At 41.7% G+C, this 72,089-nt stretch overlaps 1 protein-coding gene across 1 annotated transcript; it reads left to right on the plus strand.

The window, feature by feature from the left end:
- The first annotated feature begins 6,151 nt into the window (after positions 1–6,151).
- Positions 6,152–40,625, plus strand: LOC142054064 (sodium channel protein type 5 subunit alpha-like). Its single transcript, XM_075086262.1, has 27 exons — positions 6,152–6,406; positions 7,404–7,522; positions 9,077–9,181; positions 10,755–10,883; positions 11,484–11,575; positions 12,449–12,670; positions 15,197–15,254; positions 15,935–16,076; positions 16,579–16,776; positions 17,725–17,907; positions 18,453–18,854; positions 19,594–19,720; positions 21,202–21,440; positions 21,785–21,985; positions 22,771–23,124; positions 24,798–25,235; positions 26,729–26,875; positions 27,945–28,065; positions 30,756–30,910; positions 31,612–31,794; positions 32,042–32,149; positions 33,761–34,039; positions 34,664–34,717; positions 36,474–36,615; positions 37,244–37,344; positions 37,766–38,036; positions 39,427–40,625. The coding sequence occupies exons 1-27, from the start codon at positions 6,152–6,154 to the stop codon at positions 40,623–40,625; spliced, it is 6,024 nt and encodes a 2,007-aa protein (XP_074942363.1).
- The last annotated feature ends 31,464 nt before the right edge of the window (positions 40,626–72,089 follow it).

The raw sequence follows: 72,089 nt of genomic DNA on the forward strand, positions 1-72,089 counted from the left end.
TGGACTTGGATATCAACACGCTTTGATCACAGATATATGCAATTTTATGAGTTGCATGACTCTCCTGTACTGCCATGCATACAGCTCCAGTCATGCCATGCATATTCCTGGGCTGTGGGGTCCCTTGGGGTCTTCTCTACTCCCTGGATTCCTCGTAGGTTGGAGAGATGGTCCTAAATTCTGGTGTTAGGTCATGGAGTTTCCCCCTCTCCCAGAGTCTTCCTTTGTCCTCTGGTTACCCCCGCTATCCTTAGGTACAGGGCTGGGTAGGGAATCCCTTGTTGATGGCTACTCACTTCAAACTGCACTGTCATTGTGGGATTTGCTGTTGGCGCTCACAGTCTTGCTCTGGCTGCTTCTGAATGCTTCTGCATTTCTTGTTGACCGACAGGTTGTTTCTGTGGTTTGCCTACTTCCTTGGGCACACCAAAGCTACCAGTTAAAGTTCACAGGCTGTGTTAATAACTGTGCTGGTTATATCTAACTCATCCTAACTCCTACAGCAACAGACTAGTCTATGGTCATTAAAAGATTTTCAGCTCTTTTATCTCAGATTCCCATGCTCCACAGAGTTTCTTAACTACCTCAGTGCTTGTAACTGGCCGTTTGACAACTTGTCAACTGACTGCTCAAGCACTTACAAGAAGTGATCTCTGCACAGATTCAAATTATTTATGATAGCAAAGTAGCTGAAAATTAGTCTGCCCTTACCATGCAAAAGAAAATATGACTAACGCTTCACTAATTGCTGAGAAGGATTGTCCTGTAAGTAGTCATTAAGAAAGTAGTGTAATATAAGGCAGTCCTAGACTTTTTATGTGTTCACAGTCTGCTGGTGACTAATGATGTTTGCCCAGTCCTATCACTGACTCTAGAATTACTAATCTTTGGAAGTTTAGTAGTTGTCCATTAGTTGAGGCAGCGAGAATAGTAGGCCTAATGGATACAAAAGGGAAATTAATCTCATCTCACTTGAGACATCTCAGGTCATCAATTGTAGTCAACTGGCACTCTGAGATGTGATTCATTTCATCCCAAAAGAAATGTGAGAAGGTGTCTGAGATGCCTGCAGTGAGGTGAGAGCAATCCCACCCAAAGGGGCTTTCTAGATGAATGCTAATAGACTTTATCAGGTCTTTGTACGTTGCTTGGTGAGTCTCCACACTGTTTACTACCTTCATTCCCCAGGGCTGGGGACTGTAACCTGTAAAAAAAAAAAAATTGAAAGAGTGAGATTTATCTCAGGATAAGTCTTCTTTTCTAGCCAGTGAAAACAATGAAAAATCGCATTTTTCTACACTCTTCATGTGTCTTAATCTATATGCTTCCTCATCATTAGCTGGTCTGTGTCCTCAGTTTTGTTGATTTCAAAGAGGGTATAGGGTAGCTGGATCCGCTGTTGCCATATCACTTCATCCAGATGCCATGTTGGGAGGCTCAGAGGACCTGAGCTCTTGGCCAGGTTGTCTGGGCAAGGTAAACAAATTTTGGTGTTGAACCCAGAATATTGAAAGGATGGTGACACCGCTCATTTCAGGTAAGGTGTGATGTTCTAATGGTGGGAAACTAGTGAGCAAATATGCTGATCATTGTCTCCCTTGTCAATCTCAGTGGAGCTACACTGGGTGGTGTTATTCAGACCTGTGCGATGTTTCTTGTAGGCTGCTCTAAATAGGTAGGCTACATGGGCTGTAGTAGGCATAGTATTTGTTTTCCTTATATAGAGGCATTTTGTGGGGGCAATTGCCTTTTACTTTTCAAATGAATGCAAAATTTTATTTCTTTTTTATTATTACATAGGTGCATGGTGGGAGGACAAGAGGCAACGGGCATAAATTGGAACAAGGGGTCCAAATGGATTGAGACAGTCAAGTATTAGAATGGGTTGCTCAAAGAGGTTGTGCAGTCTCTGTCCTTGGAGACTTGCCTGGATAAAGCCCTGACCTTATGACTGCCCCATTTTGAGGAGCAGGTTAAACTGGAGATCTCCTGAGTTCTCTTCCAACCTGAATTATTCTATGATGAAAAAATTACATGTGTTAGTATACAAAAGTTATTTCCACACATGTTTTAAAGATCATTAAGACAATGACAGTTTGGTTTGATTAAATAATCTACCTCAAAATATAGACAAGTTTTTGAGGAAAGAATAGAACAGTTCTACAAAAGGTTTGAACTGCTGTTAACTAAATCTTTCCTTATTCAATTCTAGAAGGATTTATCTTATCTGCTGGAAATTCATGTGTAGAAAGATGTAACACAGCCCAAGTCTACCGCAGTAACTTTAGATGGTGCATTTGGCATGTCTTTCCAAGGTCCATATCGATGTTCTTGGTTCCTGAAATAATTACTGGAGATACAAACAGCTGGTTCAGCCTACAGTCCCTAACTTTGCTCCTCCAGTCATTGGATATTATCACTGAATAAGATGTGAAAGTATACAAAAATCAACTACACTGAAGAGAATAAAATTTCGGTTGTTCCAATAGGACAAAGACTTTCTCATACCATCTTCAAACAACTGTTATTCCAGTTACTTAAGAGATAATTTCTGTGCATATTATGAAAGCCTTTTTGTACCAAAGGGACAGTTTTAACAGACAAGAATTGCGATCATCCAAGCTAAAGAAAAAAAAATGTAATAAGGTAATCGTGGCCACTTTGGTCTTACTAATTACCTTGGTCATGCTGATCATAGTAACTGTCAACATGTTTTCACCTCTTTCCATAGCAGATTATGAAGCCAGGAAATCAAATAATTGAGAACAACTTTTATTCATTAAGTGAGGATTGAACTGGGGTGATTGTAATGGCAAGAAAAGGAGAGAAAACATCTTTGACAATAACTTTGTTCCCTATCTGTCACAATGAATATTCCTGAAGAGGAGAAAAACATTTGGGAAAAAGCAGTCTTCCTTCAGAAAGCTATCTAGCTACACATTTTGGTATTTGAGAAATAATTCATAGAAAATACATTCAATGGCTAAAAGAACAGATAATTTTTTGTTTGTTTGTTTTCTTATTATTCTTCAATCATCCAGATTTCATGCAGCATTATCTGGTCTTTAGTCAGTCAAAGGTTAAGAAAACTCTTAATTTTAAAGAGATACTAAAAGTCACAGTATTTTGTAGGTATTTTAAATTCTTGAGAAAAGGCCAGAATGGTACTTTGTTGCTTCTCTGACATCAAGGGCAAAATGGTTTTGCATTGATAATTTTCATTTCTTTTGGTCAAATTGCTAATCTAACCCTGGTCATATAAAAAAATAAATACATCTCAGCTGCACTTTGTATGCTATCCTCCGTAAGACTATGGGTAAAAGAAATTATTTTGGGGGATAATTTTAAACATGCTTGAATGAATCGGGAACATTTTTCTGGATTACTCCATTTGTAATAATCATCAGATTTTATTCAGGACTAGGGTGAGTAGCTCAAAATTGCCCATGAATGAAAAATGTAGTTTAGCCTTCTACTCACAGAATCACAGAATCACAGAATCACAGAATCACAGAATCACAGAATCACAGACTGGTGGGGGTTGGAAGGTCCCTCTGGAGCTCACCCCGTCCCACCCCCTGCTGGAGCAGGCACACCCAGAGCAGGGGCACAGGGCCGCGTCCAGGCGGGGGGTGAATGTCTCCAGGGAAGGGACTCCACAGCCTCCCTGGGCAGCCTGTGCCCCTGCTCTGGCACCCGCACAGGGAAGGGGTTTGTCCTCATGTTCAGGGGGAACTTCCCGTGTTCCAGCTTGTGCCCGTGGCCCCTTGGCCTGGCGTTGGGCACCGCTGAAAAGAGTCCGGCCCCATCGTCCTGACACCCACCCTTCAGATATTCATAAGTATTGATAAGATGCTGCATGGCTTGCAGCTGCCATCAATGGAAATTGTGCTACTAACATGTGAGACAGCAAGCACAAAACTTTATTTAATTTCCTTAATGTTTGTTCACGTGTGGAGCAATTTATAAAACCACCTGTACCAGGAAAGGCTCCCCTGCCTGGTTTCTAGCTCTGGCCAAGGACATGCAGACTCTGCGTGCCCTCATGCTTCTTCCTATTTCCCCATCCTTGGCTTTAGCCAGCAACATCTTATCTTCCTAGATTGTGATCTCCCTTCTAATAGTCTCGAGGGAGAACGGTGTGACAATCAAAAGTTTCTTTTCTGGGATTTCAAAGATGGTTTGATGTAAGAGAGGAGAGAAAACTGCAAAGAAATCTGCAACAAACCCAGAATTTTAATGGCAATCTTTTGAGATCAGGTAGACTTTTATGGAAGTGCTGTGTGAAGGGCTGGGTTTGGATGATTTGGCACAAAGCAGAATAAAGTAATTATTGTATTCCCTCCATACATTGCACAGAAGCTGTGTTATTTCATGCATCATTCACAGCTCTTGTTACTGATACCACATCATCTAAATTGCTCTGAGCATCAACAAAACAAATACCACTTTGGCTAGCTGAAGACTTGAAAACTTGGGAGTGGATGTTATCATCTTCATTTTTAATATAACACTACACACAGCTTCCAGACTGTTAGCTTGATCTTGAAAAGTGTAAAATAATGAGTATTCTTGCCTGAATGTCCTATTTCTTCTCCAGAAATGTTGCTATTTTGTGCTGGAAGCAATGCTGACTTTTCATATTTATAATTTTTTGTGCTTATTTAATGAGAGGCAGGCAGACTGCAAAAATGAAGAGATTTCACTGCAGTTTGCCACTGGCCTCCAGCTGTTTTCCAGTTCAGCAATGTGACAACTGAAATCATGTATCTGGGGAGAAGTAAAATGGCATTGCATGGTAGGAAAAGATACAGGGATTCAGCACGCAGGCAGTAAAATTCTCTAATTTCAGTAAAACAAAGCCTCTTGACTCAGGCTTTGTGTTTTCCTGGGATGTTGCATATGATGTCTGAAAAGAAAGGTGAAAGAGCAGGTCACCTGGCACTTGTTCAGCAAGGACAGATTAAACTTCCCAAGATAAGCTCTGACTGCTAGTTCAGGAGTCAGCTTTGAAAGACACATTGCAGTGGTGGTGGCAGCTGCTGGATGGAAAGACCTGGCTGTGTGTCTCTAATGTGATCTTCTTCCCCGCAGACTCAGCAGTGATCCATCCGGGCTAAAGTCCTTGACCAGATGGGATCATTTCAGAGTCTGCAGGTGGGACTGCACTGGCTCAGTAGCTCCGTGACTCTGTACCGAATCAACAGCGTCACCCTAGAGGGCATAATCAAAGAAAATTAGAGAAATCTCCCTACAGAGCCTCTGAGTGAGTTTAGCACAAGGGTGCAGGTCTGGACCATCTTACTCTGTGTACCATTTTCAGTATTTTCACTGTCAATACATGTGCACTTCATGGCCTTGCTTTGAAGCTTTTCACAGTGTTAAGGTAGAAGGTTGGATTTACTGTACTGCCAAAATATGGACTGAGGTGGCATTTAGTTGAATGGATTCTACCCAACACCTTACCAAAATTCTCCTTTAAATAATGCAAAGTACTTTTCTAGTATAATATCACTTTCCTTGTTCTGACAAGTGGACATAAAATATAAACTTTGTGCTTGATACTTATCACATCAAGCATTTTTGTCCACCATGTCAGTACTGACTCTCTGGGTCATGAATTAAATCTTCTAATACTTGGACACTGCTCCTTCCTGCACTGGCACCACCAGGATGGGTTATCCATTCGAGTATTTACATCTGCACTGGTTAATTTAATGCTTGGTGCTTCTGTTACAGACACAGTTTCTACATGTTTGATGTTGCTGCAGTTTGATGGGTTTTGCTGTCCTATTTCCAAATACTGGGTAAACCAGTGCCTTGGGTTTTTTTCTGAAAAACAGCTCAAGAGCATTTAGGAAAACACATGTCTTAAATGAGGTGCTCTAAATATACTCTTAAGTTTAGAGGTCTGCCTACATCCTATAAGATACACATAATTTTAAAAAATACTGAGCAGGCATCTCACTGGAAAAGGTATGGATCGTACCTTTTTTTCTCTCTCTTTAGAAGCTGATGGTCAGAAAGTTATTAGCTATGCATGGGCAATCAGTTGTTTAATTTTCATAACTTACCTGTTTTGGAGTTACTTGACTTTTTACTTGTTTCTATTATTTGGACAGAATTAGTGACAGGAAGAGAAGAATGAAAAATGGCCGAGTTCTTACTGCCTGGTACCAACAACTTCCATAAATTCACTTACGAATCCTTGGCTGCTATCGAAAAGAGAATTGCTGCCAAGAGGAACTGTCGAAGAAATACTACAGACCAGAAAGCTGAGGAGAAACCACGTCCTCAACTTGACCTAAAAGCTTTCCAGAAGTTACCAGCTCTCTATGGAAATCCTCCTCCAGAGCTCATTGGGGAACCACTGGAGGATCTCGACCCATACTACAAAGATCGTAAGGTTAGAGCCAACCAAGATGCTTCGATTTTAATGTGTTTTGTTGTGTTGCTCTAAGAAGTGTTTATGTGAATGATCTATCAAACAGTTTTGCTCACATCCCTTCAGAAAAACTGTCATCCCTTTCTAGGTTATAATAACACAGGCAGTTGGCACAGCTGAATGACACGCTGTAATCTTTAAAAAAGCTTCATTTTGAATAATAGGAATTAAATAATATGAAATTGATTAATGTTTGAATCAGAATGGAAGCAAAAATATGGATAAAGGGAGAAAAGGGGATTTTGAGTCAGTTCTACAAGAAATGATAATAATTGTGTAAATTTTCTTAAATTCCATGGTTTGAAATGATGTGTTCCTTTCTATATCAATGCTTATGCTCCACTTACATGTACAATAGTCACCTATGTATAAAAATTATTGTAAAACATTTCCTGATGAATCATTAAAACCTACTTATTCAAGCTCCATATTCTAGTCATGAATTGTTGAAGAATATGATTTTTCATTGAAGAACAGAGAAATGGGGATTAATCCATTGGAAATTATGCTTATTGCTTGAGAAATGGTTAACACTGTGAACTAATTTCTACAGTCTTAGAGCTAGAGGTTCGCTATCAACAATAGCAAATAATGACAAAGGCTGTAATTCTTCCTTCCACCTCTGTATATCTTAACTCAACGAGAGGTTCTATTTGTTTTAAAAGCATAGTCATAAACAAGATTAATTCTCTGCACAACTCTTTGGAAGTCCCAAAGTTTAAAAAGGAAGTTCATGCTGAGGAATTTTTTGCAGCTTGACAGTTAATGGGTATTTATTCTTTCATCAGATTATGATTAAAAGATAGCAAAATATTACAAAAAGTCTTCTCATTTAATCAAACAGACTAAAGTTAAATCAAGCTCTTGCTCATCACTGATACTAAAGTATATAGCACAAAAATATGTTCTCTGTTCAACTTCCTGAAACTTTACTTCATGTTTCTTTATTTTTTTAAAGATTTTCATAGTGCTCAACAAACAGAAAACAATCTTCAGATTTACTGCTACACGTGCCTTATGGATCCTCAGTCCCTTCCATCCAATCCGAAGAACAGCAATTAAAATTTTAATACATTTATATCCTTTTGTTGGCTTCATTCACTCTTTTTGATTGTGAAATCCTACATAAATCCTGTGCTTTTGTATTTCAGAGCAGATTACTTCCAAATTACTGTTTTCTTGGTGCTCTTGTGCTACTTAGAAATAAATATTTTTTGTGTTTACTGGGGGTATTGAGGCCTGATTTTCTACAGATCTGTGTTTTGAGAATGATCTCTAATGTTGATATCCTTGTCGCATAAACAAGTATCTCATGCTAAAGCCTTTCTCAGTGAGAAGACTAGTAAGATCTCTCTCCTTTTTCCCATCTTCTGTTTACCCAAACTGTAGGAATTAAATTCAACATGTGCCAGAGCGGATCAGCCGTTGGCCAACTTTAAGAAGAAAAAGGCTGCGATAGGCAGGCTCACATATGAAAACACATGGAAAGAAAAATTATGCAAACTTAGTTTCTTTAGGAAATCAGATTTTAAAATATATCTTTGGTATATGAAAGTGAACATTTCCAGGGATGCCAGTGCAGGGAATGCCTTTGGAATATAAAGGTAGTATAGATCCCACCTCATACATCAAATTTAGGGAACAGGGATCACTAGTGTATTGCTCCAGTTTGGCACTGGGCAATGAGGTCAGAGTAATAACGCTGTTGCTCGAGGCTGAATCAGGCCCAGGGCAGAGTTGGAGGTGTTGATTTTAGGTTTCCCGCCATCCCCTGGCTGTGTGGTGCTGAATTAGCTGCAATGGGTCTGAAGTTGTCATCGTAGGAGGGTACAGACATCCCTGGAGAGTGATGCCTCTCGTCTGAGGCTTTCCCGGGCAGCAGGTTGGCTGATGTTGGCATTTCAACACTAGTGGTCCAGCTCCTCAGTTTGTAACAGTTTGACCCTGCTTAGAGCTAAAACCAGGAGACTTTTTGTGGGGATGGAGCAGATGGATGGCAGAAAGGCTAGATGCCTTTCCTATGGACATTGAACTCCTGGATTGCCAAAACATGTGGTATGACACAAGGCATGGGATTCAGCGCCAGAGCCAAGTGCTGAAGCTTAGGTGTCTACGTGTGAGCTAGATGCCCAAGTTCCTGTTTATCCCCTGTAGTCAGCAGGTCACAGAAGGCAGCTGGGCAGCCCCAAGGGTTGGCTAAACATAGTCTTTCGAGACCACTGCAAGTATGCTGGCAGACTTCACAGTGTCCCTTCAGAAGACCGCAGGTCTACCAATTTAGAGCCAGCTTTTGGCTTTATCTGTGAGACCGTGGGCAAGTTTTTAACTTTTATATATAAAATGAAACTAAAAATACATCCTTCCTCCCACTCTTTGAGTGGTCGAGGATCCTTTTACCAAGTGTGCAATGCTTAGAGCAGCAGATCTCTAGCCCATACAGAAGACCATGTGCATGAATAACAACAGAAGTGTGTTGTCATATAATATGACTCAAAATCAGTAAATACATGGGCATGGTCTTCTTACATGTGCTTCAAACTCAAAACCAGATGCTACATCTATGACCGACAGAATATATAGTTACATTTCTGAATCACTGTCTTATTCTTTGCCTTCACTCCCGTGACTTACGTTATTCACTTTGTTTATCATGTGCACTATTATAACTAATTGTGTATTCATGGCTCTGAATGAGTCCTCTAAGGCTTCCGCATCTCCATGGAACAAATATGTTGAGTAAGTATCTGTGGTACATATGTTTTTTAATTCTGTAGTTATATTGAATTATTGAGACTTGCTGCCTTCACTCAGAATAGTTTATGGGGGATTTAGAAGGAAAGTTGCCTGTGTTAGGACTTTGTATTTTTTTTTCTTTGAGGGAGTATTTTTGTCTTTAAACCCAGTAACTACAAAACTTGTGGTGTTATAGGAAAGACAAGTGTAGAATAAGTTCCACTGTTGAACTAGCTTCATGTCTGTCCTACTGCTCCAGTTTGTTATCCTGCTTTCTGAAGTTACTCAGTAATTATTTGCTTTTTATCCAGATACATTTCCCACTGTTGCTGACACTGATGAAGCACATCAAGAGCTGCTGTCTTTAAAAATCCTTTCTAATACTATTGAAATGCTGAGTTTTGCTCTAATAAAACGTTCTGTCAGCAGCTACAGGCCTGCAGGACGCTGTTACAAAATAAAGCCATTATTTTCAACGCTGCCAACACTTGAAATGTTAAATCACAATAAATTCGTGCCTTTGTAGTCACGCTTAAGCTGGATAATCTCATGGGGTTTTTTGGGGTTGTTTTTTTTGTTTGTTTTTTTTTTTTATTTCAGCTCTCACTTTTTCAGTTTGGCCTCAAAATGTTAGAATACAAACCCTGATAACCCTAACACCTAACGCAAAGGAAAAGATTCCAAAATACTTAGTTTTATAAAAAACTCTCAAATTATTTCTGTCTCGTGTTACATGACACTGAAACAGCTGGGAGTGGCAAATCCTCATGCAGGCAGGAGCAAGACTCCGCATGGTATTAATATACGTTTCTCCAGAAGATGCTGGGATACTTCCCTACTTATGACAGCATAAAGGTTAGAGAAGAGTTTTATCTGCTGTTGGCATCATAACTACTGTTCAAATGCACTTCAATAATAATTTCAGAGTGCTTCTTTCCAAATGAAAAGGGAAGCACTGCATCCATATAATTTCTTAGTGCATTTGCTGACTACCAAATGAAAGCCTTTAGAATTCCATAGGGAGATCGCTCTCTTGTTGAAATGATAAGTGCACTCAATAAGCCCAGAAGAGCTTTTACTGATAATTTTCCATTAATAAGAATAATCGCCATCTTAAACTGAAAATCCTGTACTTTTGCATTTCTCTAAGTGTTTTAAGCTTTCTGCACAGAAATGTGCCCAGAGTAAATAATACACAGCATATCACATATTCACTTGGCCACTTGAAACCAGAGGAAGATAAAAATTTTGATCTTTTAGCAAGTAGCTAGGAGCTTTTTGTTTCTCAAATTATGGGGACTCGCATGAAAGAGTTTGAAAAAAATGGTTGAATGCCAAAACCCCCCGTCGCAGGCGTGCGCGTTAATAGCCACGTCCAGATTGCAGTCAGCTACTGTCTCAGACTCCAGATGAGTCAGACACTGATAGAATATGCTGAAATCAACAGCAGTCTTTCCCTTACTTCTCTGAAGTGTTGGCTTCGTTTCTTGGCCTGGACAGTAAATAGTCTGACTGTGTCTCTTCCGTTAATTGCTAATATTGCTGTTTACCTTTGGCGCCTTTCTCCTTCCCTTAGATTTACTTTCACTGGCATTTACACTTTTGAGTCACTCATAAAAATATTGGCAAGAGGATTCTGTCTAAATGAATTCACTTTCCTTCGAGATCCCTGGAACTGGTTGGACTTCAGTGTTATCGTTATGGCGTAAGTTGGGACATATAAAATATGGATTACCTGTGCTTGCGCTCTGCATTTGAAATTCATGTTGCTGTGCTGCAAAAGGCCGTCTGCGGGACAAAAAAACCCCCGGTGCGTCCTAAATGCATCTGAAACTATCTAAGACATTGATTCTTCCCCTTGTTTTGTCACTCACTGTATAACAACAATGTATGAATGAGTCTTTCAAGAAGGGAATAGAGCTGTGCAGAGCAAGACGTACGCTGCGGTGAGTGCACGTGAACGGGTGCTTTTCAGTCAGTGAAATGTCACAGCTGGGCTGCAAACACAGACATACTGATCCTGAGAATGAATGATTTTGAGTGTTATCTTTGTTTATATTTTAAATGCATGATGCAGAGGCTGACATAAAAGCAGCTGTGCACAAGCCAAGAGTTACCTCATAAGGAACCCCTCGTAATCAAGGGATGGGTTTCTATTTTAGAGTCGTCAGACAAATCCTTGATACGTAGTTTATTAAAACTTAAAACATGCTCAGAAGGGTTGACAGTTAAGAATGACCACTGTAAAATAATTGCCCTGTTTACTCCATTGAACCATTTGATGTATCACGTCCTGACTTTACAGGTACGTGGGAGCATTTAGTAACTTGGGGAGCGTGTCGGTCCTTCGGACTTTCAGGGTTCTGAGAGCTTTAAAAACCATTTCGGTAGTCCCAGGTAAGAAACCCTATTGGCTGAAAATTTTCTTCTGCTTACAACTGATTCTTTGCTCCAATCAAAATGTTGGCTTTTGCCTTTTTTTATTATTTTCTTTTTGTTTTATTTTTCTTTCTGTATCTTTCATTGATTGCAGACGCAGCCGCATTTGTGGACACAAATAATGTCTCAGTTCACCTGGACCAACCAGAATAAATAAAGCATTAGAAACAATCTCGTATTTCATTTATTTTCATTATGCCTTTAAAGATCTTCTTAACATTTTATAATGTCAGTTTTACAGACTATTCTTCTAACTGGTCTATGCATTATGGTTCAACAGGAACACCTCTGGTGACTGAAGGGAGTTTACTGTTAATCATCCAACATCACGCCCAGGAAAACAGCTTCTTTTTCACTTTTCCTTTAGTTATAAAGCCAGTGGATCCTTTCTCATGATGAAATACAAATTAAGAACCAGTAGGGTGCCTCTGCCTTTTCTTTCTTGTCTTTTTGATCGTAGCAATTATTGTTTCCAGTGTTTCCAATTTCTTCACAGATTATCAGTGTTGTAAATTTCATTTAAATTATGCATATTACTCTTTCTGGATAAGAAAAACTAGACTATCTCTGGTTCCTCATCTTTGCCTAAATATTTTACAGGGATTAAAGGAACACCTGGAAATTGTAGGGTCAATAAAATGAGGAAAAAAATATTGTTCCCATATTGATTACTCTTTCATCCAAGCTATACCTGCATTGCAAATATATTTGCCACTTATTATGCAGTAATTTTGGTACCTTGGTTGTTAGACATTGTTTTAACTCTAATCAAGTATGACATATGAATCTCAGTTTTTCATCCTGTTTTTCCTTTCTATATTATCTTCCTAGGCCTCAAGATTATTGTAGGGGCACTTATCCAGTCTGTTAAGAAACTTGCCAATGTGATGATCCTGACAGTTTTCTGCTTGAGTGTCTTTGCCCTCATAGGCCTCCAGCTTTTTAAGGGCAATCTAAGACAAAAGTGTATCAGAAACTCTACAGAGTTCAGGGAAATACCTGATTCCCTTAAGAAAACATGGGAAACCTATGAAATGTTTGCTAACGATACAGGTAATTTTTCTCCTTAATTCTTTTTTAGATGATAATATAGACACCTATGCATGCATGTATGGTTATACATGATGTATATTTATTAGTAGTAATTAATCGAAAACTAATAAGTTAATAATTATTTTATATTATATCAAGAAATATAATTACTAATAATATATTAATATATAATTAAGATTATTAATTAAATGCAATTATGATAATAATATATGAATACATATTACTGCTGTAAATGACAATTATATTTTGATGATTGATATTTTGGTGAGTAACAATGTGATAATGGCCTTTACATTGCCAGAGCAACTTGCAGGCATCCAGGAATACACCCCTTCCCTTCATTATAAGAAAAAGCACTCCCAAATTTTCCAGTAATGTCCAGCTCTGGTTCCCAGAATGACATGGCAATAACTGAAACGTGCATTAGCTCATTCTCTGCTGCAATTCCCTGAAGTTCATCTTTTACTACATGCTGAAGAGTCCGTATGTCTTCATTTTGCCGCCCAGTAAAGTACTCTTCAGCTTGAAACAGAAGAATCCGTTCAAAAGTCAAAGTTACTTTCTTCTTCACATCATATGTATCTGATATATGTGGCATATATTTTATGTTTTATATAAAATATATATAACATACATCTTTCATGTATATATCTTGACTGAGGCTGCTGATGGAAGCATAGAGCAGAGATCTGAAATGCACCGAAGCATTCTCAGAGGAAGAGCAAATGTAAGATGCAATTCGGAAGGGAAAAGCCTCAGTATGCATGAAAAAACCACACTCAAAGTAAACAGTATCTATGCCGGAATTATGAAGACCGCTTCATCACTGAAGAAAATCTCCACCAGCGAGTTCAGACATTGCAGTAGTTATATAGGGAGAAAAACATTCTCCCAGGGAAAGTTGAGATACATAGAAAAGCCACACAGGATTGCTGTTTGTGTACACTCTGTGTGAGGGACTTGTGCAGACAGGATTTCTTTAATAACTTCAAAGGCCAGGGGCAGTAAGTCTTTATATGCATGATTTTTGAGAAAAATTTTTTGCAAGAAACTCTTGCACTTACCCAAAACCACACGTAAGAAGAAAGCCATTTAAGTGTACAGAATGTTGCTCAAATCATAACTGAAAGCAAACTTCAAAAGAAACCAGGCAGTGACTAGAGTAGCACACAGGAGACCATGGATGTGACAAACTTTGGCTAAAAACACTGGTTTTCCGTGCTGAAGAAACAGGAAACAAAAACATTTACTTTTGTTTGTTTGTTTAATGCAGAACATTGCAGCTGTATAAAGGCAATGCCTAGAGAAAGTAGGGCTCAAGAAATTAAAAATCTGTGTTGCTTCACAAGCTTTGTCTTGTTCACATCCTGTGCCATGCACCTCATGTGCGGGGTGATTTGCCACGATGGCAATAGCGATAGGAGGGCCCAGGCGGGTTTAATGAAAGCTAGATGAATTTCCTACAGGATTTAGGACTTACAGCACTGTAAGACCAGTTTTCTATTAAATGATTTTTTGGATCTTTTTTACGGGATGCTTTGTATATTTTTTTACGGTCCTGGCTTTGTGTGAAGTTCCCATCCCCAACATGGAGAGCTACATGTTATGATTCTCTGAAGCTCAATCACTGAATCTTCTTTAAAAAATTTGGGTGGGAAGTAGCCCACAATGTGACTCATTCCTTTATGGTGTATTTACATGGTACAGTACAGCTGATACTAAGGATTCCTGCTGGCTCTGGATCATGCTGACTTACCTGATGAGCACAGCTGAGGTTTGAGAAGCACCAGGAAGTCCTGAGACCCCATTCCATCTGGGATAACAAACCCACGTCTTAATGGGGCTTGTTAGTTGTTAGTGCTAAAGCTCTTACTTTCAGCTTGCTGATAGCTCAGGCATTGGAGTAACTCATGCTAAGAGAAATAGGGGAAGAGGACAAAAAGGGCACAGCTCCAACATCCTAATGGACAAACCTGTGTTTCTCAACTCAGCAGGGTTAGGACCTGCTGTCTGGCTCAGCAGAGCAGTGACATGGCATACTGACACTGCCAAATACTCCTTCCTCCTCAAACTGGGATTGTTTTCATTGCTTATTGGAAACAGAAGTGGTCCGTGCTACCCCAAATGATGTTTGTAAGCTGTCCTGGAGAGGGCTAATTGCTACAGGCCAAAACTGTGTCAGAGTTTGTGCTGACGGTTACCAAACCAGGGCCTGTGCTTGAGCCTGTGCCTCCAAGTCTTGATTTCTTTTATGCAGATGTGGCCAAAGTGATAATATATTTTTTTTTAAAATTCTGTTTTAAGGCCTGCCTTCAGCCTGAAATTTGTGCATACAAGTGTGCACTTTATAAACGAGGACAGGACATCTTGCAATCTGGTGCAGTTACTGTGAGTGTGGAAGACCTGCCTAGGTGTGTGCACATACACTTGCAGGTCACTAATTACTCATCCCTACTTACTTTAAAGGATAGAGGATTCAGGCTAAAAAGTGCTTTGTTTTTAAATTTTCTTTCCCTTTTTTTATAGCATACTTTGCTAAGAAAGAGGGCAGCTCAGATATTTTGCTATGTGGTCCTGGTGCTGGGTAAGTGCGCTTAAGAATATCTCTTCTTTGGAAGTTCTCTCTGCCTCAGTGCTTCTGTATTTGCTCAGTCATATGAGACAAAAGCAGAAATTCCAGGCTTTCCTTGAATGCAGAAACAGGAACACAGACGAAAAGTATAGTAAACAGTCAAATAATTTACTACTTGTAGGGAATGAAGCATGAATGTGCAGTTGGTTTATTCAGGTCTAAATTCCTCTGAGCCTTTCCAGAAGTGCTGCCTTTCTCTTCCCCATGGATGTAGGAGAGGACTGAAGCATGAAGGATCTCAGACGTAGCACAGGACAGACACACAGACACACCCTTATCTATAAAGGCTGATGAGCGTTAAACTGGGAAAACAAAACATGGATTTCAGAGGGCAGGTTTAGGCAAGGAGGGAGACGTGGCTGCTTTGCACTGAGAGGCAGGGGATGAAGACTGGTGATGAAGGACAGGTCCTGGGTTGGTGGTCTGCTCCAGCCTGTCTTCTTCCTTTGTTGATGGGTTGTGGGTGCTGCTTTTTCCATGCCACTTTCCAGTCACTACTACCTGGAGCAGAAGACCGGCTTTCAATCTAATAAAATGCAGAACTGAATAATAATCAGGACTCTCACATAAGCTCAAGGTTTCCTTGGAATCTGCATCGTTAAAAGAGCTTCACTTTCTATTATTACTTCTAGGGTCTGCCCTCCAGACTATAAATGCTTGAAAATTGGGCCAAATCCTGATTACGGTTTCACTAGTTTTGATACGTTTGGCTGGGCTTTTCTTTCATTATTCCGCCTGATGACACAGGACTACTGGGAGCGTCTGTACCAGCAGGTACCAGCTTTGTGCATAGTTCAGAACCAGTCTTCCAGGGAGAGCAATAGCTGAAGCAGATAGTGTGTAGAGAGGACAAGAAACCTCAAATAAAAGCAATAGCTGCAAGTCATTGAGACCAGATCCTCCCTTCTTGCATCCAGCAAGCTGTGACTCCTTGAAAAGGGATGCCGAAGCACTTCCCAGAAATAGCCCTATTACCCTACTGGTTTAGGGACTTTAAAAAAAGTACTAAAAGGGTCCTGTATTGTCCTTCAAAAATACAAGAACATCTCCTTTGTCATCCTCATGGAGTGTACAATCAGTGATTCTTAGGTGGTGGTATAGGAAGAGGGAGAAAGAGGGGGAAGAAGGGCTAAGGAAGACATATTTCCATTTCAGCTTCCTAAAGCATTGTGTCTAGGAAGCTGAGTGCTTCTAAAGATTTCGGAGACACATTGAAAGCCTATTTGTTTTGGTTTTTTTTATGGTAATTTTTATCTCTGGGGTGTGTTGCTTACAGACCCTCAGAGCTTCTGGGAAGGTGTATATACTCTTCTTCATGCTGGTCATCTTTCTGGGCTCATTTTATCTAGTCAACTTGATTCTGGCTGTAGTAACAATGGCATACGAAGACCAGAACAAGGCCACCATTGCTGAAACAGAGGCAAAGGAAAGGAAATTTCGTGAAGCCATGGAATTATTACAGAAGGAGCAGGAGGTACGTAAATTGTTCCCTTGCAGTCATTAGTCTCGGTGCTCTGTTGTCAGTCGTGTAAGAAAAAGCATCACTCCTTGTGTACAGCTGTATGCAGTAGTCACTCATGGGGACATGAGCAAAAGATAATGTATTGAGAATAGTGATTCCTAGAGCTACAGGAGCAATTCCTTGTTCAGCTCTGTATTTTTCCTGTGAAGAAATGAATTTTGTTGTGGATAAAAAACAATAAAGGTTGCTGTTACTGTAAGAAAAATAGTATTTTAAAATCTGGAAAATGTAAAATTCCATGGGCTAGCAGTTTCCAAAAGAAAATTTAGTTGTTTTTTAATTTTTCTTCTATTTTATCATTGTGGACTGCTGAGTAGAGAAATATACAGTAATTCCATTGATCAACAGCATTGATAATGGAGCCAAAACCTATTGTAGTTGAATGAAAAGTCTCTTGGTAACTTAAATGGCTTAGAAGCTTCTGGAATAAAATACTCCTGTGCTTTGAAAACATTGTCCTAAATTCAGTAGGGGCAGGAAAGGCAGCCACCTTTCCTGCAGTCCCAAGGATCCCCCATGAGAAGAAAGAATTTTTATACTGTTTGAGCTTTTATTTGGGGAAAAGGATATATTTTACAGCGTTATTTTCAAACTGAGTATTTTTATTGTAAGCAAATCTGCCATATGGAGGAATAGGAGCTATAATGTGATTATTTTGCCCCTGGCAGGCCCAATACATGCGATCATGTAACATACTGCAAATAGCAAATTGTTCAGTGCTCCATATGCTGGGGAAATTCTCTTTCTTTTAGTGTTATCACATACTGGAAGATTTTTAATGAGTTTTGTGAAACGCAAATTGTTAGGAGGAAATCATATAGAGCACAGAAGTGTTCTTTCTGCTTTTATTCAAAGAAGTACCCAGCAAAAATACCATCCATGTTTTTGATTTAATTTCAGTCATTGGCTGTTAAAGGAATTGATATCCTGTCACTTAGCTCCTTTGAAGCCTCTTCTCTGTCTACCAAGGAAATCAAAGAAAGAAGCAATAGGAAAAAGAGAAATAAGTCCTTGGGGATAGAAGATAATGAAGAAGAACAACAGTTCCCCAAGTCACAGCCCACAGACAATCAACGAAAGTTGGTAATCTATTGTCTGAATCTGAGATCCTTACAGCTTTTCCAATTTTAAATCTAAATTAAATTGCTTGAAAGCACAAACCAAATCCTATTAAACACTGATCACTCTTAAGTCTTTATTTTAACAGCCTTTTGGGATAAGGAAGAATTATATGTAAAATTTCATTTGAAAACAAAATATTATAAACAAAGGATGGAAGGAAATTTTTAATAACAGTTAAAATACATTTTCTGTAACACTGAGGAACAGAAAAAAGTGAATGACTCTCAGAATTTAACTTTTGTGCCATCGTTCTCTGTTAAAAAAAATCTTACTTAAAATATAAATATAAAGCTTATCACAAAAATAGCTGCTACAGCTGGTAGGATTTTATTATCTGCCTTTTAAGTCTAAGCAAAATCCCTCCTGAAAAATCTAAGCTAAATAAAAGTGTTGGAGTTGATATGGTTGATAGGAAATGTTATCAATCCCTAAACATATATGGCTTCCCGAAATCTTCTCTATGATATTATGCCTTTCTCTCTTTATTCCTTTTACTGGGCTTTTAGTCTTTACTTGGCTTGGTGTATGGTCGCAACGCAAATCACGTGAAACATAGACTTAGCCACGGGAGTGTGTTCAATTTCCAAATACCTGCTTTAGAAGTCGATTCCAGGATGGATTTTGGTGATGAAGAGACCCGCAGTGCTGGGGAACACGAAATCCAGTGTCGGCCGCTGTCGGGCACGCAGATGGGGAGACGCTCCAGCATGCAAAGCCAAATGAACCACAGCTCTCACCCCGCTACCCCAAACTGCGTGCAGGGCAGCAAGTGGGCTAACGTGGACGACTGCAATGGGATGATTATGGCGATGGGAGGAGGAAGCAGCAGGGTACACAGCCTAGATCCAGTGTCTTCTGAAGGAGCAATGCTTCCACCAGTAATGGAAGACCCAGCAAAGGGTGCTCTGGTAAGCAAAAGGTGTTATTTTAGGTATGTACTTCATATTATGGTTTCTCCATAAGTGGCAGGTTTTTCTTGTCTTAAGAGTTTCAGTGAAGTGGCAAACAGTGACGTAAAATGAAGTATATGGGTGTGGGGTGATGTGACATGGTGATGTCAGTAGAAAGTGGTTTTTAATACTCTGATGAGTTCCCAAAAACTAGAGTTCATTGCTTCAGCAATCATGTTATAAACCCTATTTTTCTGCTACGCACAACGTGCACTAACATACATTTGAAGGTTCCTAGTGCTGGAATTACAAGTCACCAAAGAGTGTTTTTATCCTATACCCTGTCCAGGGGGTAACTTTGAGGTAACTCTCCTTCACAGCACCCTTAGCATCGCACAGAAGCTTTGTCTGTAAGTTCCCCCAGTGGGTAGAGATGCTTTTCTACCAGTTTATTCCCTCATCTCTCTCCTTTTCCATTAGTCTCTGGAATATTTCCTAGGCCTATTTCCCCTCATACACTTGCTCCCAAGGTTTGTGCTTGCCCTGTTGCTATTACGAGCTTGCAAGATCCATTTACCGCATCGTTATTACTGAAGAGTAGGACCTTTGTTCTCAACATCTATTACGTCTTGTAAAAAGGTACATTTATTTGGCTGCATGTCATTGTTCCTATTAACTTTCCTAGTTACCCATCATCACATCCTACTTCATTTTATTCCTGTGGTATCTCCCTAATCATGTTTACTTCTTTAAGCAGCCAGCTGTAAATGATGAGAGCAGCATGATGCATTTGACTCCTCATCTGTCAGTGGAATACTTTAACGAGGCACTTCAGAGACAAAGGGCAGCAAGTGCAGTCAGCATAATTACCAGTGTCTTGGAGGGTAAGTGGTTCCTCATTGTGCTCCTTTCAATCCTAAGGTAATGCTAGCATTAAAGACCAAAATGTCAATACATTTCTTGAAGGTTAACAGAGATTTGTAAGAGTGCAGTTAGGAAATTCATCGTTAATTTGGATTTTTAAAACAAAAAAAACCCACCAAAAAACTTTGTCACACAGACTATGCCCTGGAATCCATCCTTTGCCTATTGTAAGATCTTATTTGTGTTGGACAGGCAGTGAAAGCGATTGGAATGAGGGTGGGTGGAAGGAGTTTCCCTAGCGTCTGAGGTGCAGGACTCTCCTCCTGACCCTGTGATGGGCGATGTGTCACTGCCAGAGACGTAGGCATGCGAAATCGCACAGTAAGATTATGCAGCCAAAATCAGTTGTGGCAATTTCTGGGTTTTGAATGCTTAACCTCACTATTCTATTCCTTTAACTTACCTTTCCATATGAATTTGGGGGTGGAGGTTGTTATCACTGACTGTTATTATGCTGACCGATAGTTTTATTGCAATTTCTGAAAATTCTCAGCCCAAATTGTTTAGTTGTTTTCTGGACCAGGATGAGGAAGACTTTTTGTTGTTGTTGCTCTCTTTTTCTTTTTTTTTTTTTTTTCATCAGTTCATCTGGTCTTTGAAAAATTTTCAGGTCCCTGAAAACCAGATTGCTAACAATTTCTACTGTATTTTTATTTCACTTTAAGTAAGCTCCAGTTTGTCAATGAATTTGCACAGGACTTCAGCAGGGTCAAAAGTATTTTGGAGAACTCACTAATATTGATGGTGAAGAAAGGAAGGCTATGTGATTTATATTGGACCAACAGGATGTAAATGACAAAGCCAGAACAGCTTCTATCCCATGTTTACCTATAGCAAATGGGGAGGTGTGGCAGCTGGCATCAGCTGGGAAATGACCTTTCCAGTAGAAGTGGCCTAAGGCCAAATTTCAGACGCTGTGGTTTGGCTCTGCCTCAGCTACAATCAGAGTGCCTGTGGCTCCCCTTGATTGTGGACTCCCTTGACTCGAGTCAAAGGAGACAGAGATGTTTGGTGTAATAGAGTCAATGTCCTAGACATCTGCGTAAGGGTAAGGTGAAAAGTGCCTTAGCTGCTGTATTGACTCTGAAGAGCTTGTAGCGTGAGATGCTGCGGTCCGGCCTCCGCATCCCAAACATCTGTATTTAGCCAAGTGATTGTAGGATGAGTCTGGGTCTAAGAAAAATAAAACCTGTTCCAAAGGCTTTTGAAGTCAGTTTACATGAATACATTTTGAATCCAGTTTTCTCTGAATTTTATCCTCATGTTTATTAGCTGATGTAGGGACTGCACGAATGATGGGAAGTGCAGGGAAGCTCTGGGGCTGTGTGAGATGTGAGGTTTCCTTTGACTTCTGTGGTCTTTTGAATACTTGAAGTTGTTATTTCACTACCTTGCTCAGTGATAACTATTTAATTACAGTAGGGTTTTCTTTTGCATTTAGAACTTGAAGAATCTCAGCGGAGATGCCCGCCGTTCCTGAAAGATTTTGCTTTAAAGTATCTAATCTGGGACTGTTGTCCGCTTTGGTTAAGAATCAAGAAGAAAGTGGCTGCTTTCATAAAGGATCCCTTCATTGATCTCACCATCACCGTTTGCATTGTGATGAACACTTTGTTCATGGCACTGGAGCACAATAATATGTCAGATAATTTTAAGTTGATGCTTAATGTAGGCAACTTGGTAAGCAAATTCTCAGCTATGTGGCATTTTATACCAAGGACTGATTGATCCGTGCTTTCCCTTGAGACGTCAAAAGTAACTGTAAAAACTAAAGATTAGCAAACTCTGCATTTGTAAACTCTAAATTTCTAATATAGGCAGTTCCCAGATTTTATTGATACACTTCTAACACACTCTTTAGAAGGCAGGAAACAATCCTCCCATTTTAATTGAAAAGGCAGTAGAAGTTCGTAAAAATTGGCTTTTGTTGAATTGTCCCTGAATGTTATTTGTGGGAACATGATCTAAAGATAAGATAAATTCACGGCTACTTTTAGGCTGATGCTTCTGCTTCTTTGTCACAGGTTTTTACAGGAATCTTCACTGCAGAAATGATCTTAAAAATCATTGCTCTCGATCCCTATTATTATTTTCAGCAACACTGGAATATTTTTGACAGTGTAATTGTCACATTGAGTTTAATTGAACTGAGTTTACCCAAACACAAAGGAAGGAAAGGCAGGCGCACAGGAGGAACCCTATCAATTTTACGATCCTTCAGACTGGTAATGCCTCACATTTACTCAGTTGTATAAAATATTTTGTTGTGAATATAATAGAGAATACTTCTGTTCTCTGTAGTTAGGGTGCAGGAAATGATTTTTTTTTTTTTTAATTATTTTTTCCTCTCCATCTTCTTGGCACTAGGAATAAGAAACACACTCTTAAACTCCTTCTGATGTTAGAGTCAGAGTTTAATGGCATAGGCTATTTTTTCTTTTAAATACACTAAGAAATATTCAGAGGAAAAGATTTTCCAGAGTAGAAATTGTAAAACTGGTGTCAAAAATAAAAAACCAGCACAGGAAACTTAGGGAAAAAAGTGTCAGAGTACAAATACAGAAAAAACTATACTTAAAAACAGATATGAGATGATGTTGAGGTATTCATCTCGTATGCCATGGACCAATTTAGGTTGCTTTACCAAAAGATAGACTAATAGTAATATAGCAGCCTGTCTCCCAGCTTGTTACATGTAAGCTAGGCACCATCGTCTACACCAGGTGCATTGTATGGATGCCTGTGTGGGCCAAACACTTACCAGGGGCTCAAGGTAGCCTGGTCCTGTATGAGGTGGTTGGTTTGTTTTCTATGTTGCCCAGTAAAAAAAAATAAATAAAATCTATAAATGCTTTTTAAAAAGTATTAGTGTCACAGTGCCACAAGTATTACATTGCTGGAATAGTTCAGAATATCTGTAAAATGCTTTTTGGAGGATTCAAACATGCAAAGGTGCAGAGATGGGCTATGTCTGCTGATGTCTAACACTATGTTTTATGTTTCTACACAGCTGAGGGTCTTCAAGCTGGCAAAGTCCTGGCCAACTTTAAACACTCTAATTAAAATAATTGGTAACTCACTGGGTGCACTGAGTAATCTGACCCTCGTCCTGGCAATCATCGTTTTCATTTTTGCTATAGTAGGGGTGCAACTTTTTGGGAGAAGCTACGGGGACAACTGCCGTAAAATAAACAAAGATGGCAAGCCACGCTGGCACATGATGGACTTTTTCCACTCGTTCCTCGTTATTTTCCGAATTCTGTGCGGAGAATGGATTGAGACCATGTGGGACTGCATGGTGGTCGCTGAACAGCCACTGTGCCTTCTTGTCTTTCTGCTGGTCATGGTGATAGGAAATTTAGTGGTGGGTTTTCCAATATTTACTTCTCTTTATGCTGCGAAAGGTAGAATCTACTTAATTACCATTTTGTCAACAAAAGGCAGTTTCCCTAACGCAGGTGGAAGAGTTACCTGTGTGTGTGTTATAGGCTGCAAAAGCCTCTTTTGCCTTTCACCTTTGAGCCGCTGTCCGTATTTTTGCATTTTGCATGCTCTGCATGCAGCATCACTTGACCTTTTCACGTGGCAATGTGACATGGAATATCTTTGCAGTAAACATAGTACAGGCAACGATGTTTCTTCACGTCTTGGGATTTGGATGTAAATAATCAGTAAGTCTTATGGCTTCCTTGCCTGAATTAATGGAGCTGAGTGCTTAAGTCCCCCTCTAAATAAATTGGGTTTAAAATTATTTTTTTCTTAAGATCCCATGCAAGTATTGAATTTTTTATCAGCAAATGGCAGAATCTACACTCTTATCACTGAAATCAGGATTTTCTTTAATCACGTCTAGGCATGTTTATACCCAAGGGCTAGATCCTGCCACGGCATACCTACACAGCCTCGCACACCCATGCTGGGGTGTAAGGGGCAGGCTGCCTTCCCAGTCCTGGTCCATCATTTCTGCCCAAATAATAAAAATATTAAGCTTAAAAAGCTTAATTTCTCATGTCCTTCTTAATATCATTCAAATACTGATCTTTCCTTAATTTAAGAAACTGCTGAAAAGAATTAAGTTTGGGCAGTCGTTATGGGAAATACCTGTTCTGTGGCTGAATCCCAAATCCCCGGGTTTAAAGTCCCACCTGTTCTGCATCCCAGTGATTGATTTCAGTGATGAAATGCTGTGAGTGATGTTCATATTGCATAATGTTAGGTGTCAAACAATAAAGTGCTTAACCTGCGCTCCTTGTTTAGGCTTTCTTATTATCAAAAGAAACAGATTGGAATCTGAGAGTGAGATTTATTCCAACCTAAGGTCAGTAGCGAAGACAGATGAGACAAACGGGTCTCTGGAGGACTAATGTTCTCCACTGACTGTTGTCCCTGGATGACTCAGGGGTGCTGCCTGCCCAGTTCTGACACAACAAAAATCAAGATACATAGATTCCATCCCAAACTGAAATATTAGGAAAAAAATAAAATTCTCCCATTCCCTTAAAAAAAAAAAAGTGATATTTATAAATTCTTCTATTTAAATGTACTCAAAAGCAGCAAGGAAACCTCACTTTGAGATTCTCTTCATATTGATTTTTGTGACAGTGATGAAGATTTGATGGAATTGCTGGGCCTGAATCCACAGCGTTTTGGGTGTAGCACCACAGAGGCTGGATTTAATTCTAGTTCGAAGAAGGAAGAGACATTATTAAACTGACAAGCTCTGACCATAATCTTTCTTATTACCGTAACCTTTGAAAAGTTGTTTTGGCCAAATAATGCATTTGGCATGCACAGATCTGTTTTAGCTACTATTTAAATAACTTTGAGGGGGAAGAGGGTCATGGGAACAGTGGACTTTCTGAAAGAGAAGTTTGCTTCAGCAACCATAATGTTATCATAGTCATTTCATTGTGGCCTCGTTTTGGTTTGCTCAGTAAGACTGAACTTTGATTGTATCTGTATTCTTCGAAGTTAGAATTTAGACTGCTGAATGTTACTCTCCAGATGTAATTTTATTACTGTTTCAATGACTTTCAGGTTCTCAACCTTTTCATTGCACTACTGCTGAATTCCTTCAGTACCGACTGTCTCCAGACAGCAGAGGATGACGGAGAGATGAACAATCTTCAGATCGCCTTTGCTCGGATCCACAAGGGATTTCACTTTGTGAAGAGTGTTACATGGCGTACCTGTTGTGGAAAGCTCAGGCATATAAAGAAGGCACACAGGAAGAAAGTAAAATTGACTGCACAGAACCCACCTGCGTTCAAGTGTGAAGAAATAAAAAATTGTAAAAATAATTACAATAATGAATGGACTGAGAAAAACAGGGATAAATGCTCAGGTCTTGAAGATTTTATTACCAATCCCAATGTATTTGTTTGTGTCCCTATTGCTGAGGCAGAGAATACAAGTGAGGGTTTCGAAGATGATGACAAGCTGAGCACGTTTACAGACACAGAATACAGCAAACAGGTAATAAATTTATATGAGATTCTACTGTTCCAACACAAATATATTGAGGGATGCATGTATGGTAGAAGACTGTCTCTAGCAGAATAGGGTGGCATATATCGATCCATTTCCAGAGAGTTACCAAATTTTGAACTAGAACCAAAAGTACGAATGTTTAAAGTGAGGGTAAATTATCACTTGGAGCCTTTTAAAAATCATGAATCTTTCATGGTCTTAAAAGAAAGACCATAGGTTGTTGGGTTTGTTGCAGGGATTCCTACCTGACATGTTACGTTACACACAGGTAATTACATAGCTCGTAGGTAATTGCGGTAGTCCTTTACGAACTTGGCATTTATTATGTAAAAAATTAAGTAAATAATGCCCAATATTTTGGCATTATTTATATGAGAGAGAAAAACCCCATATGTTCTGCATAAGGGCATTATCATGGACTCATGATATATATTTATAGCTCCGGTCCATTTTTTGTATTTGTCCTTGTTGTGTACAGTATATAGTAATTATTAGAACGAGGTAAGAGTAGCTCTAAGTCATGTTTCTTATATGACAGCGTATATTATCCTATTTCACTGTTTTCTCTGATTTTTTTCAGTTCTATTTTAACCATAGAAGATTGCTGTTCTGGTCTCAGGATTTCCCACCTTAAGTTTCTGTCTTAGTTCCTATGCAAAAATTCTCACTTTTGACTGGTTCACTAAAATACTTAGTTTGCTGCATGTCTGTTGGGGAAAATTTCCCTTTCTCTATCCTTAGGTAAAAATCAGAGACTCAAACAGGTCATATCTCATTACTTTTGTCTGGCGACTCCCACTTTAAGTGAAATGTGTATCTTATCTTTCTTTTCCTTCCAAACTGTCCACCCTCTAAAAAGGGAAAAGAAACCTGTCATGGTTTATCCCCCAGTCAGCAACTGAGCACTGTGCAGCTGCTCACTCACTCCCCCGTGGTGGGGTCGGGGGAGAGAACGGGAAGGGTAAAAGTGGGAAAACTCGTGGGTTGAGATAAAGACAATTTAATAGGGAAAGCAAAAGCTGCGCGCAGAAGCAAAGCAAAAGAAGGAATCCATTCACTGCTTCCCACGGGCAGGCAGGTGCTCAGCCATCCCCAGGAAAGCAGGGCTCTGTCATGTGTAACGGCTACTTGGGAAGACAAACACCATCACTCCAAACATCCCTCCCTTCCTTCTTCTTCCCGCAGCTCTATATGCTGAGCATGATGTCATATGGTGTGGGATATCCCTTGGGTCAGTTTGGGTCAGCTGTCCCGCTGTGCCCCCTCCCAGCTCCTTGTGCACCCGGCAGACCACGGGGAGCTGAAAAAGTCCTTGACCAGTGTAAGCGCTACTTAGCAACAACTAAAACATCTCCACATTATCACCGCTGTTTCCAGCACAAATCCAAAACTGCCCCATACTAGCTGCTCTGAAGAAAATTAACTCTACCCCAGCTGAAACCAGGGCAAACCCCCTCTAATGTGCAGATTATTTTCAGGATGAAAATCACCTGAGGCTGAGGGGAGAAAGAGGGAAAAATTCAGGCAGCTGGAGTAAAGGATCAGTATTTTCCTCCGAAGAATTCAGTGTGCTTTACCTAGGAAAGGACAGGAAGCTTGAGCCGTCCTCACCAGAACAAAAAGAGGTAAAAGGTTGTTTTCTATGGCATTGACTTTCCAATACTTGTCAAGCACAGGTATGTTCTTGTTCAAGGATTTCCTGGAGTGGAGTTTAGTGGCAGCAGCGGCTCTGAGCTTGCAGCAGCCAGTCTGGCTGGTTAATAACGGAGCTGGAATTATGTGAATGAAGTTGAAGCTGTGCTGATTTCTAGGTATTGATTTTTAAGAAAAATGTATGTATAAGAAAGAGAGTGTTTTGAAATTAAAAAAAAAAGGACAAAATAATTTGATTCAAATAAATAATTTATAAAATTTTCTCTGCTACTTTCCATTTATTGAAATTGGAGTCCACAAAAAAAAGGAAAGGAGGGGAAGAAAAAAAAGGCATTAAAAGAGAGATGCTTCCAAGTCTGCCTGTGTCCTGAGTATCTCAGTTTCAAGAACTGAAATACTTCAAATGAGTTTCTCACTATGACATAAAAGATAGTTAATTAAACTATTTTAGGATAATTTTAAATAAAGACTACATTAAAAAACTAACAATGCACTGTGCAAATGTAAAAGAACAAAACCATAGAGAAAGTAATCAGTAATACTCTGCTGACTCATCACACATTATATATGGTGTGATTGGATAGCGAAAAGCTTTGTAATTGCAGAATATATGATACGAATCCAATTTCTACTTCATAAATACTGTCATGGGTGTTTCAGTTCCTGATACAATACCAGATATATTTATCTGGCTCTCCTGTCTGAATGTATTTTCCAGTGATCTCATGGTTTTAACCCGAGTAGTTACCCTGCTTTGAGGACTATATATGCTGCTAAACAATTTGAAAGCTCTCCAATTTATTAGGCAGTTAAATCTGGTTCCTGTAATTAAATAGCTTTGGTCCCTATTTGAATGCACCTCTTGGTCCTTCTAAACTCATGTGCTTTTAAAATCACAAAGTTTGTTCCATTACCAACAGTACTTGAAATATTAGTACCTAGGCAAGTTTTAATTTTGAATATTATTTGTTCATGGATGAGCTTATGCATTTGGAGCTGAATGTAGAAAGAATCAATACTTGATCTTATTTTGCTCGGTAGTTTGACAGTGTCAGCTCTTCTGAAGGCAGCACAGTGGATCTGACAAATCCTGAAGATCTTCTGAGGCAAATTCCAGAGTTTGCTGAAGACCTCAAGACTCCAGAAAAATGTTTTCCGGAAGGTAAGGCTCTCATGGTTTCACCACTGGGAAGTGAGAAGAGTCAACCAGATTTGTTCCTCTAGTGACACTGAGCCAATAGGATGAGATTATTTTCAGTTCATTTTACTTACAGGTAAATAGTCCGAATCATTGTCTCTGTCTAGTCAACAGAGAGATTGTGGCACCTGAAAAATAAACCCTGTTTCCTTTAAAGCCAATTGCTTCTAACTGGGACCTGGCAATGACATAGACCCAATCCCAAAACATGACATTATTACAGTGGAGAGAGATGAATTTCACTCTATTGGACAGGATCAAAGTCACTTTGGGAGTTTAACATAAGAGAAGTGTATGTGATCAGATGTCACCTGACAGTGGCCATTAGAAAAAGGCACTTGCCACATCAGATTTGTTAATACTTTGCAACGCTATAAATGTTTATTCCTTGAATAGCATTTCATGAACAATGTTTGTAACAAAGAAAGTAGTGAAATAAGCAGAGAGAAGGTGCTAGGATGAAGTTGAATTTCTATAGGGTGATAATCTGGGAATCCCTTCTCAAATCATCGTACAACATCTAGCTTTACAAATTGCTATGGGGTGTGTTGAGTACTTTTATGAATTCTTCCTACCCTAACATGTGTAACAACATGTCGTTTTCATAAGATGCAAAGAAATAACTCTTTAAATTTTTCTCAAATAAGTATCACTACTGACAGCCAGGGGTAATCACTGCTCTCTCAGTGTTAGTTGTGAGAAGATGAACTACATCAAGTCTGTTTATAGGCTCATTTCTTCCAAGTGTGTTATATAAAATGAATTATAACTAGCAAAATTCTTCCTGGTGCTCCCACTTGCTCTTTGCTCACTCAGACAGCTTGGCCGACCACCACCATTTCTACCCGTTCCCAGAATTTTCTTAGATTCTGTTGTTTTCTGCCCATTCTAGCTTCCCTGTACCACAAAACGATCGGGAGGCACTTCTCCTGCCTCACTTATGTGGAGCCCAGCAGCAGGTCCCACAGGTCTCTGAGCTTGCTTTCCTCCTCCGCTTCCAGAGGCAGAGCCTTTCTCTCATTACCACCTTTCCATTCAAACACATCTTCCCGGATATTTCATCTGATAAGAACACAAATAAATCAAATCTGGCTATAATTAATCCCACCCCCTCATTGCCCTGTTCTGCAGAGTTGGCCTATTTTTTTTTTTTTTCCTGTGCCCTTTTAGGATCAATGAAACTTCTAATGTACATTTTTAGGATTGAATCAATAACAGTGAAGGATGTAGAAAGTATTCGAAGCTAGAGGGGTGTTGTACCTGAATGCAAAGTATTCTCTGTGTAGTAATAATATATATATTTTACTATTTTGTTATGCATCATAAATCCTGAGAGAGATCCACTCTACCTACATTGTAGTTTGCTTTCTTCAGAAAAAACCCACAACTATTACATTAATAATACATGTGTCAGATTTCTGTGCTACAGGTTTTTTTCCAAACTACTTTATCGATGGCATTTTTTGCCAGTGCAGCCATTTCAACAAAAGAAATAAAGAATTTTCTTCCCTGCTCCAAGCAAGAAATGTGAAATACCTTGTTTTGTGCCCTGTAGTCCCAGCTGCAGTGTGCCTGCTGTGGCCAAACCGTTGGAGTACTCAGCTGAAGGTGCAGCAAAGCTGTACCTAACACAGATTTCTGAACAAAAAAAAGGCTCTATCTTGTGCCAGTGCTGTTCCCTGGCTCGTCTCAAATCCCAGATCCTCATTACTGGGGAAACTGGGATTACTGAAAGAAAGATGACAAGAATTTTGTGTATATTTATATATATATTTATATATATTATATACATTTATATATATAAATGAGTTATGCATATGATACTGTAGTATATCTGTATAAGATCGTACATATGGCACACGTACTTTTTTTTATGCTTGGAAATGACAGAAGCCTTCTGGCTGACATTTTTCATGATAATGAAAACATGAATTAGCCTAGAGCACACAACAAGGAAAATGTTGGCCTAAATGAGTTAATTCTTGGCAAAATTAATAAGCAATCAAATCCAGGATTTTGTAATGGGGTGGTCAGGAAATGTTAGGTGGCCGTGGCATCATTGTCTGTTACAAGGTGTAATCTGGTGAGCTCGAAAGGAGCTGTCTCCATTTAGGGAGCCTCTATGTCAGATAGAATACGACATATTCTTGCAGATTATTTGACATAAAATCAGTCACTCCGTGTATTCAAGAGCAAATAAATAAATTAATAGACCTTGCAAGGCAGGGTGTAATGCTGTAATATTGAAGACAACTGCTTGCCCTTTTGTTCCAGGGTATTTTGTCTCTGCTTTCCAAACAGCATGCAGAGAAAGGCTTTTGTAACGTAAAGACTCTTCCCATGGCCCTGAAGTTTTGTGTGCCCAGAGAGCAGGCCGCAGAGCATTGCCAGCATCTCAGAAATACCTTGAAACAATGGAAAAGTGTCCAAGGGCACTCCACCTACTTTGTGTGTGCACATAAATAGGAGTTAAAATGCAAATAGATTTAGATATTTCTTTTTTTTTTTTCCCCTCATGGCAAAACATGAAAAAACCCAACAATGATACAACTAACATAACTATGGACTTTTTCCTGCCACCAGAAGTTTCTTGAGCAACGCTTCACGTGCCTGTACATTCATTGCATACATTCACTGCTGTCTCTCTCCTTCAGGTTGTGTTCGATACTTTCGTTGTTCTGTGGGTGGTGCCATAAAGTTTGGAGGAGCAACATGGTGGAATCTGAGAAAAACCTGCTACCAGATTGTTGAACACTCCTGGTTTGAATCCTTTATCATATTCATGATTCTTCTGAGCAGTGGAGCCCTGGTTAGTGTAGCACAATATCATGTATTTATTTAGAAGTACTTTTAGCTTTACTTTGAACCAAAAGAAATTTGGCTTTTGGGTTTTTTTCGTGTTGGGGTGTGTGTGTGTGTGTTTGGGTTTTGGTGTGGTTTGGTTTTTTTTTTTTTTGCAGAAAATGGAGCAAATACCTTTGAACTCATCAGGAGAAAAAATAGGCTTCACATAGCAGTAATTTATTCATATTGCAATTTCTGAAAGCTTATTATTTATGTTATTACAGATTGTGAGACAGTGAGCAATGCTAAAAATATATAGCTCTCAGAAGCTATCTCTATTCTGGCTGTATACTGGATTTTTCTGGCTGTCTCTGGCAGTCATTTCACAACTGTGAAATATATTTTTTTAGGTTGTTAAAACAAAAATTACTCTTAATACTTGAAAAAAAATAGTACTTGGTTCTCTTGAAAGAAGTTTGTATTTTCCTCCTAGGACCCCAGTGTGCACGATGTTTGTGTCCATGAGGGGTACTACTTGGAGAAAAAGAAAGAGAAAGGACAGGGAAAATTCAAAGTTTGTCAGCTGTCATAGATCTGAGTAAAAGATGGGGTTTAGATCTGTGTAAATCATGTATTGAATGATAAAGGGGCCTTAATGATTCCAGACTTCCATTTCATAAATCTTGTCTCTGACTTCTGCCATTTATTAATATATTATGATTTCAGGCATTTGAAGACATCCATATAAATGAGAGAAAAAGCATCAAAATTATGTTGGCGTTTCTTGACAAAATGTTCACTTTCATCTTTGTTCTGGAGATGCTCCTGAAATGGGTGGCTTATGGCTTCAAGAAGTATTTCACCAATGCCTGGTGCTGGCTGGACTTTCTTATTGTAGATGTAAGTTCTGCCTTTGACACTTCCACATGCGTCCTGATTCAGGATGCTGTAACAGAATCACTGACTGGTTTCAGGATGCAAGGCTAAGACAGTAGTGCTCTTACCTTCTTCAGTGACCGTTGCAGGATATTGCACTCCGGGCACTGAAAATTTGGGGAGATTTGGTTTGGCTTTTTTAAAAAAGAAAAAAAAAAACAAGAATAATGATAACAGATGCCAGGACATCGCTAATACTTACTTTTATCTTCCCATTCAGGTCTCTTTAATAAACCTCTTAGGCAGTTCATTTGGCCCCATGAAATCTCTCAGGACTCTCCGAGCTCTGAGGCCCTTAAGAGCATTGTCACGATTTGAGGGGATGAGGGTAAGCCTGAACACAAATTAAACCCTGTCAGTACTCATTATCAGGTAACAGGTTCACAACTCATGGCTCTGTCTTTATGAAGTTGACATGTCTGCCCCAAGTTCAGTTTAGGACCCGTAAATGAATTTTTAAAAGGCACCTTGGTTGCACTCCTCTGACTTGGCTGCTCCTTTCCTTGCGCGATCAATCCTACGTGCCATTGAAACTAAAACTAGACCAGGCAGAACTTTGTTTCACTGCTGCTCAATCATTCTTGGGTTCCTGTCTTACTGAGATAGCAAAAAAAAAAAATAGTAGAGAATAAGAACTGTGAGCACAATTCTCATTTTTGAAGTCTGATGGCAAGCTAATTCAGAGTAATCACCTCCGCTCTGCAAGCTTTTACTGGATTGATTTATAAAAACTTTAGACTGTTAAGAACTGCTTTGCTCAAATTATTGTTCCAAATAGCCTTATTCTTTCACAAAGCAGGAGTGTTTGTCTGTAGAATATTTGCTGCTTTTTTCCATCAATGGAGCGCCTGGAACAATGTGAAGCTACTGGACAATAATTATATTTAATTACAAATCTATCATTGTGCAAACGCAGAGGAAGGTTCCCTCAGCCATATGCAAAACACATCCGTACACAGCACATACCTGTAGCATCCCTGTCACACCTGTACATGGGAATGAAGCCTCAATGCAGCTGAAATACAGGTTGCTTTTGGATATCTCTGGAAGTGAGACTGAAAGCTCTTTGACTGAAAGCTGTTTGATTGCAGTCTTGTCTCTGTGAAGGCAGAGAGAAATTGCATTAAATTAACTAAGAGAATATCTCAAAATTTCCATGTGTGGAGTCAATTTTGAAACAGGTACCATCATACTCTCTGTCTTGCTATGCAGCACGTGTGTGACATGGTCTCCAAAAGCATTCACAAAGCTTTTTCTTTTTTTCTTCTGGTCTGTCAAGTTCTTCTTTGCTACCTGGCTGCCGCATGCACTGCAAAACTCAAAGATACATTCTCATTGTTTCCTTACACTGCCCCATATTTTGAATCAATCTGTTACATCTTAGCATGCACTTAAAACCTACATGGACATTTTCTGTGATTATACAGCACCTAACACAGATTTTTCCCTGCCTAGCTCGTGGTTATACAGACCCCAATCACAATCATAATCCACTGAAAAGAATAGATCTAGAAAAATTCTAGTGGAGAGGTATTTCTGGTCCTTTAAAAAACTACTTTCTACAGTCTTAATAATACAGTCCTCTGCATTCGTGCTTGTGGCTGAATACTTCAGAAATGTTTTGTTATAAAAGTGTAAAACAAACAAAAACCCCCAACTCCAAAACCAAGGGAAAGTCATCAAAAGAGGATGGACTTGCACTGTAGTGTACTTACGTGGTAGTGGTTCACAGCAGCCCAGAAAGTATCAACTATTCCTTTGAAAACCTAAGAGATACTAAGGAACTTTGAATCTTTGTTCATGCCAGCAGGGACTAGTATTTGCACGGAAAACATTGGTTTTCGGTTTGCTGAGATGACTAAGTGACTGCTTATTGCACTGAGCAAATACTTGAGCCCACAATTCTTTAAGTGTATTTTTCCTTTCCCATTTTTCTAAGGTGGTGGTGAATGCCCTCATGGGAGCCATCCCTTCCATCATGAATGTTCTGCTCGTCTGCCTCATCTTCTGGCTCATCTTTAGTATCATGGGAGTGAACCTGTTTGCTGGGAAGTTTGGGAAATGTGTCAATCTGACAGAAGAAAATTCAGAATTAAATAATTCCATCAATGACATAACAGACTGTAGAATGTCTAATAACACAGGAAAAATATTTTGGGTCAATGTTAAAGTCAACTTTGATAATGTTGGCTCTGGTTACCTGGCTCTTCTTCAGGTGGTAAGTGCTGCCTGCCTTCACTAGCCAGCACCACGTCAGATAGGCTTGACCTCCTGACAACTCCTAACTCATTTCTGTGGGTGATGGAAAAGAGAGGTATCATAGAGCCTGCTCTTCCCTTGTAGCTGGTTGTTCAAACACCAGTGCTGTTCGTGCACAAAAATGGAAATAGGGTGACAAATTAGGTCCCGCTGTGATTTTCCAGGTGATAAAGTAAGCATCTGGTGGACAGGTGCTGTTTCAGCCTCCAGCATGTTCATGAGACTGAGAGCTGGAGTCAATCACAGAAGGAAACGGGGCAAATTCTGAGCTAATCTTCTGTAACATGGACTTTTTTTCAGCTATGAGGGTTGTAAGGCCTTTAGTAGACTGCGCTATGAAGGCTTGCCCTGTCAACATCCTAGGATAGCATGTTCTGTCCCACCCTAGCAAGTTTTTGTATCCTGATAAGGCTGAGAACACCACACGTACGTAGGGGCAAGTTTCCCTAAAATGAGCGCTTAGTGCTATGTGTGTGTGACGATACCAAAGGCTCTTACTCCAGTCAGTATCATTCAGATATTGCAAATGATGTGAGGACTTACCCTGAAAGTCCAACACATTTTCCATAATCTCTCATTCTAGGCAACATTTAAAGGTTGGATGGACATCATGTATGCGGCAGTAGATTCCCGAGAGGTCAGTCACTATATTCAAACTAGATTTTTTGTTAATGTTACTGTTTTCTACAAAAGCACTACGATTTTTGCACTTTTATATCTGCTGTTTGTGTTAAATCTTTCCAGTAATTATTCTGATCAGATGATGTAAACATTTCATCTGTGGATGACTCGTAGTATCCTAATCCGTTGTAATGGGGAGTAGGATTCAACTCCAGATCCACTCCCCTAAATGCAGTTACCGATACTGTAAGGCCTCCAAGTGCCCTGTATGGTTAATGGAGATCTGGTTAATACGCTCAGAGGGATCTAGGGAGCATTTCAGCTCACCCTGGATATCAATACTGTTCAGTTGAGCACCCTTTTATACTACATTGACTCTACTAACCACTGCGTGTCCATCAGCTCGCAGGGGACTTCAGAGCTCCCGCTCACAGGGAGGAACCTACCTTCACACAACCTTATTTATGAAAATCAGACTTGGAGTAAACCTGAATGTTTTGCAGTGACATGGTTTAAAGTCCACTTCAAAACATAAAACCAAACTTGGCAACAATCAAGCTATTGTGGATAAGCAACCATTTAAAATACATTATCTGGCATTGCTAGTACTATTTTACCTACTGTTCATATTGACAGTAGTGTTTGCTGTCTTATCAGAAATATCGTCAAATGTTATAAAGAACAAAGTGCTATGTCTTTGGAGGCAAAGAATTTCAGCTGAAGAGGTTATCTTAATTTGATCGTGACTTCAAAGGAATCAAATTATTTTAAAAGTAAACATATATAAAAACGGGGGGAGTTATGTTTCAATTTGAAAAACTATTTTTCTTGATTGGGTTTTGTTTTTATCCATAATAGCCATAGAATAAGGTTTTTTTGCTAAGAAGAAAAAGACATATGTAGGCCAAGATTTTTAATGGCAAGAGCTTGGAATTAGGCTTCTAATGGTTTGCTTGATTTTTCAAGTACTGAGCAATTTACAGCTCCTATTCCTATTGGATAAAGCTGAACTGATGCTTCTGAAACGCTTGTGAAAATCATGTCAGGAATGTCCAATTCAGTAACTATTTCTATTGACTTTAGTAGGGCCGCAATCAATTGCAAACGGTAGGATTTTAAGTCAGATTTGAAATGAAAAAAAAAAAAACCCACAACAAATAGCTTTTGTGGAAAAGAAAAATTAAAATAAAAGTAAACCTCATTCACCATTAGTCAAAAACTAAGTTCTGCTCTACAAGTTTTTCACTGCAAATATATTAGTATGAATTAAATCATCCTGTTTTGCAATGATCTAGCCAGAAACTACAGAAACAAACACTGTAAAAGAAATCAAACTAACAAGTTGTCTTTGTCTAAACACTTTGTAGTACTGTTATTCTGGACCTTATTTTCTGGTTAGATATCTCTCAGGGGTTGTGCTTGGTGTATCATTTTATAAGGTTCATGTTTTATTTCAAAAGGGATAGTAGTCAGCACCTGAGCAATAATGTCTCCAGAAGGTCCTAGAATTTTGGTGTATCTAGTAGTCACAGTATGAATGTTACTTCCTTCCACCATTTCATACCCCTTCCAAAACGCTATACATATAATAGTTTGTGTTATGCACTATTGGTAGTTTTAAACTCTACCAATTTTGTCAGAGTTAGCAGTAGGGCTGTAAATCTTAGGTCCTCCTAGAATCAATTTGTGAGAGGATCTGCAATATGAAGATTGTTCTGAATTGAGTCCATGTTGTTACTGGTCATTTTTCATGTTGCTTCTCATTCTTGCAGAAAAATGAGCAGCCGCAAATGGAGCACAGTCTATTTATGTATCTCTACTTTGTGAACTTCATCATCTTTGGATCTTTCTTTACCCTGAATCTCTTTGTTGGTGTTATTATTGACAACTTCAACCAACAAAAGAAAAAGATAAGTATATTGGTTGTGCTCCCAGGCACCTACTATGTCTTGAATAATGCTGTCTTTAGAGAACAAGGTCCTTGCTATACATAGACTCTAAAACTTCTATCAGCATTTACAAGAGCATTAGAAATTAAGTTAGCAGAAGGAACACCTAGGGTGAGTTTCTTCCTCCTTACTTTTCTCCGATAGCCTGAACACCCGGCTCTTTCCCCACTTATAAAAGGCAATGACACCTTCTCTGCAGCCCCTTAAACTTCTGCTCTTTTTGGGGAACTGAGCACGGCAGGTGACTTGTTATTTAGAAAGTGGTCTGGTACAGATGCTCGGAGAAGTATTTTGGATATTCAACGCAACCAGGATGTGGGAAGCCAGGGGACGATTCTTCCCTGTCCAGGTTTTCAGTAGGTTCTTTGTTTTCATGCTTTCTGAGCTAGCTGGGTTTCACCCGAGGACTTCTGCTCTGTGAATGTATGGTTTGTGTCACTCTGGTTTTTTGGACACGGTTACACATTATGAAAAGGGCTGGTACAGCAAAATGTGAAAAAGGAAGGAATGTTAGTTTCCAGCATTTTAGACTTTGGAACTACAATAGCGTTGCTTTCTCACCAAACAACAGTGACATTTCTCTATATACTTAGGTGGGGAAGATATCTTTATGACAGAAGAACAGAAAAAATATTACAATGCAATGAAAAAGTTGGGATCCAAAAAACCTCAAAAACCCATTCCAAGACCACTGGTAAGACTGTCTGCATTCTTCAAAAGGAAAATGCATTGCAGAAGTGCAATTTAATTCCCTGACAAGTGCATATGTTTACATATTGCATGTAAATTTTTAATGCTGTCTTTACCTTGATACTCAGACAGTGCTCTAAAGTCAATTCCATACCAAAAAGTTGCACTGAAAGATTTTGCAGGTTAAATATTTATTAAGTTCTCTGCAAAAGTACTGTTGGGTTTTACGTTCACCTTGGAACTGATTAAACTTCAGGATGGGAAGGGGTTTTTAACATCATTTTTACATTCTGCCTTTCCCAAATTCCTTTGACTTCACTATAGTTGAGTGACTTTGCAACATAAAAATTGGAGCTGTTGGAAACATGTACAGATGAACACTTCCTTCTTTCATAACTGATGCCAGATATTTTTTTTCCCTCTAGAACAGATACCAAGGGTTCCTTTTTGACATTGTAACATGCCAGTCCTTTGATGTTGTTATCATGATTCTCATCTGCCTTAACATGGTCGCCATGATGGTGGAAACCTATGAGCAAAGTGAACAGAAGGCTAACATCCTTTACAAAATCAATATATTCTTTGCTGCCATCTTTACTGCAGAATGTGTACTGAAGTTGGTGGCTCTGAGGCAGTACTATTTCTCAAATGCCTGGAACATATTTGATTTAGTTGTTGTGATCGTATCACTTCCTGGTAAGTAAAATTGGTTTGGCAAAATCTTTACTAAATCAATTATTATTCTTTTAAGAAAAAATACAGTTAAAATTTACCAACAGCAAATGGATGTGGAAATGGAAATCATAATACTCTCTTGAGGAAAAAGAACTAAAAAACCCACCATGATTATATTAAAATATGAAATAAGTTTTTTTAAAAAATTTCTGTTTTCTTTTAGTAAAAGTATTAAAAAAGGGCAGCTGTGTTATGTAAAATCTTTCATAATCATTCTTTAGTTTGTTTTTTCCTAGTGTGAAAGACAGAATGAATAACCCATCGTACCAGTACAACATTATGTGATAATGTGATAATTTCCATTGTTGCAGATTTAGTGCCAACCAAGAAATCTTCAATCACATAAAAATTGCTAGTTTCATCATCTGAGTTTGTAAGAGAGAACTGAAATATATAGACAATATGAAGACTGGAATTAGATTATAGACTACAGAATTCAGTTTCTGGAAACTCAGGCATAGCTGATTGAAAATAAGGGTTCACACTGTGTTCACACTTGTATAGGAAAGAACAACACAAGTATATTAGCTTTTATTTTAAGGGATTGTAATGGAAGAGCCCGGTAGAGAGCTTTTCTGCCAATTTAACTGTTCCTAGAGCCAGTACTGGCAAAATAGCACAAGGCTTTAGGGGAAGAAAAATATTTCTTTAGTATGACATCTTTTGGGGAAGTAAGATTCCAGTAAGAATATGGCTCTTCCTTGAGAAATTAAGTTCCTGGAGTGGAAATTCAGAAAAATGTATCAAAAACATCTAAACATAGAGGAGCCAAACCTTTTCTAGTGCTACTAGATCTGTCATTTTTTTCATGCAAACTAAAGTTAAAAACCGTCCCAATGTAGCTATGTCCTGGAATGAACAGAGCGCCATTGTAGAGTGGCATCGCTGGGTTTGCTCATACATATCTTGACTATATTATCTAAACGATGACCGCGACATTGTTGTTATATCTTGTTTTCTTAATTTAGCTTTGTAGTGTCAGTATTTGAAGTTATATTTGGAAGGTAAACACATAACCTGCACCTGCTGAAGTATTCATGCAAGCAGTGTCAAAGAAAACCGTCAATCAGTGAGTGTCGACTGATACGGGTATTCAAAGTTGTGCATAGAAAGGTGCTTGCCATCCTTAGTGCAATGGGTGCTATCTCCTAGTGGCCCAAGAATGTGGTTTATAATTGCTGATTTCTACAGCTATTTTTTCAACTCTAATTTCTATTAAAGGTTGTTCTGCTAGGGTCTTAGCATACAAACATCAGATATTTTTCAACTGTACAGATATTATATTTGCATCCTACTTACTAGTTAAGCAGAAATGTGATATTCTAACCAGTTGCTATCCTTTCCGTTTTAGCCTTACTGCTTTCTGGCATCAGTAAATTGTTTGAACATTTCTTGCCACCTACACTCTTCAGGGTCATTCGCTTGGCTCGGATTGGACGAATACTGAGGCTCATCCGGGCTGCCAAAGGAATTCGAACTCTGCTTTTTGCTTTAATGATGTCCCTACCTGCTCTGTTCAACATTGGCCTCTTGCTTTTTCTGGTCATGTTCATTTACGCTATTTTTGGCATGGCTAACTTTGCCTATGTGAAGATGGAAGATGGGATTGATGACATGTTCAACTTCCAAACCTTTGCTAACAGCATGCTCTGTCTCTTCCAAATCACCACGTCGGCTGGCTGGGATGGTCTTCTCAGTCCTATTCTAAACACTGGGCCACCGTACTGTGATCCAAACATAAGTGGTACTATAGGCGAATGTGGGAAACCTGCAATAGGAATTGTTTATTTTGTAAGTTACATCATTATATCATTTCTCATTGTTGTAAACATGTATATAGCTGTTATTCTGGAGAACTTCAATGCTGCTACTGAGGAAAGTACAGAGCCTTTAGGGGAAGATGACTTTGACATCTTTTATGAAATCTGGGAGAAGTTTGATCCTGAGGCAACTCAGTTTATAACTTTCTCTGCACTTTCAGACTTTGCAGATGCTCTGGCTGAACCTTTACGTGTACCAAAACCAAACAAAGTTGAACTCATAGCAATGGACCTGCCCATGGTCAGTGGAGACAGGATCCACTGCTTGGATATCTTGTTTGCTTTTACCAAAAGAGTGTTAGGAGATTCTGGGGACATGGATACTCTTAAAGTACAAATGGAGGAGAAGTTCATGGCTGCCAATCCATCCAAAATATCCTACGAGCCAATCTCCACTACTCTCAGACACAGACAAGAGGAAGCTTCTGCCACTGTCATCCAGCGTGCCTATAGGAGTCATTTGCTCCTGCGCTCCCTAAAGCAGGCTTCTTACCTGTACCATCACAGAAATTCCATTGGTGAAACTCTTGGTGGTGTTGCTCCAGAAAAAGAAGGACTTATTGCATTCATGATGAGTGAAAACTATGGTAGGAGTCCTGAGAAGTCTGAAACTTTGTCCTCACCATCCTTTCCTCCATCATATGACAGTGTCACAAGAGCCAGTAGTGGCAATCCTATGGTTGAGAATGGAGAAATTGCAGGTAATCAACAATCTCCAGAAATTAAATAGTTCATCAGTGACAATGGTGTTAAGATTATTTAAAAATGTTCACAGAAGCTGATATTACAAATACATGTCAGCTGAGGCAGCCTCCCTATTAAACAAAGTCTGTTGGTCATGATCAGTTAGGAATGATCGCTTAACTGTGGTAGCTGCTAAATCATAGCCTTTGGCTCTGCTATGTTCAGCTTTGTTCAACATTTACATATGCAGAGACAAAAGCTGTGAAGGATTTTAGGTATGTTTGATCAAGGGCACCCTACTGCAAAGCAGGTCCCAGAGTACCCGGGTGCTGCTGCATATTCACAGCAGGGATAGATAACATCTGCTGGCATCATCCCTGGTGCAAGAAGCAAAGAAAAGCCCAAACAGCAACAGATCTACTGGAGAACATGAAAAGAATGTCAGTGTTAAGATAAATTTCTGAAGGGAAAGGAGTTAAAATTTCCATTAGTCCATTCCTAATCGATACTCTTGTTATACACCTGTTCAAAAAAAGATAAAATTCAGCAGCCATTTTCTTATTTTTGGGGACTGATGTACCACTAACATAGCCACTGCATGATCTACAGGCATGCCGCAGTGTAGTGGACTTCTTCCAATATGATCGATTTACAGAGTAAGTCATGGCATGTACGCTATTGTAGTTGTTACTGCAGCTTAATGAAATAATAAATACAACTCTTGGTATTACAGAAGTTGTATTGAGCTGAGTAAAACCTTGCTTTATATTTTGTCTGTGAGGATTATTTCTTTAACCGAGTTTCCTCTGGCAGTGAGGAGAAGGCAGCTGTCGTGTGTGTCTTTCAGTCACTCCGTAACAAATTGTGTTTACAACGTACTTTCCTCAAACTTCACAGAATGGTTGAGTTTCATGCGCAAGTTCATTCCTGCCAACGTGGTAGAGAAAAGAGACACAAATAAGCATTTCCACTGGGGCAAAATTGGCAGCACTGCTTCAGATGACATCAGAAACCCAGGCTGGGGACTGCCACGTGGGCGGCGTCTGAGCTGCCCTTGGTTGTGGTGGTGAGTGTCGCCCACGGCCAGGGAGTGAGGCTTTGACCTAAGGTGGATGTGTCCCATTGGTGTCAGGAGCTTTTCCCTCTTCTTTTGTGCTTCCGTGATGGCAGGACCAGTCTTCTCTGTCCTGAAAAGATTAGAGAAGCCAAAGTATCAGTAATGTGGACATTTAAGAAATCTGGGTTGAAGCATTTGCATGTGGAGTTAAATCAGACTAAGAATGTAATCATAAATTCTGCTTCTCGTGAAACTACATGTGCACCTGGTCTCTCATGATCCCCATCACATTTTCCTTATAAAGTTCTTTATCTTTCTTCATGTCCCTACTAGCTTGGGCTTCTCAGAAAAACACGTGCCCAAACAGTGCTCAGTCGTCCATCCTTTGTACATGTACTCTGGAGATGTTTCCAGCTGATGCACTTTGCTGTCTAATGATTGTTGTGTTACCCTTTGTCGTGCACTAGACATCGTCACCAATTATCCTTGGCATTTTAATTTCTTAATTTAAACTTCAAACATGTTGCGCAGAAGCTAGCGTAAGGTACTCCTTTTTTTTTCTCAGTTGCAAGGTTGTAGCTGTGTGGTCACTGTTGGTTTTGGCAGGTTCTGGCAAGGCTCGGGTGGGTTTTTGCCTCCACACTGATCTCAGCCACAAAGAAAACTGGGTTTTGCAATGGAGTGGGACCTGCTGTACACTTTGCTTGCAGCCTGCAGCAAGTTGCGTACTCTCTTCAACACCCCGTCTCTATGGTGGCAGTTACACGGCCTGTCTTGTGTCTCTTTCTTCTTCTTCTGCCTTTTTCACCTCTTCAGATTGTGAGTTTTTTGGACAGAAATTCTCTTTCACTATGAATGGTAAATTGCACCTAATAACGAAACTCTGATTTCAGTTAATACTGTCTGAACAGTGATTGGAAATTAATTTTATAATAGCTTTTAATTTTAATTTTCTCTGTTGTATTCTCTTAGCTTCTCCTAGCCATCATAGCATCTTTAATTAGTTTTGACTAATACTCCCTCAAGTTTTAAGATAGGTGTACAGTGAACCTGCTTTATACCAGAGAAGACAACAGCTCTGTGCCGCTGGAACCCAGGGGACTCTATTATTTCACATTAAAAAATTAAACTAACAATTTAAAATAATAAATAAAATGAAAAGGTTTTAGTTGGCTAAAATGATTTTTAAAACACTTACCCAGCTTGCGACCCACCACAGGTCAGGATTTGACTACATAGCACTTGTGAGATGGTGTTTCCCAGCTCCAGCCTGTTCGATGTCGTTTCCCCAAGATGTGCAGAGTCTACCAAGAAGCAGTAAAGAGCTACATGCACCGTTCTCATCGGTTTGGGTGTGCACTGAGCAGTCCTGACATCGCATCCTCTCAGGAGATTATGTATTTAAATACATCCATATCCAAAGGCAGTGCAACTCATCTCTGCCAGGTTTGTGTGCCAGGAAAGGGTATTTTTGATTGTGAGAATAGTTTATTCACAGTCTGCTACATACAAGCCTTGCTGAATTCCATCTGTCTGGGAAGGCCACCCTGAAGCTGAGTCAGAGCTCTACCAGTGTAGGAGAGCAGATGCAAAAGATCAGCTGCTGCCCTAAGTGACTAGTTTACTGGTGCAAGAAATGACAAGTAGCCCCGAGGGTGAATTGCACCATCTGCAGAAACCCTTTTGAGTAAAGGTGATATCATTTTGGGGAAGGTAAGCACCTTGCTATGTTCTTTAATCCTTCTGGTTGTCCTCTGAACCCTCTTAATTTTGGATCCTACTGACGTCCAGACTAAAATGCTAGTTTCTTGTGATGGCTGAGTGGCCTAGTCTTGTTCCAGACGGATTGCCACCCTTTTTGGTCATGCTGAACAACGCGTTACGTGCTTGCTCCCTTTCAGCCACTATTTTGAGAGCATTACATTAACAGCCTGGTCTCTTCAACAATTACCTCTTCCGGAATCTATGTAGCACTTACAAATTTTACCCCAAATTATTGCATTTTTAAAAAGGTTACTCATAGAGACAACAAAAACATGAGGGCTGAGAGCTTTTCCCTTTGACAGTCCATGAGAAACTCCAGCGCAGTAACATGATGATTTTGTCAATTCTTTTGATAGTGGTGTAGCACAACAAATATAGCAAGGAAGGACATGGGAATACCAGAACAATGGTATCTCTCTGTAGTGGGCTTAATTTCACTACCTAAAGCACACACATTTTTCACAGGAAATCAAAGTAACGGGAAGGCCTTCGATATCTTCATTCCAGTCAGAAAAGTTAAAGGGGGGGGGGGAAGGATGATGTGGAACTAACCAAAAAAAGAAAGCTTTTTTTTTCAGCAAAAATAAGGACCTGTAGCATAAGCTGGACTGACATTACCATTGAGACAATCATTATTAATGGGTCCATACTGATACTTTAGCTCAGTGTTTCTCAACTCTTGGGCAAATCAATAGAGCTGCATAGCGTGAGACTCCTATTGCACTTTAAAGAAAAGATAAGTTTTTTCCTCCCATCTGCCAGATACCTTTGCAGTTTAACAGGTGTGAATTAAAACTGGCAAGTGCAGAGAAGCAATACTAGAATGAATAACAAACTATGTTATGAAAAGAGACTCAAGTTTAGTTTGTTCAGCCTAGAAATAACAGCTGAGAGGATGCATCATAACTCTCAGTAAATAAAACAGGTGGGAAAATATGAGCCATGGAGAAAAACATTTAAAAGATGAATAATCAGGGAAAACTGGAAATTAGAAGAGGCTTCTGTTCTTCGAGGGTGGAGTTGTGAAACTGCTTTGCAGCAGGAGCAGAGAAACCAGTCTGATCAGAAGGTGAATAGTTATACGTTTCTCCAAGGGACCATGTGCCATGGCGCTTTCAAGGGGACCTGTGACCCAGCAGGCTCCTTGGTTCCTGCTCAAAACTCCTTGAATATAATAAAATTAAGACTGGGATTTGCAACAGGACAAGTGAAACTTGTTGAATGCTTCCTCCTAGTGGTTTTAGGTCAAAATGACACATTTAAAGTGAAAAAAAAAATAATTAAAATGTCGGGGCCTCTATCTCAACTACAGCGATTGAAACCCAAACGGATAAATAACTGCCTTAAAAACTAGTATTAGCAGCAAGCAGAGAGCTTAAAGGGAGTGGGAGAAAGGGTTGTACTAAAAGAAAGCTACAGTTTAAAAGTCAGAAAATGAAATGTTTGAGAATTACCAGTGAAAAAGAGAATTAGACCATGAATAGGAAGGTGAAACAGTAATAACTCACTCATTGGCTATATACGAAAGAAGAAGAAAAAATAAAGGAGATGTGGGATTGGCTTAAGTGGGGCAGGGATGAGGTGTTGGACAGCTTTAGGGTCAATGATTATCTATATATATGTGATAAAGATCAGGTAAATAGTCTTCATTTTCAGTGAAGACAATATTCAGTATAGGATTTTCTCTCCTTTGGCTAACAAGAAATGTTTGGATCAAAAGGTGAGTACACCCGCAGATGAACACAGAAGGGAATTAAAGCAATGGAGTTGGGGGCCAGTATAACCCCTTTTTAAAAGTACTGCTGAGAACTGGCACATGAAACTGCAAATCTGTCAGTAAGGATTTTGTGAGAATCTGTCAAATCGGGAAATGTAGCAGGAGGGAAAAAAATTCCACAAAATCCAGCACAAATGTGATACTTGTATTTGAAAAGGAGGTAACAAGCAATTCAAGTGATCAGAGACTTGTTAATCTGACCTGAGCGTGTTGCAGGGCTCTGGAACGCATTTGGAAGGGGAAATAATTCAAGACTTGAAGGAAAGTGGAAAATTGAATAAAATGGGTTTGAAATCTATTTACTAAGAAGGAAGAATGTGGTATATCTTATCCACTGGTACACCGATACACAAAATGTTACAGGGCAGAGCATAAAGTCCTCTACTGGGGGCCAAACGGGGACATTTGCTACCAGGTGATGGAAGCAGCAGAGCACTGCGGAGACCTGGGTAAGTTACTGAAACAGAATGGTTGTGATGTGCAATGTGATGCAATCACGAAACAGAGAAATGCGAGTGAAGATCTATCAGCTGAGACACAGCCTGTGGAGCGCAGGATGTGCTAATGCAATGGGAAGGCACGGGGGAGGTCACATCTGCACCTGTGCATGCATTGGTAGATGATGCTCAAGAAAGATTCATATGAATCAAACGAATGGAAAGGCTTCTACAATAGACAGGGGATTAGAAAGGCTTTAGAAAGAAGCCTGGAATCCTAGCTTGTTTAATCCCGCAAAATGAAAGTCGAGAGGAGAGACGTGACTGTTCCTGAGAGGGGAATAAATGTCAGTGAGGGTTAAACCAGATCACTGAGCAATGCCTATTTTGAATACAGCCTGCATCAACCACCCTTCCTCCCAAGTGTGTAGGGAGAGTGCAGTTTCCCTGCGGTGAGCTTTCCCTGTGATCGCTTTCCATGATCCCATGGCTATGGGCCAGATATCTGGCACGAAGGAAAGCTGGAAAATGCACCTAGAAAATATGTCATCCCTACCCTATTGATCTCAAAACACAAGTTGCTCCAGAATAGCAAGAGCCAATCATCCAAAATGTGTTTGCTTATTCCACCCAGTCAACTGAGATGGTCCCTCACCAAGACCTCATATGTTTTGGGACAGCAAGACCAGAAGGTGGAAAGAGGTTTTCCTGCAAGAAGTAATTTTTGCAGGAGGGTATAGGGTGTAGCAGAGCAGGCTGGCATGTGCAGGACAAGTGTTAATATAATTGCAGGCAACTAAATGCAGAGGCTTTTTGGACAGATACTGAACTAAGGTTTGTGCAAGCTGATATGCAAAGCAGGCCCAGAGGGTCTGCTTTAGGATAGTATGAGCACAAACCAACTGAGCGACCTTAGTGCAGGTCATTATGTTACAAGTATGTCACATCTTCACTGAAAAGAACTGGAAACACAGGTTTAAAGGCTGACAAATACCTTGCAGATGAGTGTTGGCTGCATTTGACTAAAATAAGTTGTCCAGCTGGGGTTATAGATCTTGATCTATGAATATCAAAAAGACAGTCTGTCCCCTGGTAATTTGTTTCACAGTTAATTAGCCTTACACTTAAAACCACAAGCCTACCTTTTCATTTAAATTAGCTTGACTTCAGCTCCAGGACACTGGTTCTTGATACAGCTTTAATGCTGCATTAAGAAGTATTTAGTACCTGCTATTTTCATTCAGTGAAGGCACTTATTCACTACCACCTCTCTATCTATTATTTTAATGTGAGTGGGATGACCTCTTAAAGCCTCTCACACAGGCATTTTTCTCATCAGACAAATAATCTTTTGGCTCTTTCCAGCACCTTCCTACATCTGACCCACAAATGGCATAGCTACAGCCTGTTATGATCATGATAGCCCTGATGGTATGCAGTGATTTTTCCTTCTGGGAGCTGAAGAACAGCTCAGGGTCTTTATTGGATGTGGCAGGGAAATGGTTGACCCATTCAACCATCACCAGCCAGCTGCACCTGATAAAAGATCAGGGGAAAAAAAAAATGTATATATCTAAGGGAGGAGATGATTACTTAGGACAGAGGTGAATACTTGGGGGAAGGTGTTTCAGTTCTGTCAAGTTAAGGTGTAGGAGAGCTGGGTGCTCTTTTAGGGGGGGAGAAATGGCTTGAGAACTAGTATCTGAGGAAGACTTGGATGGATTCAACAGGACCGGGTGGTTTTGGGTAAGGTGTGATCTGCTGTGGGTAGGAAGATCTCAAGGAGGTGACCCACCTACCCCGGTAAGCCATGGAGTACCTTGGTGTTTTATTCTGGTGTCAAACTGCCTGGTGGGAGGAGATGACCCTGCGCCATGAGGGGGCCAGGCTGAGTCTGAGCCAGCCCAGAAAATGGATGTCTGGCAGCACGTGGAGGAGAGGCAGCTAGGCTTGTTCAGCAAAATGCTATATGTTTCCACATGTCTAAAACAAGAAAATTTACTCAGTCAAGATATCTCTTCATAGGATTACTAACATGGAAGTGTTTGGCTTGCTTCATATTTTCTCCCCTCAAATCAATATTTAATCTTGAAAGGAAATATCTTCCTGGGCGTAAGGAGCCCTTGCTTAGTTAAGTTTTAGATCATACTCCCTGTGATCTTCAAACACCATCTCATGCAACTTTTACACCCCCGTTGTCACCCCCAAAAAATGGGGAAGACCTCAAATAGATCTATTCCCTTGTTCTGGTTTGGCACGTCTCAATGGCTAAACCCACTGCTGGCTGTGAGAGTCCCCGGGGCAGCAAGGTCAGAGTTCATAGCTCAGTAACACGCAGGACACAGTTCACACGTCAGGCTCATGTTTTGGGCAGATTTTTTATGTCAGTGAGGTTCAAGTCATATTTTCAAGTTTCCCCTCACAGTGCGAATCGCGGCTTTATTCTGAAATGAGAACCAGGGGTCTGATGTGATATTACATCACAGGGCTCAACGCAGGAGCAATCCTCTGCCGCAGATATCTCAGGAACGGCAGAGGAGAGAGGCGACTTTGTCAAATAGTTGGATTCAGGAAATGGTGCTAAGACATGTGTAATGCAACAACAGCATTTCCACTGATACCCAAGTGTAGGGCAACCTCATCAGCAGGTGCTCGTTCAACCACAGCTGTGCTCCTGCCATGGTATTAACGAAGCACGGTGATGTGGGGGACTGTCACCCGCTATGCATGCTATAATCCATCGACAGTTTTAGTGTTTCCGTGGACAAGGTATCATATATTGCACACTGTGTCTGCTGGCATTGATTGCAGAATGAAACTATTTAAAGTGGAGGATGCCAAAACTCTCCCTTCTACTCAACTGCTTTGCCAATTGTGGGCAAGAGTGGTTGCTATTATGCCCTTGAAAAACATGTGCCTCACTCCTGAGCTAAAGATGTCTACACAGGTAAAACCAAATCCCATGAAAAAGCCATGTGCAGGACCGGATATGCCCGTGCTATGAATTGGGAAGATGACTGAAACTACAACAGCCACCAAAAAGAGCTATTTTGGGCCCTGCTGCAAAATATATCACCGAGTGCTGCTGCCACCACTGATGGTGAGCAGCCAGGGTGGTGGGGGGGGGGGGGTGAGGATGTCCCTATTTTCCTCTCACTGTTCCTCCCACCAGCTTTGACCATGCTGTATCACACACTTGGGTTTATACGCAGGCAAATTTGCTGCAAGTGCATTTTTCAGAACCTCTAGGCAGGGAGCAGGGTGCTTGATGTAAACCGCATGGACTTAAGCTGCTCCGCTGATGCTGGGGGGATGGGAAGGACACTGCAAATAGCCCCTCCTTGCTGCTCAGCACCCATTGCCATCTGCATTATGTGTAGCAGGTGCAAAATACAACTTTAATTTATCCCACCTCATTTACCTAAGGACAAAGGTCTTACTCAATTTGAATACTTTCTTTCCAGCATTACTTCCCCCCCTCCCCCCAGCCCCGTTCTTCCCTGAAGTTTTTTGAGACTTATTTTTGAGTGAGTTTTTTCAGGGAAAAGGCAGCTGGTGAATGTTTAGGTCCATATGGCAATTAGTTCCCTCTTCCATTGAGGCTACAGCACAGCAGCAAGAAAAATTGTAGCGGTATCCACCATCACCCAGAATTAAGTTAATTTCAGATGTTAATCCATTTTTGATTTGTCTGGGAAACTTTTATCCACTTTTCATTTCTTCAAGCAATTCCTGGGTTAGGCCCTCAGCTGGTACAATTTGATTGATGGTGTTGAGCCTATTTATACCGGCTGAGGACCTTGTCTGCTAAAATCGTCATGAACTGAACCAAAGTTATGGGGGTTTGGGATTTGTTGGGTTTTCTTGGTTTGTGGAGTTTGGGTTTTTTTTTTTTTGGTCAGTCATGAGATAAGCCAATATGAAATTTTTACATTAAAAACAATCCAGATTTTTTTTCCCATTTTGATTAAACTGCATTCTGAGCCAGTCTTATGTGCATTACCAAGCCTTTTAGCGAGTACTATTGTATCCTCTTATTACTTAAATTCTGCAAACTTCCTTAAAAATCCATTTTTCATTTTTTTACACAAACCTTAGTAGCTCATAAGCTGACATCAGTCCTGGCATCTCTGGGCACCATCCCTGCTCCTGTGGTCTCTTTCTGGAGTGCACCTTCATGCACTGTTCTTTGCTCAGGCTCCACCCTTCTCTCAAGCTGAGAAACAACTGAAGTATGGTGGCTCTTATAGACAGCAAAATGACAGAAAAAAATTCTTTACAAAATGGGCACCGTTGAGGCAGCAGTTACTTTATAATTGGTGTCTTCTGGTTATGCTTTGTTATGGCAAGAACTTACCGGTTCCAGGAGAACTGGTCCTCTTAGCACCTCTGCTGAAGAAATTGAATTGTTGGGGTAAGGTTTTATTGACATGAAGAAAAAAAACCAAAACCAAGGTAAAAAAACAACACCCCACCCCCATATACATACATACACACACACTTAAATAAATCCCAATTCAATAAAAATAATGTTGAGATTTCTGGCTGACTTTCTTCAAGATACAGAAAGCAAGTGGGAGGGCTGGGACTGGATGACAATATATCTTAATGCTTACAAGTCAGTTTAGGCAGGAGAAACCCCATGGAAGAGCTACGTATTTATCTACTGGGTTTATGTGGCAAGGGAAACCCAATACAATTTATCAGTAATATAGTGCAACCCCAGCTCTAGGCTCATGGCACAGTCAACGCAGGGGAGAAAGGCATCTCCAGAGGTTAATTGATAACCATCTACAAGAGGGGTAATCACACATATCTCTGCACTGACACTTTGGAGGGGAGACGTGATATAACTTATTCAGATTTGGACTTGTCTAATATTTAGACACCTTAATGGGAGCAGGTGAATGCCAGTATAAGTCTTAAGGGACTGTAAAAAACACACAAACCTCATAACTGTAAAGCACCGGCCTCTGATGGGTTTACTGGACAACCACGATTTTAGGAGGAAGTCTTAGACTCTGCAGTAGGCCAGATCTGCTTAGTCTAGTGAGTACCCTCCTTTGCTTCCGTCTCAGGGTTTCTTGTGCTACTTTATAGCCCTAAACCAGTCATGGCCTCTGTCTCTAATGAGATAATGGGGCTGAGGTAGATGTTTTGCTGTATTTCTCGGATAATTCCTTCCTGGGTATATTGTTGGAGCCAGGCATTCAAAGCATGTGGATTTGGAGAGTTCATCCTGCTGTTTGTTTTGGAAGAAATAACTGCTTTTGTTTGGTTAAAAATGATAGTTTTCGTCCATTGTACAGGCTGGGTTTCGTAGCTGCACTTGTCTTTGTGACTAAACTTGGGGTGTGAAGTGAGACTGCAGAGTGGTGGGATGTTCTTGGGGAGGGACTGACATGACTGAGTTACTAGTGTCAGTGTGTTGTACAAAAATAATAAAGTGGTGACCCTATTTGTAAGAAAAATGGGGTAAACTGTCAGAAGTGGGTACCTGCCGTTTACATATATTTATAGTTCAAGTTTTCCTTTACTTCAAGCCATGCATTTAAACCAGTTTTTGTGTTGTTTTCCCCTTCTCTTTTGATATGAACCCAACTACAGAAAAAGCAGAAGTGAAAATCCATTAGAAAAAGCAAAACCTGAAAAGCGGCAGGCAGTGAGAAGTGCTTCGCCAGCATCCATCCTTTCTGTCAGACACCCAAATGCCCACAAAGAGAGGCCGCTCTTGAACGCATCCAACTCTTCCGGAGTCCGAAGTCAATTGTTAGGATTTTGTGTTATTGTCCGTGGGTGGCTGTGTTTGTGTTGAGGATAGCAATTCTCTTCAAAGCACCTGGCAGAAGCCCCAGTCCCGTCCCTTTTAAAGTCACCCCCAAATCAATGCTTGAAAATGGATGAAAGAATAAATAAAAGAACCCTCTCTGAGAGAGCACTCAGAAAGTCTGCAGAGGAAAAAAAATAAAATTGGACTTTGCTTGATGCTGAGGAGAGCATTCGATATCCAGCAAGGGTGTGACCCTGCACTCAGAAGGGGTCAGCTTGGAAAGCAAAATGCGGTTGTTCAGTGTGCGCATTGATGTGCTTTAATGCTAGATTTCCAGTCAAGGGCAGTACAGTTCTTAAAGGCTCCATTTGTCAGAGGTAGGATATTGCATTAAGGACGAAGTATGAAAAGCTGAGAGCCTTGAGCAATTATAGCTTTGTTTAAAATCTTCTCCAAAGAGGCAAACCAGAAGGATTCGAAGGATTCAAAGGATTCCTTGATTTTTAACAGGGCAAATTTTTGGATGCTTGGAGGTCCCAGTGACTTTACTGTAGTTCATCCCAGCAGGCAGTCGGGCCTGTTGCATTAGCAGCCAGATCCTGGCTGAATGCTCTCCTCCTCCTGCCCTTTCATGTTATTGTGAGTGACAGGCTGGTTTATTACATTAGGGTTACAAGTGATTTACGCTGTAGGGTCCTCTTGTAAAGGCTCTAAGTTAGCCTCAGTAGTTTGGTGTTAAAACTGCTTGCTGGGGAAAGGAAGATGAGGGGGAAATCTTTGGCGGGACCTGATGGAAGCTTTGAGTTGGAAGTGGGACTAAGCAGGTGAGGGGGGAGATGTTTGCAGACTGTGCTTGCAGTCAAAAGAGAGACGGACAAAGCCCAAAGACGTGTGAGGGCTCGTGCTTGACTCTTCACTTGGGCAAAAGAGGCAGCTGGTGGATATGTTCGGTAATTATTTCTGGTTGTGTAGTGTTCACTCAAAGGTGGAGGGTGGAGATCTGCACATGAAATTGTCTCCTGTTCTTTGTCTTGTTGGTACCTTTTGTATTCCCCAAGCAAAGAATGGGTCAGCCCAACACAACCACCAGTTTCTGACTGCCTGATTGTCATTGAATCTTTTTCTACTTATAACCTTCCGCCCCGGCTTTTGCTGACCACCCGTCCTCCTTGTGCCTTCATCCTACCAGGAGGATGAGTACCAGCACTCATGCAATCGATCCCCAAAGACAGTGGGGGTCAGACAAGTTGCCCATGTACTTGCAGTATCAGGATAAGAGTTTTAGACTGAAAGAGCTTCAGGGCAGGCCCCATGTCCACCTGGGGCTCCTTAAGCTGCTCGGCTTGAAGGTGCTGGAAAAATGTTAATGACAGTTCCTGAATTCAGCCGTGCCTTCCCCTTTTTAGAAAGGAAGGCTGTTTTATCACATCTCTGTGCTGTTGCAGTAGGGTTGGATTGGAAATGGATGGAGAAGCAGGTATGCTAGGGAAAAGGGACTAGAAAGAAGTGATCTGGTGGACTGGAGACTTTTGCAAGTTAACTAACATGGGCAGACAAAGCCCTGCAGCCCACAGCCCCTGGATTTGCAGCTTAGTAAGTGTAAGGATGAAAACATCAGTGAGGAGCCCCAGAGAAAGGGCACTGAAGGACAAAGAGGATGTAGAAAACTTACAGGAAACCCTACAAGAAAAGGAACAGGAGGATAGCTCAGTTTAATTTCTTTCAGATTTGTCAAGCTTTTGTCAGAAATCCTGAGTCACTTAACCACTTGCAACCACAAATTGCCCAAGACCTGCCCTATGCGAGCATCAACAGGCCTAGAGCAGTCCTAAGGAATTTCCAGAGGATTTCCAGAGGGTTATTTCCATGCTGAAAGCCATTGTGGTGTTTATTGCTTAGCTACTTTGGGCCTTTCTACCCCAAGAACTTCCTCAAAACTGAAATGACAGTGTCTGAATGCAAACTAATAGGCATTACAATTACTTAGAAGATTAAAATAAAAAAAAATTTAAAAAAGGGAAAAGATTCACGTTTCTTGTAAAATACTAAGTAAATGTACTGTAAGGAAGCTTGTCTTTAATTAGGGTTAAAATGGAGGAAAGGAGGGCATGGCGGACTGCAATGAAAGAAAGAAGGGTTGGTGTACTAAATACAGAAAATCACTTTATAATTTTCAGTTTCCCTCCAGTCCTTGTGAGGGTCTTCTCATTAGCTGTGCCTGCACAATGCACCTGAAGGCACTTACCGAACTGCAGGCTTGCAGGTAGTGTTTAACCAAAACCAACCAAGCAGCTTTCCCTAACTCCGTTAGAGATTTTTTTTTTTTGGTGTCTGCAAAGGACAAGCCAGTATTAATTTTAGCCTAGAAACAGCAGTCAGGCACCTTGGAGGTCCCCTGTAAAATGCATAAGGGGGGCTCTGGAGGCAGAAGGATGGCAAGGATTTGCTCAAAGTGCCTGCCCAAGGGAAGGAAATCATACAGCAAATGTGATTTGCCACAAATCAAATGTGATTTTACATTACTTATGGTTGATCTTGGAGCATCTATAAAGCACCAACATTTCTAGATGCTTTAGACTCTATGTGGAAACTTCTTCTAGAAATGGTTAACCTTTCTTTGGTCTGCTTTGAAGCCCTTCCCTATGGAAATCGCAGCCAAAACTCCCATGGAGCTTGGCAAAGCTTAGATTTCACCTTCCTAAAACATCTCCCTGTGGCACCCAAAGCCTAGCTGTACCTACGAGGTCTCTTGGTTCCCTACATGGACTAAGCCTTGCAGCTCCTCAGAGCCACTGGAGAGGTGGCAGTGTCCTCTGAAAGAGAGGTCACAGGCGTAAAGCACCTTCGGTGCTTTTGACTCGAAAAGAAGGGAACATATTTATACTTCTCAGTGGTTTTGCAAAGGCTCAAGATGTGACCGTTCCCTTGTAGGAGGCTTTACCAAACCTGGGAAAGCAGGCGCACTTTTCGGAGGAAGTTAGCAAAGGAAAGTTCATGCAAGGTGAAGTTTTTTTTCAACCTTCTGGGTGTCAGAAATTCATCCAGCCTGCTGTTTGTTAGGATGCAGGGAACACGGGAGGAGCAGAAAGCTTTGCTGGAAACCCAAGCTCTGCCTGTCTGACACTGCTAATCACTCAACCCCATGTAAATGCTTTCCCCACTTAGCGAAGCAGTGGTCCTCTGCTCTCTGAACTGCCTAATCACCAAATATTTGTGCTGTCCACGGGCAGCAAGAGTGTGGTAATGGAACATAGTTCAGCCCAGAGCAGCATAACCTTCATCCCCTTCTAAATTAACATGCAGCTTTATTCTGGTATGACACAGTGGACTAATTGGGGAGGGAGGATGAGCCATTTCAGGGAGATGAAATAAATTTTACTTTAATGATGTGAGCTGTTATGTGTCTATCAGGGCATTGAACGCTTTCTTCACACTTGGACACGTTCGTTGACAGAGGCACTGCCTGCTTGTAAATTTTTTTCCCCCATTAAATTAGATTAGCTCACTTTAGGATTATATCTTTGAGTCTGATTGAACAAATGTAGCGATTTAGCCAGGCGTTACAGGATTTCCCCGTGGATGCCTGATGAGAGATGCTCCATGAGGATGATACACTTAATTAAAAGACAGAAGCTGAAGACGTATACGGATGTATCCTGACACAACAGCTGGGTTTATATCAGGGTCTCTTGGCTTACTGAAATTGAAGTGGGGATGAGAAGAAATCAGGGCTCTTATTACAGAGGAAGGAACAAGCCCAGATCCCAGACAATGTTATACAATGAAGCTTTAGCACCATCCCTCATGTGAGCCAGGGGTGGGTTCAGTCCTAATGCAAACAGTGGCCTGACCTTAAGCTTTGCATGGCACAGAGGCAGGGGTGCGGAGGGGGCTCAGCCCAGTTTGCTGCATTTGCTGGCAAAGGGGCTGGGAGGCCAGTGGGGAAGAGAGCTTGTGGGGGACCCTCACTGAGGGGGAGCCAATATGGGATGGCCAAACCCCTTTTGCCCAGTTAACAAACGAGCAACTTGATATGCTGAACCTGATGCCCTTTCTTCATCCCACGCACCCTGAATCTCCCATCATCTTTAGACAGGAAAACCCTTCTCATCTTGCTATCTCCCTTTATTTCAAAGGGAATTACAACAAATCGCAGTATTTTTCTTTCCCAGTAGAGGGAAGTATTGGCTAAACTGAGTTTTGCGTGCGACAACTTCATGGCATCTAGTGCTAAGGGAGCTTCTCACAGCACTTATCCCAGGTAGTAAAATGCTTTATAGAAAGCCGGGGTCTCTGGAAATAAAAAACACTCCACTGAGCACCTGCAAGGTGGGAGGGCAGGGAAAAACCTTTCAAATTTTGAAGAAAAATACCTTTTTTTTCTTTTTTGTCAAAAGAAGTTTTGCAAGAAAAGTATATCTAAAGAAGCACGGGTTTTTTTTTAAGAAAAAACAAAGAATGCATTTTAAACTAAAAGTGTTCTCCAAACTCTCACAGTTTCAAGAACTGCACATTTTTCAATTTCTTTGTTTCCTTAAAAAAGGCAGCAACAAATGTGTAGGGATATGGGGTGAAAGAAAGGCTTTACAAACATCTTGGAAGAATAAATGGCTCTTTGCAACCAGCACTGCTGTCTATAATCCCTTTAAGAAAGCAGTGATTGCTTTGTGGGGAAAAAGGTATGTTTTTGGAGAGCAGTGAATAGAAAGATGACATCAGCTGGTCTCCCGCATAGTGTTTATTTGGCTGCTGGTACTTGCTTCCATCTGACATGCACATTTATTGGGCTTCAGCTGACTCGCCTGAACTTTTTCAGACAGTCAGTAAGCCAGCATTACCTGAATGTTTCTTGCAGAAGGGAAGATTTTGGCAAGGCAGCACAGGTTTAATCAATTTTCCTCTCTCTGACCAGTCTGTCTATAGGGTTCCAATTAACGTGGTTACTTTATGATTAGTGTTTGCATTATGAATTGTTTCTGTGCCAAGGATGCTCCTCACTTGCTCTGTGAGACCTTTAATGCTGCACAGACGTGGAACCCACCCCTGAAGCGCCGCCTTCAGCGCGTGCTCCTGGGTCACAGTTCTGTATCTTCTGATGTGATGCTCAAAGGGAGGCAAATTAAAAGCAAGAACCCAAATAATGTGTACATGTTTGAACTAAAAACTGGGGGGAGGGGACGGCGTTCTGGGCTGCAAGTTGAACTAGGGGGTAGGCAACGGGGGAACCATCTCAGTCCTGCTACTGGCATGGAATAAATTTGACAGGTAGCTTTCCCCTCCTGTACTTCTTCCTACCTGTTAGGAAGAACTTCTCAATTTCTAAAGACAGATAAAACAGAGTTGGGTCTTCCTGGTGCTTCAACAGGGTTTAACAGTATTTCCTCCCTCCACAAAAAACCGGTAGAGTTGAAAATTTAGGGTACCATTAGGTATTACAGGCTGCAAGAGACAAGAGACGGGACAGTGGATGGGACATCAAGTGAAAGCTCGAGGGCTTTCCCCTCCTTTGTGTGGCTGTGACACTAAACCTGTGACACTGGGACCCTGCTGGCTCCCCCTGTCCGATCCCACTTCATTTCTGTGATCAACCCTGACACCACTGCCACTGAGATTACTAAGGAAGGAAGGAGGACAGAGATGAGGACCTTCATTCATGCATTGTGAGTGGAGCAAGAACCAGATGGAAGAGACTAAAATATTTACTTTTAGCTGCCAAGGTCTCTTCCACATGAAATTCCTGAATTTAAGTTAAAGCTCCAGCAATGACTGTGTAACATCAACCTGCAGAGGCAAACTCTGGTCTGTGAAAGCACAGGTGAGGATAGACTAACCCCAAAATTCCTTCAAATGCATACAGATGTGAATCAGCTCCAAAATATATGCCTTTACCTGCCATCAGCACAGACAGCATTACACCACAGCCAAGGTTTCTTCCATAGGAAGAAGCAATAGCTTCACCTGTCCTCTCTCTGCACAAGCCTGGCTTCCCCATGAAGGCCCTGATGGTATTTTTTATGTGTTTGGGTGATTTGGGGGAAGAAGTACCATTTTCAGAAGCGTGGAAGGGCATGGCTCCATGGTAGGACTCTGTGCAGGTCCACGCCCCCTGTGACGATGTTGGACCTGCTGCCCCAGAGCTAGGGGTGTTTCTGGGCGCTGAGAGAACCTGCATGGTGGGACCATACCACGGCCATCCCAGCGAGGAGAGTTTCCACTGGGTCTGTGCAGCTGCGATGAGCAACGCGACCCCAGCCCACTGGGCTCAGGCCAGCAGCAATCCCTCCACAGCACTTGCACTCTGGTGTGAATTCCTTTTTTCTGGTTGAACCCAAAATGGTATTGGAAATCCATTAAACTCTATGGGGAAAAAAAAAAAGCTGCTCTTCTTGTAGCGATGACCTGCAGAGGTGTGCCGGTACAGTGGTAGGGGTCCAACAGCAGGGGCTGAGCTGCCGGGGACTCCCTGTTTGCCTTTCTGATGTTGAAAACGTGCCTGTCCTCTGTGCACTTTGGGTCCTCGTGAGAACACCCCTTCCTTTGCACAGCCATCCGGCCTCATGTTGAGTGATTAAATCCCTGAGGATTTGTCTTCCTTTACCTCTTACCTTGCACATCGTTCTGCGTCTCTGCACTACCCTAGGCTCTCAGAGGCTGTTTTCCCAACAGGCAGATCATGCCCACCCTCCTCTGCCTTTCCTAGTCTTCCTTCCCCTCCACGTCCCTTCATCCGTAGTCTTTGTTTTCCAGTGTCTGACCTCTGCCCCTTCTCAGCTCCCTCTCTCCTCCTCTTCCTCACCCTGCTCTTCCTCGTGAAACATTTTTCCATTTGCTGCTTTTCCAGTTCTGCATCTTTGCATACTTTGACTCCCTCACTCAATAACTTCTTTGAGCATGAACTTGTTCTCCAGTGGAGACCTGCTCTCCATCCACCCTCCCAGGGCCTCTGCTGCATTGCTGGGCTTTTTTGTAGCCCCCTCTTTTTTTTTCCTGCATGATCTGCTCCTTTCCCAGCACTTGCTTTCTTTGATCACTACCAAGCCCTGAGCTGCTTTCACAGGAGTGTTTATTACAGCTCCAGACTCTTTCTGAAGTGGTAACAGCCACTTCACAGCCCATCACAGAGCAGTAAAGCGATGCCCATCTCCCCTGTATACCTTATTTTACCTTGCTCAGTATTTTGAGGTCTTTATACAGTTCTTCAGAAGTTTCTTCCAGTTTTAGCACCCCGAATACTTCAATATTGCCAGCAAACTCTTGCCATCCCTCTCTCCACCTATGAGCATCCATCTGTGACCTTCCCCATCATTGCCGGGCAGCTTATTTTCAGTAAAATCTGCTGTTCCCGCTGGCTGGGGTTGCTGCCCTGTAAGCGTGACCCAGGCATCTGTTGCTTAAGGCCCGAGGCACTTGGGGCAGGCAGCTGCAGGAGGCGTTGGGTTGGGATGGCCGTGGGGAGAGCAGGAGGTCCAGCTTTGGCACTGCTCACGCCTGCCCCTTCCCCTGCGTGCTGGGGATGCCTTACCGCATCCCGCACCCAGCACCTCTCCCTCGTGTCCCCTCTCCCTGGCCAAACCCTCTCTCCAAGCACCCTGCGGCAACCCCCTGCTTCCGCTGCCGCTCCACCCCCACTTCTTCCCTCTCCCACTTTTCTCCCCAGTCTTCTTTATCCCCCCTTGCACCTTATCCCTGCCTCACCCCCCCTCCTGCCTTCTTTCCATCCTTCTCTTCCCTATACCTCCCTACTTCCCAGCCCTCCTTATCCCTCCTTCCTCCCCACTCTTCTCTTTCCCATCATTTCTCCTCCCCTGCCCCTCACCCCTTCCTAGCCTTCTTCCCCGTCCTTCCCCTGTCCTACCATCCCCCCCATCCCCATCCTTTCTCCCTCTCTTACTCTCTACCCTTCCCTATCCCTCCCTCTTTCTCCATCCCTCCCTCTTCCCCATCCTCCTTTCTTCCTCCCCACCCCTCCTTATTCTCCATCCTCCTTTCTTCCTCCCCACCCCTCCTTATTCCCCATCCTCCTTTCTTCCTCCCCATCCCTCCCACTTCCCCATCCCTCCCTATCCTCCTTTCCCCCATCCTTCCCCCTCCCCATTCTTCCCTTTTCCTCCTCGCCCCCCCTCCCCGCGCCTCCCTCCCCCAGCGCCTCTGCCCATCGCTCCCTCCTCCTCCTCCCCGTCCCCGAGCCCCCCTCCCTCCCCCCCACCGCCAGCAGGGGGCGCTGCGGCCCCGCCCCGCTCGGCCCCGCTCGGCCCCGCTCGGCCCCGCTCGGCTCCGCTCGGCTCCGCTCGGCGGGGCGGGGCGGGGCGGGCGGGCGGTGCCTTCCTCCCTCCCTCCTCCTCCTCCTCCTCCTCCCGCCCGCCCCCGCCGCCCGGCCGGGGCTGCGCTCCCGCGGCCGCCGCAGACCCTCGGCGGCGGCTCCGAGCCATGCGCCCTCCGCGCCCGGCGGCCGGGCCCTTCCCGCGGGACGGCGCCGCTCGGGGACTAAAACTCTGTGGATACAATGAAGTGGCTCTGGGACTCTTGGTTTAGCAGGAAAAATTAAATAAACCAATGTAAGTTCCTCTTTTTTGTTTGCTTGTTAATAAAATAATAATAATAAAAAGGATTAAAAAAAAAAAAAAAAAGAAAAAAAACCAAAACGACGTCCGGTTCCGAGCGTGTCGTGGAGGAGGAATTGGTAGTGCCGGGATTTTCCCTTCCCCAAACTTTCCCCTCGAGGCGGGAGGAGCGATGGCACCGTCCCGTCCGCGCAGGGTGGCGGGGAGCCTACCGGGGGCCGGAGCAGAGAGAAGTTGGCTCAGCAAAGCTTGCGCCGGGGCGTAAAAGCGGAGGGTATAGATAGATATATGTTTTGCTGTTGATGGGTAACTCAGGCGGGGAATTGGTCTAGTTTCCATCTCGTTTCCGCACCCAGAAGTGCCGGAAAGAAATAACAACCCAGAAAATACTCTGCAAATTGCTCGGTTAATGTCATGTGGCGTCAGATGTGTTGGAGTGGAAATCTAGTGGCACGTTTTGAAGGGAAGACGTGAGCTAGAAGGGGTATTTCTGCGGCGGCAGGGAAAATGTATTATTCTCCTGTATAGTGAGAATATTACTGGTATTACTTGTTGTAAGAACTGACATATATTAGGTATATATCTTAATGGCACCACTCACCTCAAAGCTGTTTGTTGAATAGCTCTGCTTAAAGCATTTGGAGCTTTTTACCGGCACAAATTACAAACTCAGCTTATGCAAATCAAAGAAAAATGGGGAGAGCTGTGCTGCACTCCAGCAAGGTGATCATGATTTTATCGAGGCAGCCCCGAGGGGAGCAGTGACATACTGGGAGCGCTGTGAGAGAGAATGAAAGCTAAATCAAAGCAAAACTTATGCAACCGAAGTGTGGCTGCAATGGGAATAAATCAGACCTTTTCATTTTATTTTTTCCTGGAGATTTGGGTGAGGAGGTGGAGATGAGCTTCTAGAAAGCGGAGAAACACGAGCCACGCGCACCTACGGCAACAGGTCCTGTTTTGCCTGGAGAGGATGAGCTGAGCTTTGTGAGTGCTTGAGCCGAGCTTTTCCAGTTGCAACTGGGGCAGCCGCTGATCCCGCAGGCGGGCATCGGGTCCGGAGCCGGTGGCCCCAATTTCTCCCACCGCCAGGTTGGCGAGCAGCTCTTCCCGAAATACAGGGCGGATGGTGGAATAAACACGGCGATTCAAAGAGGATTTGTCAATACTAAAAATAAACAGGCCCGCAGATGTGTCCTAGAGGGTCATGTCCAAGCGCAGCATTTTCAGGGCCGATGGGCCGATTTTGGCGATTTTCCGTCCGTGTGTCCTGTCCAAGGTGCTGAAGTTCATTTTGCTGCGATTTCCCAGGATTTCGGGGCTTTGCAGAAGTGGTCTTGGAGGCTTCCTTTCGTTTGAAACCGGTGGGGGGGCTGGGTTCCCCCCCGGATGGTACGAAGAGAAAGCAGGGATGTGTTTTCAGACACGTATATTTGATCCGTCCTTTTGGCGTGGGAAAGCAGGCCAGGTGGGGCCGCAGATGGATCCGGCAGATCCTATAAGCTTTTGGTGGCAGAGAATTGGAGAGGTCAGAGCTGTGAGGCAGCGAGGAGTGAAACCCCCTGGTTCTAGCGGACCAAGAAAGTGGTGGTTTTGAGAGTGTCGCTGCTGCTGGTTTGAGTGCATTGCCTCCAATGAGATACCTGTTTCTAAAAAAGTTGAGAGGAGCTCAATGTCAGGATGGGTTGAGAATGATGCAAATGGGATTGGATTGATGTCCACTGATTTTGGTAATTTGTTCTTTTTCTGGTATAGCTTTTTCAAATGGCAAACCCGGTTGACAGAGGGCTTCAAAAATACAGGGTCCTTAAGAAAAAAAAAAAAAGCATGTCTTTTGGGGGCAGGTGTCTTAACATTTAAGCAATGGAGGCCTGTCCCGTAAGTTGTGTGACAAAAGGTTTCACCCTGAAGTAGTGGAGTTCATGTAAGCTTTGGTATGAAGGAGATCACAGTATTGCCAGAAATAATCATAGATGAATATTACTTAACTTGTACGTGATTGGAGTTCAATGTTGTAACGTGGTTTTTCTCAGTTCTTGACACTCGCTCTGAATCCATTCATAATACAGCGTCGTACTTCTGTCTGAGACTCTCAAAGGGTTTTACAAACACAGAGGGTCGGATTCGGATGCCTGTGTTTGCACAAAGAAGTAGTTTATGCTGTGAGGAGTCCTGCAGATTTAAAGCATGCAACCCCCCTGTACAGTATGGTAGAGAACTGATATTGTTTCATACCCTCAGTCATTCGTCAGAGCTCACAGAGGTATTCAGTTGCATCATTGGGTATGTAGCCTAAATATTTTGACCATGAAGGGTGTATGTAGACCATGAGGCTTCCTGACTCTGAATGGCAGCTTCTGGGTACGGACTTTAAAACGGCAACAGAGTGGAAAGCGTTATATTGCTGGCTTGAATCAGAAACTGGCCTTGGTTCTCACTACGATGGACTAACACCTGTGGCACCAGCAAACAGATCCAGGACTTTTAGAGGCTACAGGAAAACGTTGAGTAGTTGCTGTGTTGTTGATTTAAATGTGTGGTCAAAATTATATTTTAAAATGCACCGATAGGAAATGACATCCTGATGGGCATAGGGGATTTATGAAATATAGCTAGTTTCAATTTATTTTAAAAATCGTATTTATGATATTACAAAGGGATTGAACTTTTTCTTTTTCTTTTTCTTTTTCTTTTTCTTTTTCTTTTTCTTTTTCTTTTTCTTTTTCTTTTTCTTTTTCTTTTTCTTTTTCTTTTTCTTTTTCTTTTTCTTTTTCTTTTTCTTTTTCTTTTTCTTTTTCTTTTTCTTTTTCTTTTTCTTTTTCTTTTTCTTTTTCTTTTTCTTTTTCTTTTTCTTTTCCGTTTTCTTTTTCTTTTTTCTTTTTCTTTTTCTTTTTCTTTTTCCTCTTTTTCTTTTTCTTTTTCTTTCCTTTTTCCTTTCTCTTTTTGTCTTTTTTCTTTTTCCTCTTTTCCTTTTCCTTTTTTCCTTTTCCTTTTCTCCTTTTCCTTTTCTCCCTTTTCCTTCCCTTTTTCCTTTCCTTTTTTCCATCTTCTGTTTAGTGTTTTGAAGGAATGCTCTGTGCAGGACATGTTGGGTTGTGTATTAATGCACTTTGGGCAGTCGTTCGGAAATCCTCATCATGCTTTTCAGAAGGAACAGGTTATTATCTGTTATCACCTCAGATGCTGTAGTTTTTGGAAGCTCAAATTGAAGAGACCTGTTGTTTTCAGAGGGTGGGTGCTCAGTTCTTCCTGAAAATTATTACCTTGTAAGTTGTCACCAATTGTCCTCAGGAATTACTCTGGAAAATTATAGCTCTGATAGTTAAAAGGTGACAACAAGTAATTTCTCAGTTCCCTTAAATAAAACTCAGGTATCACAGAAGCAGCATCACTCAAGTACATGCTTGACTTTCCTGCTTTGTGTTTACACGCAGTCTTGAAGTAGGGGCTTAATCATAGTATGAAGCAATTTATATTTGAAATTGTGTCATTGCTTCTCACTTTGACTGTCTAACCTGGAAGAAAATACATGAAGTCAGTTGGGTATATTCCCGTTCGCTTGTAGTGAATATTTCTTCCATGGTGTCATGTATGACTGCAAACAGTTCAGATAGACAAACATGCATTTATTTATCTTTTAAATAGCATCACCCTGATGAGCATCTACCAAAAGAAAACCCTGGTTGTATTTCTGTTGATCTTGGTTTATTATTTACTTTGCAAACCAAACTGATGGGCCCACTTTGACCTGTCTCTGTCTCTTTGGGTTTCTCTTGCAAAGTGACAGTTTCTAAATCAGGAAGGAAATCAGGTCACATTTCTGGCTCTGCAGGATTTATCTCATTGCTCTTCTTTCAAAGTAATTAGAGTTACTAATAATGAGGAAAAGAAAACTTTTCCAGAACTGGAATGTCCCTAACCCTCTCTCCTTCTTGTGGTTTTTGTGTCACTGAAGAGATCCAGGTAGTTCAGAAAGTTTGTTGTGGAGGACCCTTTTGCTCCATTATACAGATAGTGACTTTCGTTAAGTGTAGCTGCAGGTGATGTCGTCACTCTTACTTTCTTTTCCTTAGATTAATAGCATTTCCTTATTATTTCCTACTCATTCCGGGATGCTGTTTCTGGGCCAGCTGCCGGCTGCCTGGTTGCAGTGGGTGAGATCCCAGATCTCAGCCCGGGAGAAGAACAAGGAGCTCTTTACCAAAATTGTCCCCCATCCCAGTCCCTACGCAGGCTGGGGACAGGGTGGACACACCGGTTTTGTTAAATACATGTAGTACCAGCCCTCATGATCGCCATTTGTACCCCTCCTTTTTAGGTTTATCATGAGTCCCAGTTCACAGAAGCGTATTCCCATGAAAGGTGGCAAATAAATCACAAAAATCCCCTCTCTTCTAACACGCCCACCTTTGAGGAGGCGCAACGTTGCCTCCTGTGAGGAGGTCACCTTGCGAATGTTTTGTGTGCAAAATTTTCATTTGCTGTCAAAAGATCCCTTATCTTCCATGGCAAAAACATGTCTCCTTGCTCATTGTAATGAACAAAGGCTTTTTTAATCACAGTTCTGCATGACAAGAATGGCTTGCTTTTTATTTTTATCGTAATATTGCAAGAGCTTTTTAAATGTAGAGATATCACACACCAAATAACAGTGTACCAAAACATGCAGAAAAAGTTAAAAATTCTGTTAAGCTGTGAGTTTTCCTTTTACCTTTTTAAAATTTAATTTTAAAATGAGACTCTTTTCTATTTTGGAAAAAATAAGTCCACTCTTTACCAGCTTATTTGTTTCATCTTTCAGCTTGAATTGAACTTTCCTGGCTCAATAAACTTCTGTGAAAGAGGCTTTCTATGGCAATGAAAGCCCTACCAACAGGTTATAGATTCTTCTTAGAGCTTGCTAAATTCCTAAGGTACTAAAACTGCTCTGCATCCACGTTATTACTTGAAAGGTATTTGCAGGTTGTGCTTTACTAATTTTAATCCAACTCCAGTATTAGTACGGGATGTTTTAAAAGTCTTACTGACATCATGTTCATGTTTAAGTGTATAAGAGTTCAGTAACTGAACACGAGTAAGGTGTCTGTGATAGAAGCAAGGAGCCTCTTTCCATATCATTGGCATTTGCGGTCTCATTTTGACCAATAAACTAGGTTTGAGGATTTTGGAGGGGCCTTGGGAGGGGGGAGTTGTGGGTTTGTTTTTTTGTTGTAGTTGTTTCTAAAGGCTTTAGAGAAAATGGAAAAATCTAAATAATAAGAAGTTATGGAAAATCTTGCCCATGGACGAATGGGTTCTTTCAGGACCCATTAGCTGGAGATGGATTACATATTAACATTTTAGGCCAAAATCCATTCTCAAAGGCTGTATTATTTATAAAGTGATTTTTCCAAGATCCTTTTTCTTATTGTAATGAAACGGTCACTTTATCCAAAGAAATGGATGGTTTTGTTAGCTTCTTGGTGGCTGAATATGCCACCGTTCCTCCCAGCTGGCTCGCAGCCTGCTGAAAAGGGGTCTAACGACCTCTGAGTGCATCACAGCTCCATGTTTACAGAACCTTGGTCCTGGATAATCCAAATAGGACAGGACAGAGTGTTCATTTCTTGTGATTTTATGTGAGCAAAAATTCACCCCTGTAAGAGCCAGCTCAGATTTTATGCCCCACTGCCAGCTCATTTCAGTCCTCTGAGGAGTATCTCCGCTGCCGGGCTGTACAAGGGCAGACACTGCCCCTGGGAAATCCTGAAAAACATGAACTTTAAAAAAAAGTTATGATTAAATAAAAAAACAAACAAACCCTGACCATCTTGGAAAGCTCGTAAAGAGCAGCAACTCTGAGGAAGTTTTCATTTTCCCCCATGAGGTAGCCACCAAAAGTGGGCATAAGGTTATGGAGAGAAATGTTGGAGGGAGGCTTTTGGTGATGGGAGGAAGCTCTGCCGAGCCAAAGCCCCTGGACGGGGATGGGAGTGGAAGGGGAAGGCGAAATCATGAGGCAGTTTCAGTCCAAACTGAACAGCTCTGAAACGCATCATGAAAGTATTACAGCCTGACCCATAGACAGGCATTTACTGTTGTCAGAGGCCTGACACGTTAGTAGCTGTTACATAATGCACAATTATAAAATCACACTAAAACCTCTTTAAAATACGTGCCTGATTATAATAGGGTAATTATGCCGGATCCCCCTGCACCAAAGCCTGTTGCCCTCCCTGCCATGTCAGATGCAGCCGACGGTGCCGTCCTCTTGGCCCGGGGAAGCCCTAATCCCTGCAAAGCCCCCCGAGGTTGTGTGTCTGCTCCCCGCTTCGCGCTCCCGCGCCGGCTCTCGTGTTACAGGGGTTGTCCTTTCCTTCCGGACGAGGGTTTCTGGCCACCGCTGCTCCCCATATTAGTACAGCCAGCGTGACGGCGTAACGCAGCCGCCCTCTCTCCCTCCCCGGGGCCGAGCACATCGTCTCTGCTGCCTCCCCAGCTCGATTTCCAGCCTCCGACATCGAGCTATGCACGGCTCCCGTGCTACTGGAGGGGCTGGAGGCGTTGCCAGCGATGTTTGCAGCAAGAGAGTCTGGAAAGCACTGCAAGTATCTTAAGAATTTTTTTTTTTTCCCTTTACCTCTTTTCAACAGTGTTTCACATTGAGAGGTCTAATCTCCCTCGATGCATGTGTGTAGTTCTCATTCATGTGAGCGCAGGGGCTGCTGCCGGCGTGTGCTGTGTGTCTCTTAGGAAATAACCCCTTCAGAGTTGCAGCGTGTGGCAAAGTTTCCCCGGTTTGCTGAAGTTCTTGTAGCTCTTTTCTTCCCTGCGTCCACCAAACAGAGGGATGAATCCTCCTCTCGGCTCCGCCAGCATAAATCCAGATTGATTCATTTGACTTCAGCGGAGCTAATCCAGATTTACACAGCACTTTCCCTGAGGACTTCCCCAGATTTTTGCTCTAGGTGACTGTTAGTGGGCCAATGTCAAAATACATCTGATGTACCCAGATTCCCTGTCTCCAATCATTAATTATTCCCTGGCAAAAGTTTCTGAGGAAGAGTGGTTGTATTTGAAAACAATATACAAATTCTGTTGCTAATTTTAGAAAGTAAAGGGGGATTTTTTTCCCCTCGTGTTGAAACTAAATATAATTTGATAGATAATGTATGAAGATTTAAATATAGCATGCAATTATACATTGCATATGAATAGTTTCTCTCGTTTTTAACATGCTTAGTTTATTTTTCCATCTTTCAGAGCAGACAGCTGTTAGATAAAGAGAGAAAAGTAAATAGTTGTTATGAAACCACACGTCATAGCAAAAAGCAAACAACAAAAAAGGAATCATCATATGAATATGGGAAGAGGAAGGCAGGGTAATTCCTCTCTGTGCTTTTCCCCCTTGTCCCATCCTTTCTTGATTCTTCTGTGGTAGTACTTTAGCTAAAGAAGTACTTTAGTACTTTAGTCTAGAACAGATTTCCCATAGGTTCATTGTGCTCCTGTTCCTGCTGGGTTCAGGCAGTTTTGAATCGAGGCCCTGAATTCTTCACAGGAGGATGGAATTAGGGTAGAAACTTTCCTGGGAAAGTCTCTGAGTTCTTGGGTTCCTTCGCCCTTAGTGGAAGTTTTGCTTGAGTTACACTGAGTTTGCTTTTCTATGACGTTGCCTAAACTCGACGACCGCCAAAAGTTTTGTCATGACCACACGGTGTCTGAACAAGCATCTGTAAGGTTGTACAGACGTCCTTCTGGCTGCCCAGGCTGCCTTGGAGAACTTGGTTTCTCTTGTAGCTATGAACTGCAGCACGGCTCCTCATGTGCTGTTGGATCCATGAAAAATCATTCTTTTTGTTAAGATTCCTCCAGCTTTCCCCAGGTTTTCCCCATTTTGTGACAGCTGAGCGGTGCTGGGCTGGCAGGTCTTGCTCTGGGTGTTGTGAGCATCACAGTCAGGACCCAGCAAAGCTCTCTGCTTTTTAGCTGCTTCTCAAGGCAGGCCAGAAAGAACCTAGAAACATTGCACGGGGTCACACGTTGCCTTTATTAAAGAAATATGGAGAATGGCAAAAAAAGACCTCCAAAATAATAACAATAACAATGATTTGAAAAAAAAAGTCCTAATGCTTCTAGACCCCTGGGAACAGAGCAAGTGGCTGAACATGAGGTTATGGTCTGAAAATATTGAAATATTCTGGGCTGTGGTTTTCTTTTATTAATTAGCTAAAGTGATTTTCAGAACCTGAAACCAAGGCTTTTAGACACATGTCTGGTGCCTAATTCTGCTCGCTGTGTCGTAACAGGGTGAATCAGGAGACTGTTTATTGAAGTTAGTGATGCAGAGTCAACGTAAAAGCAACATGAGGGCGATGGAGGGTTTGTTTACGAGCATAAAAGTCCCCTGGACAGTTTAACACACTCAGTGAAAATTACTGAATAGCTCCAAAGCACAGAGCTTAAATGTAGCTGAAATAAGTTTTCTGGAACATTTCCAGAACTATTTTAAGGGCCTGATCCAGAGCTCGGTGAAGCCAAAGGTAAAGCTCCTTTGACTTTTTTGGATTCTGCATTACAATTTGAAACATCATTTCCTCCCTGGAGTTTTCTAAAGCTGTCTTTTAGGTGTTTTTTTTATTAAGTAATATGCCAGATGTAATGCCTTTTGTAACCCTTTAGTGCTTGGATTGTTAAATATAAGAAGGAAATAGCATAATTACTTTGTTGCATGGAAATTCTGTCTATATATTTACTCATTTATTGCGGAAGCCATAGAAAATCATCTTTTGTTGCCCAGTTGGTTTACCGTTGCTCTCATTACACATCTGTCCTATCCTGTAGCTCTTGAAACCCCTGGACAATTTGATTCAGAGGTTCAGGACTAACAGATATTTGGGGTTTGCAAGCATTGTCAAAGGAGGTTCCTAGATAGAGAGTAGGGAGACTCCAAGGAGTGTTATATGTAAGAAAGTGGTTGTAGAGTGATTCAGCCACATACTACACAGCAATGAATCCACCATAAATCCACAGGGAAGCAGATTGCGTAGTTAATGTGGGTTGTTCACAGATTTTTTATTGTATTATACTGTATTCTATTGTATTCTATGTTTAGTATTCTATTGTCAGGCCAGTGACTGCTTAACCTACATCAACCAGGCTCATGAGATCAGTGAAGGCTGTAATTGTGTAGTTTTAAAGGGAACTTGGAAACAAAGTCATGGGATCTCAGCCCCTTTTAAAATCACATCTGAAAAGGCTCCATCATATGGATTTAGTGCCTGATCCAGACCTGCCAAAGATGCCTGTTGGCTTCAGGAGGCTGTGGGTAGGTCTGCATGTGCTGTTTGCTGCAGAGCGGGTGTCACGAGCCAGGGACCAAAGGTGCCCCCAGCTGTGAGAGAGCCTGTGGTCCTGTTGACAGACCAGAGGAGATGAAAGAGGAACAAAGATGAGGTCTCAGGAGACCATGGCCCTCCTGCTCTAATCCTGCCCCACACACTGTTACAGCTGGCTTTCCCCGCTTGCGTGGGCATATTGGCACCTCTGCCCGCTTACGTGCATCAGGTATGGATTAATAACCGTATGTATGTGCATATATATATATATAAATAAATCAGGAATGAAGCATGGATATTGAAAATGCAGTTGCCAGCCCCACCAGTTGCATACTCCCCATTTTGCTGGGAACTGCGGTGTCAGATGGGACATGTGTGCCCAGCAAGAAGCTGGTGGCAACCCAGGATGTGAGGCAGAAGGGGATACATTGAGGAAAACCCCTACATGTGTGCACCCTTGCAGAGAGACTGTGGCTGTTTCTTTCCCAGCCCTTGCCCTGACCATGGCTGCGAGTTGGTACGAGGAAGGGAAAATGGAGGGTGTCCCTGACCCTGGTAATCCCCAGCTGCCACCGAGCCTCCTGGGAGGCACCCGCGGCCAGCACAGCTTAACACCACCCACAGCGGGGACTGGCCTTGGGCCAGCACGGCCCCGGGATCAAAGAGCATGGAGGTGGCCGAGAGCCACCTTCGGGCCCCTCCTCCTCGTCCCACTCTGCAACAGACTTTGCTTTCCCTCATAAATCAAACCCACCCTGGGCAGTCGGCTGCAGATCAAAATGGTTTTTTCCCTATATATTGCATCGAGTGTTTATGGCCAGGTGTGCTTTCTGAGCTAATAATTGGCATATAGTCATTGACTATATTGGCATACAGTCATCTTTCTTCAGCATCTTGCTCGGGGACGGGCATGAACGTATGCTGGCTGTCTTTTTTCCTGATGAACCAAAACAGGGTCTTCTGACCCCAAATGATAAACCACAACAGCGTGAGGCTGGGAACCATCATGAGGTTGTCACAGGCAGATCCAGTGCAGAGGCGTGTCATGAGCTGTTCCCAGTTCTCTGCAGTGTCCTTGCTGGCCAAGCCCCCTCTAGGAGGAAAGGCGCACGAGGGAACTGCACACATCATTCTTTTGGAGTTTAAAAGGTCACAAGGAGCCAGGGAAATCACAGGCATGTGCACACCCAGCACTGAAAATGGTATATATTAATGGCAAGCTAGTTCCTCTGATTTCGTTTGCAGGGGGTGGCCTGGCTAAGAAGTTTTATCTCTGTTAGAGAGGTTATTTAGAGGACTGCTTGTCTGCCAGGACCAGGAGGAAGATGTTTTAAAACATGTTCTGGAGGGTCCATCAGCTCCAGCAGCCCTTGTGCCCCAACATACAGAGGGTATTTCCCTGTGTATGGACAAGCCCTTTCCGGGAGGTTTCTCATCCCATGCACTCCCCTTGGGAACCTTCATTTTCAGCTTCTCACCCCTGGGTCAATAGCAGCTTTGTAAAGCAGGGAGTGCTGCCGACCAGCACTGCACAACCATACAGCCACCAACAACCAGACCCGTTGGCCCTGTGGTGGATAGGTTTATTTGCCAAGGTGGTGGCAGCTGTACTGTTTTTATGGTGAGATGGTCCCTGGGGGTGGCCAAAGAGTAACACTGCCATAACTTTTGAGAGTCTGTCAAGTTATCCCTCCCCAGTGTTAACCCAAAGTCCTGTTCAGGCAGGAAACAAGCTGAGCAGTGACACACAGAGGAATGCTCTTGCAAGAGCATTTTTCTCCTCGCACTTCAGTGGGCCAGGATCTCACACGAATGCAGAACACTGTCATTTCATGCTCATTTTAAATTGTGGCAGCTGAACGTGCACAGTGATTTGCAAGACGACGTGGCCCAGAGCAGGACTCAAAAAGCAGCACCTAGCACATTTAGGTCTGTGAGATGTAAAATATCTTAGCTAAGTTGTTTCCAATGCCAGTTTGAAAGCTAGTTTTATAGTCATAGCTAGCTTTGCATATGCTCGAATGGTTCCCTGGTACACAGTTTCTTTCAGGAAATTCCTATAATGTTAATGAATGTGAAAGCTGTGATTAGCACAGGAGATTATTGGTTATAGCAACTACACAGTGTGTGAGGCTACTCATCAGTCTTGCGTTTAGAGCACTCTGTAGAATTCAATAAGTGACATTATTTATACAGTTGCCTTTACGAGCTTGGGAAACTTTGCAAAATGTCTTATAATCTAGGCAATAGCTTTGCTAAAAAGCAAGTTACCTTCATCGATTGCAGTTCTTCACTTTGGTTACTGAACTGCACACTAAAAGTAAATTTAAAAAAAGCAGAATTGAGATCAATCTCTAATTGATTTTGACTTCTCGTATCCAGTTAAAAGCAGAACCAATGCTTTCTGAAACGATACAGATGTTCAGGAGCTTTGTAGAGCTGCATATGAGAGAAAGCATCAATAGCAGAGTATGAGAGCTCTTAATTTGGGCTTCATACAGAGTTTTAGGCACTTAAATGTCAGACTAAAGTTCAAGTGTTCATCAAAGTCCTATGAGGATCTTCAATGTCAATGAAATTCCTGTTAAAAACTGTCCTGTGAGGCTTTGCTGCCTGTAAATGCTGGTTCCTTGAACCAGAAATTGCACAGGCTGTTGAAGCGAAGGCCTCTGCAGGACAACAGGATGGCTGGAGAGGATTTCCGAGCGGGGAGCAACAGGGGAGCTGCCGCGGGAGCCGCATGAGAGCCACGCTCAGCTGCTTTGCTTTGGCTGCGGGTCGGCTGGGGACAGCATCCCGGAGGGCAGGGACGGGCTGCGTGGCTCCA

This window comes from Phalacrocorax aristotelis, chromosome 2 (genome assembly GCF_949628215.1).
Source record: "Phalacrocorax aristotelis chromosome 2, bGulAri2.1, whole genome shotgun sequence".
Lineage (NCBI taxonomy): Eukaryota > Metazoa > Chordata > Aves > Suliformes > Phalacrocoracidae > Phalacrocorax > Phalacrocorax aristotelis.

Coding starts and splice junctions, on each gene's coding strand:
- LOC142054064 (XM_075086262.1), top strand. CDS start 6,152: ATGGCCGAGTTCTTACTGCCTGGTACCAACAACTTCCATAAATTCACT. Junction 28,066..30,755: donor AGAAAAATGTTTTCCGGAAG/GTAAGGCTCTCA, acceptor TCTCTCCTTCAG/GTTGTGTTCGATACTTTCGT. Junction 36,616..37,243: donor CCAACAAAAGAAAAAGATAA/GTATATTGGTTG, acceptor CTATATACTTAG/GTGGGGAAGATATCTTTATG.